The sequence below is a fragment of the Taudactylus pleione genome, unplaced genomic scaffold, assembly GCF_031769625.1.
Source record: "Taudactylus pleione unplaced genomic scaffold, aTauple2 ptg000662l, whole genome shotgun sequence".
In the NCBI taxonomy this organism is placed as follows: Eukaryota; Metazoa; Chordata; class Amphibia; order Anura; family Myobatrachidae; genus Taudactylus; species Taudactylus pleione.
The window spans coordinates 1,451,231-1,520,743 of record NW_028285064.1 but is presented as its reverse complement, the minus strand read 5'-3'; the positions used below and the strand labels follow the sequence as shown (position 1 = coordinate 1,520,743).

The 69,513-nt window shown below is 47.3% G+C and overlaps 2 protein-coding genes across 6 annotated transcripts in view; both read right to left on the bottom strand.

Annotated features, from left to right (window-relative positions):
• Positions 1-13,869: 13,869 nt before the first annotated feature.
• AKR1A1 (aldo-keto reductase family 1 member A1) lies at positions 13,870-45,863 on the bottom strand. Of its 5 annotated transcripts, none has more exons than XM_088455622.1 (9): positions 45,569-45,863; positions 38,587-38,682; positions 30,067-30,186; positions 25,835-25,986; positions 24,432-24,627; positions 22,146-22,345; positions 19,666-19,738; positions 18,272-18,358; positions 13,870-14,054 (listed from the first exon to the last, which is right to left on the bottom strand). In XM_088455622.1, the coding sequence occupies exons 2-9, from the start codon at positions 38,674-38,676 to the stop codon at positions 13,989-13,991; spliced, it is 984 nt and encodes a 327-aa protein (XP_088311748.1). In that variant the 5' UTR covers positions 38,677-38,682; positions 45,569-45,863; the 3' UTR covers positions 13,870-13,988. The 5 variants fall into 5 exon arrangements, with proteins under 5 accessions (XP_088311748.1, XP_088311749.1, XP_088311750.1 ...); XM_088455623.1 differs by having other exon boundaries at positions 45,576-45,863; XM_088455624.1 differs by lacking the exon at positions 45,569-45,863 and adding an exon at positions 45,461-45,540.
• A 16,818-nt stretch (positions 45,864-62,681) lies between these two features.
• LOC148478329 (uncharacterized) overlaps positions 62,682-69,513 on the bottom strand; it is an 11,043-nt gene continuing 4,211 nt past the window's right edge. Inside the window, exon 3 of the mRNA XM_088455635.1 lies at positions 62,682-62,884. Coding sequence (XP_088311761.1) covers positions 62,682-62,884 — 203 coding nt within the window. The remainder of the gene's footprint in view (positions 62,885-69,513) is intronic.

The following is a 69,513-nucleotide window of genomic DNA, read 5'->3' as shown; positions in this document are numbered from 1 at the left end:
TGATCTACTGGCAGGTGCCGCACTCTTACTAGTTTGTGCCAAAATCCTAAATACAGAGAGTAAAATGTAGACTTTTTGGTGCCCTTTGCCCAGGGCCGCCATCAGGGGGGGACTGCTGGGACTGGAGTCCCGGGCCTGGACACCTGGCAGAGAGCGGGGGGCACGCTCCACTCGTCCCGGCCCCCGCCCCCTCCTCCCTATCGTTTCTAGAAAAAAAAATTTCTATAGAGAGCAGCAGCAGCACTGCTGCTGTCTCCATCTGATTAAGTTGAGCCGGCGAGCACTAGGACCCGCCGCGGCTCTATCAGTCTTGATCCGGCTGCCCGGGAACACATGCAGGCGCATCAGTGTTCAGGGGCTGGCACTCAGCGGAGACACTGAGACAGCACAGCCGCAGACGGTAAGTTAAATGTGCTGTGCTTGTGAAAGCGGTGGACGGGGGGGGGCTGTCTGGACACAAACAAGAGAGGGCTGGCTGGACACATAAGGGGGCCTGGCTGGACACAGAAGGGGGGCTGACTGGACACAGAAGGGGGACTGCCTGGACACACAGAGGGGGGACTGGTTGGACACACACAGAAGGGGGACTGGTTGGACACACACAGAAGGGGGGCTGGCCGGACACACACAGAAGGGGCCTGGCTGGACACAGAAGGGGGCCTGGCTGGACACAGAAGGGGGGCCTGGCTGGACACACGCAGAAGGGGGGCTGGCTGGACACACACAGAAGGGGGGCTGGCTGTACACACAGAAGGGGGCCTGGCTGGACACACACAGAAGGGGGCCTAGCTGGACACACACAGAAGGGGGCCTGGGTGGACACACACAAAAGGGGGCCTGGCTGGACACACACAAAAGGGGGCCTGGCTGGACACACAGAAGGGGGTCTGGCTGGACACACACATAAGGGGGGCTGGCTGTATGTACACAAGAGGGGTATAGCTGGATGCACATAAGGGGGGGTCTTACTGGATGACCATAAGGGGGGCTGGCTGGACGCACATAAGGTGGCAGGCTTGATATTTTTTGGCCACATTTTTTTTGTAGGAGTAAGGTAGTGGGGGAAAGGGGACCGTGACAATTTTGTCAGTCCCGGGCCCCACAATTTCTGATGGCAGCCCTGCCTGTTTCAGAAAGAGCATTGGCGCCCCCCTCATTTTTCAAAGGTACATAATGCACCCAAAAAAGGGCCATTGCTTCATGGGGAAGGGCCAGGGAAGAGATAGGAGAGGCCAGGAGATGCTGGGGATGAAATAAGAGGAAGCTATAAGCAAGAATGATAATAAACAGAAATTTGACAGGCCCAAAGAGCGCCCCCTGACCTGTGGTGCCCTGTGCGATGGCACCGGCCACACTACCCTAGCTACGGCCCTGAGGCTTCATATATGAAATGGCAAATGCAAATGTAAATAAAATAGGTAATAGAATTGTTTAATCATCAAGAGGTAATAAAATAATAATGAAATAATCCTATACTTAAAATGTTATATATAAACCTGTCAAGACTATAGGAGGTAGGGGCTCTTTATATTTGTTAGACATTGACAATGTCAACATGAGACTGTCAACATAGTTGTAATGTCAACATTGATCATGTTAACATTCTGCATGTTAACATGGATGTGCTGACATTGCTGGAATGTCGGCATACTGGTTTTTTTGTCATTTTAGGCCCGATTCAGCAAGGAACGCACGCTAGAAGGCGCACGCACCCGTCCGCTACGAGAATATGCTAATCAATGCATACGCACGGAAACCGCAGCACAAGTTGCAGACACCCAGCCCCATACTAAGCCGCCCATCTCCCACTACTCACAGCCTGATCAGCACGCAAGTTAGCGTAAACATCGGTAACATCGAGAACCATCGAACCCATACACACAATAGTGGTTGACCTGACCTGCCGCAGGATTTTGGCCGCTTCCTGTGTACAGCTTACGGTATGGCTGCGTATGGCGCCGCACTGCCTTAATTATGCAAGCCCCTATAACGGCGTTATAACGCCTGCGTTCGCCTGACCACCCCCTGCCACCACCCACAAACGGCACTTCCTGTCAATCAATATCGGAGGGGTCTGCTTAAGCACTGCGTGTAGTATGCGTACCATAACCCGATCGCACTGGCTAGTTCACGCATGCACACATACGCAAAAACATTGGCCGAGTGCGTGCGTTCTCTCCTTTGCGTTCCTTTCTGAATCAGGCCCTTTGTCCCTAACGATAACCCAAAGCCACATGGAAATGACAATGTTATGGCAATGTCAACATTTGCGATGTCAGCATTTTGCAGGTGTCCACCTTCTGCTATCAACATTGTGAATGTCGACATCCTAACTGCATAGCGGAGAAGAAAAACGTGTGAGTAATCCCCCCATATAAACGGACCTAATGCATTATACAGCCCTGTGCCGTAGCTAGCGCTCCCGGCGCCCGTTGCAGGCCACGCCCCTACGTATGACATCAAGTGGAGGGGGCATGGCATGCACCCGGGAGCGGGTGATTAGAGCAATGCCTGGAGCATCCTCAGGATGCTACGGGGTGCTGTAAGGGCAGCATTGTGACAGTCTGGAGCGTCCTAAGGACGCTCCAGATGGCACTGTTGCTGAGATTCTGGCAGCAGGGTGCCGTTACAGGCACCCTGCTAGCCAGAAGCAGGAGCTGTGGGTGAGTGGCGGTGCCACCCACAGAGCGCTGTGCTTTGTGCCGCACAGCTCGCACACACCAAGTTACAGCCCTGACACAGCCAACTTATTAGTTGCTATTAGGCTGCATAGCCAAGGCTGCTTTAGCAAGAGTGCTTAGTTTAAAGTGTATTTAGTATTTTTAAATTGAAGCCGGAGTTATTCAGGAGTTAAACAGGAGGAGAAAAATCATTTAGCAATTTCTGCTAAAGACTGTTTACATCTAACACCAAATTTCCACTATGCCTATGGATTGTGCCTGCTCCTGGATCCCCAGTGCTGCCCACAGCCCTCCTGATCCACTCCTGACTGATCTCCCCATGCAAGCTGATGATCCACTCCAACTGTACCATACTGAACATGAAGCAAATGGTCCTTGGGTTGTGATCACCGTGGTGCAATTTTGCTCTATTTGTAGTTTTTTCTTGTTTAGATTAACGTTTCCATTGTCGCCCTTGTATTAATACTGTAAATTCTGCCTCCGAATTCAGCTTTTCTTTTTTATTCCTTTCTTTTTTTACCTTGGTGTTATACTTCTACAAGTTGCACATTCTGCCAGATATAACCTACGCAGTGCGCCCAAGATGGTATGAGGGTATTCCTATATGATTTGTGTGATTAAAAGCATTTCTATATGGTTTATTAATTAATCTGTTTCTTCTGCTTTAAGTAACCTTTTTCTTTTTTGTGGTTCTATTCCTTAAGAAATGATGCTTTAGATTCTTGCACAAGGTCACAAAAACCTCGGAACATGTTATCAGGAGAAATGCCTATACACAAGGCCTGTACATTGATGTTCCCAAAACAATCTGCGTGCTGTCAGCACAATCAGCGTTCATGAGGTGAAACCACAGCAGAATTTGTCAATACACCGTCTGGGACAATATTTAGTTTTTTTGTTCTTAATGTATATTGTTATGTTCCTAAATCACAAACCTTGAAGAAAGGAATGTTATACAATTCTATGAGAATGTACTTATGAAATTTGTTTATCTGAAAAGTAATGCGATTGGCTAAAATGTGTATCATACCCCTTTTATGTTTTCAATAAATATAGTTGATTTCTGAACGAGCCCTTAGAAGCAGTTCAGTGCAACATAAAACTCACACTTGTGTTAAGTGCCTTTTCTGCTCTCCAGTCGACTGCCATACTGTTGTCTTCATTTTCAGATCCTCAAAGAACATTGAAGGTGGTTGATAAAAGTGCTGGGACACCCCAGTACCCCGACATTTTCTGGGAGCTACGTCCGGGATACCCTAACAATTTCTACAACTGGTAGAACAGACCTCAAAGTGCCCAGGAATAAGCTGAATAAACTCCGTACGGTGGGTAAGTCACAGTGTACATTTGCACCTTCTTACCTTTTTCAGCTCTTCCTAGAGGTATTTAAGGTGTCCAGTTGTTGAGATTAAGGGGCATATTCAATTAGCCGCGGGGTTTACAATTGTTTAATTGACACTGGAGCAAGCCGAACAGTTTTAAGAGAAAAGGAGGTACCTGCTAACCTATTAACCCCTTCAACCCTTACAGCCACAAGTTTAACAGGATCCCCAACCCCTTTAAAGGAAAGTACTCTCACAACTGTAAAGATTGGAAATGAGAATATTGAAGTCCCAAAAAGGTTTCTTACTTCACCCACTTGTCCATATAATCTGTTAGAAGCAGATGTCCTGTTCAAATAGCAAGCTAACATCAAGTATACACCAAATGGAGTCATCATGACAGCCGGAGGAGACCAAAGACTTAAAACTCAAATTGAGGCTGCAGTATGTTTCCTCGAAGCAGAAGAACAAAGGGAAGAGCCTGATTTAGCATGGCTTCAACAAGTCCCAACACAGGTCTGGTCTAAAGGGAAGAATCATGTGGGACTAAACCTATCAGCATCAAACAATACCCACTGAATACAAGACAGACAGCTGCAATTGACTTACAGATTCAACAATATAAAGATGCGGGAGTATTAAAAGAATGCAGATCCCCATGGAGTGCCCCATTATTTCCGGTTAAGAAGAAGGCCATCCCCGGAGATACAAAGGAACATTTTAGGATGGTTCATGACCTAAGAAAAGTCAACAAAAGGTTGGTGATCAACACACCTATTGTTCCAAACCCACACACCCTGCTCAATATGATACCATTAATATCTGAGTGGTTTACTGTCATTGATTTGGCAAATTAATTTTTCTCCATACCTATTACTAAAGAAAGTCAACAGATATTGGCCTTCACACATAATGGACGTCAGTATTGCTGGACAAGATTGCCTCAAGGGGGCGCCTCCAGTCCATCAGAATTCTCAAAAGCCATGAGCTTGATATTGCAAGGATGGAGACCTAAGTGGACAACCACACAGTTGATTCAATATGTTGATGACCTGTTGCTGGCCACAGAAACTGAAGATCAGTGTAAAGAAGAAACACTGGCCCTCATTCAGACCCGCTCGCAAGCGCTATGTGCTCACAAGCAGGTCGATGGTGAGGGCCTGTGCACGCGCAGCGCTCACAGTGCGCATGTGCAAGCCTCAGAGCGAGTGACAAATTCACTCGCTCCAGGGCTCACTACAAACGTGGTGGCTGTTGATGTTGATCGACAGCTTGCCCCGTTTTGTAGGCGGGGTGGGGGGGTGGACGGACAAACTGAAGCGTTCCTGAAGGAACGCCTGCCGTTTGTAGGTGGCCCTACTGACATCACCAGTGAAGTCAGTAGGGCGCTTCCTGCTCTGTTAGAGCAGGAAGCTATCTGGGGCTTGCAGTAGATGAGACCCTACCGCAAGGGTCTCGTCGCAAGCCCCGATGGTCGCGATGGTCTCGACCATTGCGACCAACACCTGGTCACTCGATAAAGCTGTGGGTGGTCACCCACAGCTTAGCGAGCAGCCAGGAGGCCAGCTTTTAAAACAAAAGCGGCCGCCCTCATTTAGAGCGAACGCTTGCTTTTTGTGAGTGGCTCTGAATGAGGGCCATTATCTTTACTATCTTTTCTGGCTCTACAGAATTGCAGAATATCCAGAGACAAATTGCAAGCAGTACAAAAGAAAGTTGTATTTTTGGGACACTGTATTGCTCAAGGTACAAGACATCTTACAACCAGCAGAACTGAGGCCATACAAAAAGCACCTCTTCCAAAGACTAAAACAGATAAGAGCTTTTCTTTGGGACTTATAGGATATTGCAGAGAATGGCTCTGTTCTGCCTCTCTACTTATGCAACCTTTGTATGATACACTCAAGAAGAAACAACAAAATGAACCTATCAATTCACAGGAAGTTCAAGAGACTGTCCAGGTACTTAAACATGCTATTCCAAGCACAACAGTGTTGGGACTACAAGACTACAGTAAGCCTTTTAATCTCTTCTGCCATGAAATGAAAGGACATGCCTTAGGAGTTCTCACTCAGAAACATGGAACAAAGCAAAGACCAGTGGCATATTACTCTGCCCGGCTTGATCCCATTTTTCAGGGAACTTCGTCCTGTATCAAAGCAGTAGCAGCAGCAGCAATTTTAAAGGAAAAAGTCTTGGATAGAGTCCTCGATCATCCACATGTTATTCAAGTACTACATTCAGTAACAAAAATTCTCAATCAAGCCAGAACAAAACACTTGTCAGCAGCAAGATTGACTAAATATGAAGTGGCACTACTCAGCTCTTCACATGTGACGATCAAGAGATTTACTGTTCTCAATCCAGCCACTCTCCTCGATATTGATGATTCAAAAGAGGGGAATGCACAGGAAAATTTGGATGAATCATCAGACAAGGGTATCACATACCGAAGCATATCTCCTGAACGATTAACCCAACAGGATGAGGCTGAAGATCTAGATACTGGATATTTGTCTGAGGATGAAGAAAATGTACACACAAAATTTTTTCCTCATAATTGTCTGGAACTTATGGAGACTGAGATGAGTATGCTATTTAACATCACAGAAGACTGTCTGCCTAATGCTGACCTTTCCTTGTTTGTGGATGGGTCAAGATACTATGTGGATGGTTCACCCAGAACCAGATATGCTGTTACCTCTCACCATGAAATACTACTTCAGGAAGCCCTAACAGCTGAAGCTGAACTAAAAGCCCTAACAGCAGCCTGTGTTATGGCTGAAGGACAAACAGCGAACATCTATACAGACTCAGGATATGCGTGGGGAGTTTCTCATGACTACAGCCCAATCTGGAAGAGTAGGAACTTCTTGGGCTCCAATGGAAAACCAATCAAACATGCAACTCTTATTAGACATTTGTTTTTTGCTTTCAGTTACCTATTAAAGTAACCATAATCAAAATTCAAGCCCATACCAAGCAACAGATGCCAGAAGTCAAAGAAGATATAGGGGTTGTGGGAGCAATCTGCTTTTGCAGATGCAGCAGCAAAGGAGGCAGCCCTGAGGGAGTTACCTGTCTGTCTGGCCCAGTTGGAAAATACTACAGAACAATCCCAAGAAGAACAAAAAGAACATCAGGATACTTTCCAGGCTCTTTCCAGGAACAAGCTACACAAGCAGAATATAAGACTTGGATTAAAATGGGAGCATACCAGAATGACGAACTATAGTGGTGTGTAGGAAGCAAATTGTGTTTACCAACAGCCCTATACCCAGATATGTTGTCACTTATACATGGTCCCACTCATTTAGCCAAAGAACCTATGACCAATACGGTCCACAAGCAATGGATAGCACCAGGATTTAACATGGCAGCTACAAAATACACCGCAGCTTGCTGGATACGTGGACTTCATAATCCAAGACAAAAGGTCAAGGTACCTGAAAAACACACTCCAAAAGCATACTACCCGTTTCAAAGACTACAAATAGACTATATTCAGTTGCCAAAATGTGGAACATATGAGTATGTGTTAGTGGTTATGGACATAGGGCCTGATTCAGAGCTGTTCGCTATTTGCGGTCGTTCATTCAAAAACAAGGGGTGGCTATTCAAATGATCCGTTCGCAAATTGCAGTCTGTTCACACCTCTAAGTCTGAACGAGCGAGCAAAACATACGCTCATTTATTTGTTAAAAACACCCCCTGGCCGCTCGCACCATACGTCATGTCCGCTATTTATTAGATTAATCGAGTACATCGACCAGCGTATGAACTGCTCGCTATTCTTGTGGTTGGTTTTTGCTACCACAATCTTGCGAGCAGTTCTGGCTATAAAATAACCCAGTGACGTGGTCAATGACGCTGCTGTATTAATTATGCACACCCATAAAACGCCCGCTTTGACCTTTAAGCACGCCTGCGTTCTGATCTCCACTCCCCGTTTTCAAGCACCTTCCCCTGTTACCACCCACATACGCCTCATTCTGTCACTCAAAATAGCAGGCATTCGCTATATTGCGAGCACATGAATTTCGGCCGCACTGACTGGTTCGCGCATGCGTATAACGATCCGTACGCATGCGCAGATGTGCGAACATCGCTCGGAACGAGCGTACTGCCGCTAGCGAGTGGCTCTGAATGAGGGCCCTAGTTAGCCGGAAGCTTGGCCAGTAGCCGAAGCAACAGCTAAAACTACAGCAAGGAAATTGATCTCAGAGGTGATATGCAGATATGGAGTACAAGAAGTCATAGGGCCAAATGTAATAGGGTGAGAGTTTAGAAAAGTGAGAGTTTCTGACACTTTTTAAACTTTGCCAATGTAATAGAGTCCAAAAACAAAGTAACAGAGCGAACTTGCATGTTTTTTTAGACTTAAAAAACTCTCAAGATTTAAAATCTTATTCAGATGTTTTCCCATTTTGAAGATAAAACTCAACCAATGTGAGAGTTTACTGCTAAACTCTCACTTTTTCTAAACTCACACCCTATTACATTTGGCCCATAGAGTCAGACACGGGTACTCATTTTACAGGTGATATTATGCAACATATCATGAAAGAAACAGGGAAAAACTGGTTAGAATGTCTACCATTAGCATTACCAATTAGGTCTCATAAGTTGTCACCATTTGAAATTTTGTTTGGGACTCCACCTAAAACAGGATGTTATTTTTCTCAGCAATATAATCATAGTAATTTAACTGATTACATGTGTGTTTTATCACAGATTCTAACTAAAATGCATGTTCAGGTTTTTTCTTCACTTCCAGATCCAGAGTCTCTTGCAGGAGCTCATATTTTACATCCTGGAGACTTTGTATATTTGAAAAGACATGTACGAAAAACTTTGGAACCCAGATATGATGGTCCTTATCAAGTACTGTTGGCCACGCCTACAGCTGTGAAACTGGAAGGAAGAGGCACCTGGGTACACGCATCACATTGCAAAAAATGTACTGTGTCCGTTGAAGAAATAAAATGAAGTCGTAATGCGATTGGCTAAAATGTGTATCATACCCCTTTTATGTTTTCAATAAATATAGTTGATTTCTGAACGAGCCCTTAGAAGCAGTTCAGTGCAACTTAAAACTCACACTTGTGGTAAGTGCCTTTTCTGCTCTCCAGGCGACTGCCATTCTGTTGTCTTCGTTTTCAGATCCTCAAAGAACATTGAAGGTGGTTGATAAAGGTGCTGGGACACCCCAGTACCCCGACAATTACTGCCTCAAATAGTGCTGACATTGGCAGGCTGATCAATTTGTGGATCTATTAATGCTGTGCATATCACACCACACATGTTTCAGTGACCTGTATTTGTTCCTTGTATGATATTTCACACACTGTAACCTTCGTGCTGCGTCTAAGATGGCTGCCTCACCTGGTACGCCTGTGGGTGGGATGAAATATACTTGGATCTGCTGGCTATGTATGGTCCCTGCTCTTAGATTTGGTACGCTGCAACTTCCCCACCATTTCATGTTAACTTTCCTAAGTGTTATCTATTCCACCCAGGGTAACCTATGTAGCGCACCTAAAATGGCTGCCTCGCCCGGTACCCTTCATGAGTGGGATATATAACTTGGGGAAGTTATTAACCAAAATGCCTCCACCAACCCTGCATTATGTCCATCATACCCATTATATTGACTGTTTTGGGTTTGCTTTCTTCTCTCTGAAATACTAAACCCCTGAAATTGTTTTGCTGTTGTAAAGCGACTGAGTCCTGATGGAGAAAAGTGCTATATAAATAAAATTATTATCATAATATGAACGTGAAGCTTCATAAAGACTTACCATTGGTGAGAACCTAGGAGGAATGAAGTAATCCTGTGTGTTCAGATGACACGAATGCTGTTGCACACATACAGTATATGAGCCCTTGCACTAAGGGGGCGAGTCAGACCCGCTCGCTGGGCTGCGTCGCTTGTAGCCGGCCGATTGCTGCAAACTGACTATGGCTCTCAGCATACTGCCAGCCCGCTAGTTTGAGTGATAGAACGGGCCGTTTGTGGGTGATGACGGGAAGGACAAAGGAAATGGGAGTGTGAATGTGCGAACGCAGGCGTGTCAGTGCGTTTTTACACCGTTATAAGGGCGTGCATAATTAAGACGCAGCGTCAGCATAAACGTCATACGAGTAAAATAAAGACAGCAGCACTCGCAGTGCTTGCGGTAAGCTGGGGTCTACCTCAAGCACTGCGTGCTGGTTCAATGACGCCTGATGGTACCAATGTTCTCATACACTTCCTTGATATGACGTCTGAAAGTGGCCGTCTTTTGTCCAGGCTAGTGGGCGTCTAACTTCACCTGGCGATCGCAACTTAAGACATAAGGGGCGTCCTGATGTCTTAGTGAGCGATCGCGGCACTTGCATACTGGCCGTCCTTACGGCTGCGAGCGAGCGCAGCATAGCGAGCGGGTCTGAATGAGCTCCTAAGTGCATCCCTTTGTTCATACCTCATTATTGTATAATAACAGACAGAACCCTGGAGGAGCTGTTCTAAGCTGTAACCAGAAAGTGTAGGCATAATTGTGTATGTATTAGGTGGACTCTTGTGCATGTAACTGCTCACAGAAAGGGATGGTGTTAAATAAAATCCTTATTTGCCATTTTAATGTCTCTTTTTCATTTATGAAAGAAATGAAGCCACAAAAGTACTTTGAAAATGTAACATTTATTGCATAGTCGGGAAACCGGGTCCTGGACCTCCTAATTATGAGATACAGATCTGAAAAAGTTACACAAAGAATAAAAGGAGCACATGCATATAGGACCCGGGGGAAGGGTAAATGCATCTAGGACAGGGGGAAGGGTAATTACATCTAGGACCGGGGGAAGGATAGATGCATAAAGAATAAATGCATCTAGGAGCAGGGGAAGGATAGATGCATCTAGGAGCAGGGGAAGGATAAATGCATCTAGGAGCAGGGGAAGGATAAATGCATCTAGGAGCAGGGGGAGGATAAATGCATCTAGGAGCAGGGGGAGGATAAGTGCATCTAGGAGCAGGGGAAGGATAAATGCATCTAGGAGCAGGGGAAGGGTAAGTGCATCTAAGAACAGGGGAAGGATAAGTGCATCTAGGAGCAGGGGAAGGATAAATGCATCTAGGAGCAGGGGAAGGATAAGTGCATCTAGGAACAGGGGAAGGATAAATGCATCTAGGAGCAGGGGAAGGATAAGTGCATCTAGGAGCAGGGGAAGGATAAATGCATCTAGGAGCAGGGGAAGGATAGATGCATCTAGGAGCAGGGGAAGGATAGATGCATCTAGGAGCATGGGAAGGATAAATGCATCTGGGAGCAGGGGACGGATAAGTGCATCTAGGAGCAGGGGGAGGATAAGTGCATCTAGGAGCAGGGGGAGGATAAATGCATCTAGGAGCAGGGGAAGGATAAGTGCATCTAGGAGCAGGGGAAGGATAGATGCATCTAGGAACAGGGGAAGGATAAATGCATCTAGGAGCAGGGGAAGGATAAATGCATCTAGGAGCAGGGGAAGGATAAATGCATCTAGGAGCAGGGGGAGGATAAATGCATCTAGGAGCAGGGGAAGGATAAGTGCATCTAGGAGCAGGGGAAGGATAAATGCATCTAGGAGCAGGGGAAGGATAAATGCATCTAGGAGCAGGGGGAGGATAAATGCATCTAGGAGCAGGGGGAGGATAAGTGCATCTAGGAGCAGGGGAAGGATAAGTGCATCTAGGAGCAGGGGAAGGATAAGTGCATCTAGGAGCAGGGAGGATAAGTGCATCTGGGAGCAGGGGAAGGATAAATGCATCTGGGAACAGGGGAAGGATAAATGCATGTAGGAGCAGGGGAAGGATAAATGCATGTAGGAGCAGGGGAAGGATAAATGCATCTAGGAGCAGGGGAAGGATAAATGCATGTAGGAGCAGGGGAAGGATAAATGCATCTAGGAGCAGGGAGGATAAATGCATCTGGGAGCAGGGGAAGGATAAATGCATCTAGGAGCAGGGGAAGGATAAATGCATCTAGGAGCAGGGGAAGGATAAATGCATCTGGGAGCAGGGGAAGGATAAATGCATCTGGGAACAGGGGAAGGATAAATGCATCTGGGAGCAGGGGAAGGATAAATGCATCTGGGAGCAGGGGAAGGATAAATGCATCTGGGAGCAGGGGAAGGATAAATGCATCTGGGAGCAGGGGAAGGATAAATGCATCTGGGAGCAGGGGAAGGATAAATGCATCTGGGAACAGGGGAAGGATAAATGCATGTAGGAGCAGGGGAAGGATAAATGCATCTAGGAGCAGGGGAAGGATAAATGCATCTAGGAGCAGGGGAAGGATAAGTGCATCTAGGAGCAGGGGAAGGATAAGTGCATCTAGGAGCAGGGGAAGGATAAATGCATCTAGGAGCAGGGGAAGGATAGATGTATCTAGGAGCAGGGAGGATAAGTGCATCTGGGAGCAGGGAAAGGATAAATGCATCTAGGAGCAGGGGAAGGATAAATGCATCTGGGAGCAGGGGAAGGATAAATGCATCTGGGAGCAGGGGAAGGATAAATGCATCTGGGAGCAGGGGAAGGATAAATGCATCTGGGAACAGGGGAAGGATAAATGCATGTAGGAGCAGGGGAAGGATAAATGCATGTAGGAGCAGGGAAAGGATAAATGCATCTAGGAGCAGGGGAAGGATAAGTGCATCTAGGAGCAGGGGAAGGATAAGTGCATCTAGGAGCAGGGGAAGGATAAGTGCATCTAGGAGCAGGGGAAGGATAAATGCATCTAGGAGCAGGGGAAGGATAAATGCATCTAGGAGCAGGGGAAGGATAAATGCATCTAGGAGCAGGGGAAGGATAAATGCATGTAGGAGCAGGGGAAGGATAAATGCATGTAGGAGCAGGGGAAGGATAAATGCATCTAGGAGCAGGGGAAGGATAAATGCATCTAGGAGCAGGGGAAGGATAAATGCATCTAGGAGCAGGGGATGGGTAATTACATCTAGGAGCAGGGGAAGGATAAATGCATATAGGAGCAGGGGAAGGATAAATGCATCTAGGAACAGGGGAAGGATAAATGCATCTAGGAGCAGGGGAAGGATAAATGCATCTAGGAGCAGGGGAAGGATAAATGCATGTAGGAGCAGGGGAAGGATAAATGCATGTAGGAGCAGGGGATGGGTAATTACATCTAGGAGCAGGGGAAGGATAAATGCATCTAGGAGCAGGGGATGGGTAATTACATCTAGGAGCAGGGGAAGGATAAATGCATCTAGGAGCAGGGGATGGGTAATTACATCTAGGAGCAGGGGAAGGATAAATGCATCTAGGAGCAGGGGAAGGATAAGTGCATCTAGGAGCAGGGGAAGGATAAATGCATCTAGGAGCAGGGGAAGGATAAGTGCATCTAGGAGCAGGGGAAGGATAAGTGCATCTAGGAGCAGGGGAAGGATAAATGCATCTAGGAGCAGGGGAAGGATAAATGCATCTAGGAGTAGGGGAAGGATAATTGCATCTAGGAGCAGGGGAAGGATAAGTGCATCTAGGAGCAGGGGAAGGATAAATGCATCTAGGAGCAGGGGAAGGATAAGTGCATCTAGGAGCAGGGGAAGGATAAATGCATCTAGGAGCAGGGGATGGGTAATTACATCTAGGAGCAGGGGAAGGATAAGTGCATCTAGGAGCAGGGGAAGGATAAGTGCATCTAGGAGCAGGGGAAGGATAAATGCATCTAGGAGCAGGGGATGGGTAATTACATCTAGGAGCAGGGGAAGGATAAATGCATCTAGGAGCAGGGGAAGGATAAGTGCATCTAGGAGCAGGGGAAGGATAAATGCATCTAGGAGCAGGGGATGGGTAATTACATCTAGGAGCAGGGGATGGGTAATTACATCTAGGAGCAGGGGATGGGTAATTACATCTAGGAGCAGGGGAAGGCTGTATAAGAAAATGAAGGCACCGTAGAAGAGATCAGACGTGGTATCTTATGAGCATTCAGCTTTGGAATAACCCCAATCAGTATGGATCGTTAAATGGATACATGGGGTGGCCAGCATCCCTAACAACAGACTTTCCATCAACCTGTAAACAGATAAACAAATGAAATAGTCAGAATTTGTAATACGTATTATTTGCTATAGATCCAACTAAGGGCATGATTCAGGTTGGATTGCAATGCTGCGTTCGCATGCACATGGCCGCTGTGAAATATGCTAATGAATGCATTGGCACTGCCGTCACAGCACAAGATGCAGACGCCCAGCACTACATAATGCCGCCCCCTTACCCTCTTTTCACATCCGTACTAATGTGCAAGTATACAAGATCATCGGAGCTTTATTAAGTTTGAGTGAACGGATGGTGCGCCGGACCTCTGCGGCCGTCACATCCGATTCTAATATCTCCCATTGCGACATTGTTTGTTTAGGTAGTTGTGCCTCCGCAAGTAAAGATGAAGCTGGTTGGGGAGAGTCAGAATTAGCGAGATATAATTCTGAAAAGAAGGAATGAAAGCTATTTGCTATGTCAGATTGTGATGTGATAACACCACCTGGGATTATCAATTTGGAGATAAATTTCCTTTTAGATTGTTGGCGAACCGTATATACGATAATAGTTTACCCGCCATCCCGCCCCATCTAAAAGATCTATTTTTAGTGTAAGATACTTTCATATGAGCTTCGTTAGAGAGTAAAGTTTCCATGAGATTTTTGTGTTGTATATAAGAATCCTTCTGTGTCTCTGACGGATCATTCAAGTATTTATTATATTCTTCGCTAAGACTTTGATTAAGTTTTTGAATGTTCTCTCTTTGTTCTTTATTTCTATGTGACATGTAGGTGATTACGTGACCTGGCATAAGGTCCTTAGCCGCAGACCAAAATAGAACTGCGATGCTCCGCCCACCGGAAGTCCACCAGCTTGCAATGCTTCTAACGCTCACCAGAAACTCATCTGTTCATCAAAGTCTCCCATTCCACCATCTACCCCCTTCCCACCTGCCCCCCTCCCTCCCTTACTTCCCCTATCCATGTCATCACCTTGAGTTTCAGCTCCAACCCCCCTTTTAGGATGTAAGCTCTCAAGAGCAGGGTCCTCCTTACTGTTGTATCTACACCATCTCTCTCCCAACTAGTTTCCAATGCTACACTATCCTTCAGGTTTTTATCGTGCTCTGCATGATGCTACTGACGACACTGGTCACTACCATTATAGGTAATGGGGCTATGTGCTGTAGGTGACTGTAAACTGGTAGCACTGGTTACTGCGGAGCACCAAATGAACTCAAACTCCACTAAGGGGATAACATTGTGAGGGGGTGAACACTTATCTGGTGTGATGGTCCCTTTGTGGAACAAGGATTATGTCCTCTAATTCCAATAGCCTCTGCTCTGGAGTATGTCTGACAAAAGTCGTGGGCATTTGAGCTTGATCCCCGGCAGGAGGAGGGACTGAGACACTAATAGCCTGTGCCTACTATAGAATACCTAGAGTGATATGCGGATTATGATTCCAATCAGATTCTGGCTATTATATTCTAGAATGTGCTAGATACATGATAAGTAGAATCTGAATGGTTGCTATGGGCAACAACTACATCTATATAGACCCACACTTTAGTAAATATACCCCTAAGTTACCAATTACCTTGGTGTCTAAAATGCACCCACCCTTAACCTCCCATTAAGTTGTGTACCCTTTTTATATCAGAGCCTCCACCCAAGTATTGGTATGTGGTAATGGGCCTACTTGGGAAACCCACTGGTCACATTAGTAGCTCCCTTAATGTAACTCTGTGATAAGTAAAAGACATTACATATACACCTACTGACACTTGAACATAGACTTAAGGTGCCTATACACTAGAAGACAGGCATAAGACTGCACGATTACGACATTGCAATCGTGCAGTCGTGTGTCAGTCTGTGATGAACCTACACTGAACGAGTAGTCGGTCATCAATCATCTGCAAACATGCTGAACCTCACGTTATCGTCAGGTTGACCAGCATGTTTGCACGATGATAGATGTCTAAAAGACCAATTTTTTAAACAATCTGCAAACGATTATCGAACGATATCATTATCGTTCAATCACTCATTTTAATCCTCCAGTGGATAGGCACCTTTACACGTCGGCTCCTGCAAGGTCGCCTCTCCATCACACCACAGATAATCAATAAAGGTAACACTTATTTGACAAGACAATAAAAGTACATACAATCAAGTTCTGGATATAGGGCCTGATTCAGGTTGGTTCGGAAGGCTGCGTTCGCACGCACCCCGCTCGGTGCGAAAATATGCTAATGAATGCAGTCGCACGGCAACCGCAGCTCTATACCAAGACGCCCATCACTGTATAAAGCCGCCCACTTCCCATGACATTCATTCACAAGTCAGCGAAAACCGATCGCAGTGGCCAGTTCGCGCACTGCGTCTTATATGCATGTGCGGAATGCAAACATCGGCTGGCTGCGTGCGAACGCAGCCTCGCGAACCAACCTGAAGCAGGCCCATAGTTCACAAATGTTATTCATAAACGCTCTATAGATTCCGCTTCCATGTGGCTATTCACTACACAGTTCATTTATAACCACGCCTTATATTTAATATTATAACAATACAGGTTATGTTATCTCTAAATAAGCACAATAAATGCCTTAAGGTAACTTTAAAACACTCTAAATTATACTGCAGTATAAATATTTAGTCTTTTATCTGAGGAGTCATCTTTCGGTGGTGCACATAGAACTCTGCTGGGCTGTACCTATATCTCCTTATTTTATCAGTATTCATAAACTTGAATAGCGTCTCGTGCTGCACTAACATTTATAGACTGCTGCTTGGATGCAAGAACAATCTCTAGGTTCTCCTGTCACTACTTACCGCACCTTACTTCAGAGCATCTCACTGTGTCTGTGTAAAACTAAAGCTGGATACACACTTAACGATATTTTGAATGATTTGCCCTACATGCTGCGTCATCAGGTCGGCCCTACATGCAGCTCAATCTGACAATGCGACGGACGATCCCATGCAGTTGGATGCGGCAGGGGCCAACATATATCGGATGGTCTCTGTGTGGCTCCCGGCAGCTGCAGTTACTGTATGCAGGTCCGAGATCGGGAGCGCATCGTCAGTGACAGTCTGTACACACTGGACGATATGTCGTCTGATCCATCGGATCGGACGACATATCGTCTGCATATCGTCTATTGTCTTTAAGTTTTTATCCTCAATGACCTTGGTGTGTTTTTGGATTTGACAGTAAGCCCCTTGTACAGATGGATGGATATGAAATGAGAGAAGTTTGACCAGCAGTGTATTATATAAACCACAAGTTTTCCATTTTAGCACAGCAGGGGGCGAATTACCATTGGAATGGCATAGAAACGCAGGCAACTGCACGGCAACCCCCACCATCGCGGCCCAATCTCACCCCGGCCTCTCAAACTATTGCTCGCAGCCCTACGGGGCAGAAAACAGAAGTGTGCGAATCCGAAGGTACCATAAGTGCGGCATAGAGCAGCTCTTTCTCCCAGGGGTGAGAACATCACCCCTAATTGGACTGACCCCTTGATGTACACATTTTAGCTTATGTTTTTTTTCTATTTATTTTTTTTAAGATAAAATAAAAATGAACTTGTGGTCTTATATAAAATTATTGCCCAATATTACAAGATACAACTGGTCCAAGGAGATTGGCTGCTAACTATTATTGGAGGGAGGTGTAGGATCGCTGGAATATCTGTTTCTGAAGTCTAAAAAGAAGCATACTTTGGGGTACATGTAATAGTCTGCGATTCCAGGCAGTTGCGAGATGTTGGCAATTTAACAGCTAGATTAAAAGGCGGGTTGACTTTGCCTTTTAAACATGTGCTGCTTTAAATCTAGTGTCTGCATCGCTGCCTGCAACTCGCAGGCTACAACATATACCCCCAAAGTAAACACTTTTTTCCCCACTGACGCTTTACGTGTAACATATTTTGCATTGCACATTTTTTGTTGGTTTAGCTCCATGTAAACGAAATCTTCCTTTATCAAATATTTATAAAGTCCTTTAAACAACATCTGAAGAATCAGTGAGCTCTGATGTCATCAGGTCAGAGGTCATTAGGAAAACGGGCATTATAGGGGGTAACAATCACACCCCTCTAATGTAACTTATCAAAGAAAGTAGAAGTCACGTGGGATTCCTGCAGCTTGTATAGAAGTCAATGGCCAGATATGCCTTTATATGACCTCCAACATCCTTATCATTTACAGTATAGGGGTCCTGTATCCTATATAGAATATTACCGTGACTAGCGGAATAATGTATCTCCAGTTCTTGTTAAGGGCTCCAATTTGTTTCATTTCCTCCTCGGTTAGGCAGAAATCAAACACCTGTCCAATTAAAGCAGAGAGTTATGTTTAATTCCCAAATGCTGCTTATGTTACTAAAGCAGTAATCACTTTAGGATAAATGTGACCAAAGTAGTATATAATAAGCATATAACGAACGTCATCTCGGTTCCTTGGTACCGAATAGAACAGGACCTATTGGGTCATCTGCCCAGCTGACTAGACATAATCAACATATAATCTCAGTCACTGCACCGGATAATGTCTATTTTTTTATATGGGAGTTACAGGACATTATGACAACGGGGCTGTTGAATATGGAGGGACTAATGTAATAGCTAGTGATTTACGGGAGACGTCCCGATTCCAGTGAGATAGTCACTAGATTTAAAGCAGCAATTAGTTTAAAAGGCAAAAAAAACCCTGGTTTTGCCTTTAGACCAATTGCCGCTTTAAACCCACAGACTATCTCGCCAGCATTGCACCATCTCCCACAAATGGAGGGCTATTACATTTGGCACACAGATACTCAGTGCGCACAGGCCCCAAGCAGGAGACATTTCTGAAATTATTTCATTTTTATTCACTACAGAAAACTTCTAAAGCATAAACCCAGTAACCCAGGTTACTGTACTGTACAAGGTAAAGGACACTGGGCCTGATTCAGACCCGGTCGCTATCTGCGTACGCTCGCTAGATGCGTATGCAAGTTTGTCAAAGTGACGCCATGGGAAGCGAACGCTCGCCAAGGCATAAGCACGCCCACCATGTCTTAGCGAGCGGCCACTTTGTGTATGCGTACGCCCAATCGTACAGGCAGAGCCGCCCACCAGCACCACGTCATCTCCAGGAAGTGTATTAAAACATTGGTACATCGATCACCATCGGATGTGAACGCAGTGCTTGAGGAAGCTTTACCCTACGGCAAGCATTGCGAGGAAATCAGTGTAAAAAAATGGCAAGTGACATGTATTATGACGCTGCCTGTTAATTATGCACGCCTGTAAAACGGCGTTGAAACACTCAGGCACGCCTGCGTTCGCATCTCCAACCCCCCGTTATTAGTGTTCTGCCCCTGTAACCACCCACAAACGGCCTCTCCTGTCACTCATTACCCTGGGCTGTCTTTGCTGGGAGAGCGAGCGGTATGCCATCGCAGTGTGTAGTTCACGCACGTGCAGAACGAAGCGTGCGCATGTGCGTACGCAGAACATCGGACCGCTTGCGAGGGCACGCATATAGTGAATGGGTCTGAATCAGGGCCACAGTTCATACACATGAATATAGATAGAACTATTATATTTGTCAATGCTGAGGATGGCTCCATGTTGTACATCATAGACAAGTACCTGAAGATTCTGCAGAATCCGAGAAGGGGTGACACTTTTTGGGATGACGACGACCTTACGCTGCACCTGCCACCTGGTAAATTACAGGGAAATGTTCAGTGGATACTAAAGGTAACTTTGTATGTAATGAAGATTTCTGCTGAAACAAAAGGTCAAACCTTCCTAAAATCTATTATCTACAAATAAATCCTCTCAACAGTCCGGACTTTACCTCTTACCTGGCACAGTCGTATGGGATACTGGGCCTGATTCAGAGCCGGACGCTCTGAAAGAGCGCTCGCTCTGAATCAGGGCGTTTTGGGTTTTTTTGGAGCGGCCTCCTGGCCGCTCGCATAGCTGTGGGTAACCACCCACAGCTATATCGAGCGGGCAGGATGATGGTCGTGATGGTCAAGACCATCGCGACAATCAGGCTTGCGACGAGACCCTTGTGGTAGGGTCTCATGGCCGCAAGCCCCAGAGAGCTTCTGGCTCTAATAGAGCCGGAAGCTCTCCCACTGACATCACTGGTGATGTCAGTGGGGCCGCCCACAAACGGTAGGCATTCGCTTGGGAACGCCTCCATTTGTGAAGCCACCCCCTGGCCACGCCTCCCAAACGGGGCGAGCTGTCAATCACCATCGACAGCTCGTCCCCTTTTGCGGCGAGACCCGGAGCGACGGAGTGCCCGGTCTGTCGTGCGCATGCCCAGTGGGCAAACATCGACCCGGTTGAGAGCGTTCAGCGCTTGCGACCGGGTCTGAATCAGGCCCACTGTCTGTTGCGTTGCCGGGGCTGGTAATGAGGAAATCCATTCTGCACATGTGATTTCCTCCTCCGGATCCAGCCTCTCCCCAGCAGTGATGTAGCGTTCTGTGACTGCTGACATCAATCTGCTATGTATGCGCCGAAATCAAAAGTGCGAGGGAGGGGGTGGGGGGTGAGGTAGTTCTCCTCCTAGCATTAATATGCTGATCATCTGCAGCAGTGGGGACCGATGATCAGTCGGGGGACATCTTTTTTGTACGGGGAGGGTGATAGCCTGGTGGGTTATGCCCGGGAAAAAAGGTTTTCTTTGAAAATACAGTGACACATTGGGAGGGGGGGCACGAATACAGTGAGGGCCCATTGACACTAGGGGTGGAGGCTCGGTCACTGGGATATGTTACCATTAATGGGGATCTTTTACCACTGGAAGAGTCGGGACGGTGCTTTTACAATGAGGGCCTATAGACACGGGACGAAAGGGGGTGCAAAAGACCCCCTAGGCATATATTTTTTTATTATTATTAATAATAATAATGTTATTTATATAGTACTTTTCTCCTAAAGGACTCAAAGTGCTTTACATTTGCCTTTACAGCATAAAACACAAAACAAGCTTAACAATGGACATTAGAGAAATGCGTGGGTTAACAGATGAGACTTGAGTCTATTTTTGAAAGACTCTAGGGTGGAGACCTCTCGAACTGTGCGGGAAATCGAGTTCCCTAGAGTCGGAGCCACAAAGCTGAAATCTCGTCCCCCGGATGAATTCCGGGAGATTCAAGGTACTGTTAATAGTCCTTCATCAACGGATCACAGTAATCGAGTAAGGAATCAGAAGCTGCTTCAGGTACCCTGGGCCATGGTCATGTAGGGCTCTGAAAACAATTAGCCATCTGACAGGCAGCCAGTGAAGGGAGTAGAGAATGGGTGTTATGTGGCTGGAACGGGGCTGGTGGGTTAATAGCCTGGCAGCTGCATTTTGTACATTCTGCAAGCGGTGCAATTCTTTTGCTGGGAGACCGAGGTAGAGGGCATTGCAGTAGTCTAGGCGTGATGATATAAATGCATGTATGACTTTAGGCAGATCTTCTGAGGGAATTAAGTGCTTGATTCTGTTCCTCAGATGAAAGAATGAGGATTAGATTGTGGCTGATAACTGATGTTTAAGTGTCAGATGCCACTATCCAGGACAACACCCAGATTCCGCACATGTTCAGTGTTTTGTAGTTCTGAACCCCCAAGCGTCCTGTTGGTTGGCTATGCTGTAGCCTTGTCCTGTGACTTATCATAAGGACCCCTGTTTTATTTATTTATTTTTAAATACTTTTTAAAAATACATTTGTCGATTAAGTGTTTAAACAGCTTTAGTGTTGTACATCATGGTGAAGCTGCAGGTTTTCTCCTATAGTCACAATATCATTTGTCACCAAAGCCGTTTGCTGCCAGAGGCGAGTGCTGCGTTTGTTGTTCTGCGACTGAGGATAAATCATTTAGAAATGTATGAAAACTGGTTTTACAGGTAACTGAAGAATAAGTGGGAGCTGCGACCAGATTCTGTCAGAGATTGGACAATGACATCAGAAGTCTGGGCGGCTGCTACTGGTCAGACCTAAAAGTTATTTAGGACACTTATCAAAAATGCCCCTAGACCCAGTTGTACCATGATGTGGTCAAGGACCAGAGCACAGGTCGGTGACAGGAGCACACGTCTAGGACAGGGATTATACATGTACCTGAGAAGGATCTGGGCTTCAGATTTGCAGTATTTTCTGGCCATCTCCAAAATGGACGGTTCCTCCAGCAGAACTGGATCCTCCGGCTTCCTCCAACTCCGGTCTGGAGAACCCAGTGGACTGTACCCAGTGACGACAAGCCCGTTTGCACGACAGTGAGCGATCAGCTCGTTCTGAGCCAGGTACGGGTGGCACTCCACCTGCAAGAAGAGCCTGCGAGTTATACCGGCTACACGCCCTGCAACCGCCGCAGAGCGCATGAGAGGTCATCTTCCGGCCACACGCCAATATGTCAGCTAATAAAACAAATCAGATAGTTTGCCTATGGGCCACTCTCTGCGATATTGTGCCAAATGCTGGCATTGCAGTGCCCATTACTCTGCTCCGCATAGCTCTATATAACGTTAGGTGGAGTAACCTAAAACTACACTCTGGGCTCCATTTATCAACGATACATAACCCCTATAGCACTCGCTAAAGGGGTTTTGTCATCATTTCAATATTTAACAAACAGAGGTAATCTAAGACTACCGCTGGTTGTCACTGTATCGCTCTCGCCATCTTCGAATGGCGAGAGCGATACGATCCCCATTGCCGGCAGTGGGGATCCAGCAGCAGCCATTCCAGCTTCAACGAAGCCTTCCAAGCACTGCCGGGTCCCAGCCAGCGAGAGGCTGCCAGCAACAGAGCAGAAGACGCTGCTGAGGAGGGAGATCGTCGCTGGAGGGGTAAGTAATGATGAATACTAGTGGCATATTCGTTAGTATTACTGCAATAACAAAATATGCCGCTGGTAATAAGTTACGGTGATAATTGGCCCCCTAAATCCTTCAATCCGAGACAAAAAGGGACAAGTAAAACACATACATATAAAATAAAAACCATTTGCCTCCTGCTGCCCGGGAAGAGGATCCACACAAATGTACTAAACACAGGACCTGATTCAGACCCGCTTGCTAAGGCGCGATCACACGCTGTGATCGATTTTCGGCCATCTGCACATGCGTATAATTCGCAGTGCGCGTGCGCAAGCCATTCGTTGCGATCTGATTTTGGTTGCTCGTAAGCCACTATCAGGTCGCTGCTTTGAGTGACAGATAGTGCCGTTTGTGGGTGGTAACAGGGGAAGGTGCTTGTGAACGGGGGAGTGGTGTTGCGAACGCAAGCGTGTCAGGCCGCCAAAACGCAGTTTAAAGGGCGTACATAATTAGCAAAGTAGTGTCATTGTACACGTCACCTGCATGTATTTCAGGCCGCACTGATCGCTGTGCTTGCAGCAGGGAAAGGCAACCCCAAGGGCTACGAGCAGCTCCGATGGCTCTCGATGGTCCCGATTAATCCTACATTTCCCGGAGATGACATGTGTTGCGAGTGGCAAGGGGGCGTCTTCAAACACTTGCGAGCGCACTTTGCCATAGCTCGCTAACACATAGTGGGTGTCCTTACGAGACGCAGTGCGAGCGCTTAATTTAAATATCCGGCCCCCTTTTTGCCAGCGAGCGATCGCATCTTGCAAGCGGGTCTGAATGAGGTCCACAGATTGTCCCTCATTTCTAGGACACATCTTTATAGCACAAACATTCCGGGGAACACATCCACCAACGTGAATCTACATTTACACTAAAACGTAACCAGTTTTTTTCTAAAAATAAAATTGTTTTCATCTTTCTTTATTACCTTGTACATGCCCAAATTTTAAAAATACATTGCTATATATTATTGGCTTTTATCTGTGTTTTTGAGTCAAGTATTTATATCATCGGAGAGGGTTGTTTATTCTTGTTGCCCTAGATTGAATATGACTCTGTGCATTGGAAGAGACACCGCTCACCGCGTTCTCCACATTGTACACAGCTGTATCTAGAGGTCGCATTTGTGACAAGGCCCAGCGCGATGATAATAAACAACGCTGTCTGATATAATTACAGGGCTAAAAAGCACAGCAACGTGATTAGTAAAATTTAAAGGACAACGTACAAGAGGATAAAATTAATAAAAGCATGAAAAAGCTATTTTAAGATCTATTTCTTCAAAAACCCATTAGGAGACGTCCGGCAGTGCAACAATGATCATCTCTGTTGCTTTTTTCTGGTACAAAACTAAATGATTGAATCTCACAATGGGGAACAGGGGTAGCAACATCCACACATCTGCCATAGAATGACCAAGAGCTCTTATTATAACTCAGTGATTGGGGGGGATGGGTCCACGTGTCAGCCAGACACGCCCTGGACGAGACTTGTGCATTCATTGTAGCAGATCTGGGATGGTCAGAGAGATTCATACCTGTAGTACGGCCGGCTTTGTGGTGGCGATGCTGAGGATGTCATCAATTTGCCTTTTGTTAAAGTTGGACACTCCAATGGCCTTCGTCAGCCCCTTCTCTACCAGCTTCTCCATGGCTTTCCATGTATCCTTGTAATCCGTGTAGTCATACTGCAGTGACCCATTTGGGTTTTGTGGGAAGATGTTATCCCCTCTCCTGTAACAAAATCATTTCTTTAGCCCCTTGTACAACTCGCCAGATCCCACTTACGCTGGTCACACACGCTGCAGCCTCATAGACAACACGCAACATTTGGTTTGATATCTCAGTGTGTGACCCCAAAAAAACAATCATCAGTCTAAATGCTACCATCAAACGTGGCTGGAGGTCAACGACACAAATTCCAGTGTGCGCCCTTCTGCGCAGCTAAAAACAACTATAACATCATAATTGCACTGTATTGCAAACTTTACTCCGCACAAACGCCTCCCATTGGCTGGCGCATATATCTGCTCCTCCACAAATGCCGCCAGCTTGCTACAAAAGCCTACGCTCTCAAGCGGTATCAAAACTCCACCACACATTGGCCAATGAAATGATTTTGCCATTGACCAGTCTGGTAGAGAAGAGAGAACTCTGGGCCTGTTTCAGACCCGCTCGCAAGCGCTATGCGCTCACACGGCTCGATGTTTGGCCACTGCGCATGCCGGAGCCGGCTATAATGTGCGCACGCACGAGACTCGGCTAGCTAGCGGTTGATTTTGATCGACAGCTCGAAACCGTTTTGGAGGCGGGCGGGGGGGTGGCTGGCCAAACGGAGGCATTCCCGATGGAATGCCTGCCATTTGGGGGCGGCCCCACTGACATCACGAGTGATGTCAGTGGTGAGCTTCCGGCTCTATTAATAGCCAGAAGCTCACTGCAAGGGTCTCGTCGCAAGCCCCGATGGTCACCCACAGCTATGCGAGCGGCCCGGAGGCCGCACCAAAAAAAAAAACATCCTGATTCAGAGCGAGCGCACTTTCAGAGCGTCTAGCTCTGAAACAGGTCCTCTATTTCATATTGTATTATATAGTTACTAGTAATGGGACTTGGGTCACCAAAGTCCACACCCTGCTCCGCCATGGCCCTGTGTAGCCCCCTCCAGAAACTTCCCCTCACTTTGGCCTCCCGCCTCCCACTCTGCCCGCTCCTCCGCCTTGTCCCATTGCTCTTTCCCGGTCTGCCACTAGCCCCTCCCGCAGCTGAATACTTACCTCCTGGCGAGTCCTCTGCTTCGGCTGGGATCTATCCCATCACTCTAGCAGTGGAAGGCGTTGGAGCGGGCAGGCGTGTGCCCTGGCTCCCACTACACATACATGCTAGAGACAGGACAAACCTCAGTAGATTATTATATAGACTGGACTCATGAGCTAACACTCACTTGAATGCATACGGCCAGTGCATGAGATACAGGTCCAGATATTCCAGGCTGAGATCTTTAAGTGACTTCTTCAAGGCGCCTTCCACATCCTCAGGGTCGTGTTTGTTATTCCATAGTTTAGAGGTAACAAATATATCTTCTCGTTTTAAACACTGCAGATAAAGCCAGGATAATGTATTAAATATAACATACAAAGCAGTGCCATGTAATACATGTTTTGGGTCAGCAGGAGAGATCTACCCTAAAAGGTGAAGCTGTGGACGGCTGGTAATCTTCAAAGAGCTTATCCTGAGCCATCAGAATACAGTTTGGTGTGCAGACATTGATCCTGATTCCGAAACTGACACAATGCCGATATTTACCCCGATTGAGGGATTTTTCGCCATTGCACATGCGTGAAAGACGTAAGGCGCACGCCCAGTGATTGTTTTGGGATTATGCTCACACAGAGGATTCACTCACAAAGTAAGTGACAGGTAGTCAGCGTTAGGGGGAGGTTGGGGGGGAGGGGGGTGGCTAGGTAAACGCAGGCATGTCGGGACCGTTTAAACGCTGTTTCACGGCGTGCATAAATTAGCCATTGCGATCTCCTACACAGCATGAGAGCATTCGGGGCGTCAGGAGAGACGCAGTGTTTGAGACAGGGCAGACTTCACTGTAAATCTGCATGGCTGCCAGATTGGCGTCGATCTTCCCGGTGTTTACGCTGAAAGCACCCCTCAACTCCGTCAATATCGCTGTTGCGTGCGACTTTAAGTCAGACCCATTGTTTGATAATGTACAAAATACAATAAAAACAACTACAATATATATAATAGCAGATAAATTTTTTTTATTGAAAATGATTTTTAAATACCCTCATGTATATATAATAAACATAGGCCGGAATGTACTAAAGGAAAAATGCGGTATAAACCATGTTTTCAGGGGTTTTACCGCATTTCCATATATACTAAGCCCCGGCCGCCCTTTTATCGGTGCAGAGGGTAACGCCATAAAAACCTGGTGTTTCCCTATAGAAGCCTATGGATTCTTACCGCACACCGCTCCTGACGCTTAGCCGACGCCTCGCCGCCCCGGTGTCGCCCAGCGCTGGCCCCCACTCACCTGCTCTCCATAGTCGCCGGACTATGCTCCTGCTGGGTCCTCCGCCTCCTAATCTTCTTCCGGGTGCAGGGAGGAGGAGGAGGAGGAGGAGCCCGGGGCTTCCTGCACATGTGACCAGCAGGAAACTCCGGGGGCTCAGAGGGGGCGGGTTCCCACGGAGACCCCGTCACCCGGCGTCGGTTGCTTCACAATCGGCAGCTCTTATCGCAAAATCCTTTGCGATACTAATCGTATATATGTTAGTACATATGCAATTAGTAAGGTTGCGGTGACTGGCGGAACGGTCACCGCAACCTTAGTACATCCCGGCAATAAACTCCAAACAGACAAAATACCACTCATTAGAACTATACAGAGACAAGCTGCTGAGATCGGCTTCCTCCATTACAGGATTAAAGGTGCTGATTGGTGGGGAGGGGGTGTCATGGCCTTTCCATTCCTCACATTCCTGTACAATGGGCTCTAAAGGTCAGTTACTAAGTGCACATTACGCAGGCTCAAAGCACATTTAATGATCTGATAATGGGCGTTGTGACCCCTGACACACACAGGTGCGCTGAGTGGCCACTTTTCATTTTTCAGAAGGATCATTGCGTAAATACTTTGCACAGACTTTTCCAGGTTGGTGCTGGGATAATTCCGCCTGCTGTAAGCTATAGACCATCTCCCCAATTACAATGTTTAGCTACTTCTTCTAAAATACTGAATAAGGGATTGTTAACTCCATGCATCACCTGCTAAGCCAACAAAGCCCATCCCCCGAATGCACAATCTTGATTCCCTGAGGCATGTCCCCTTATTAGACGATTTTGGTTGGGGGTTTGGCGTTTTGCTACTGCTCGCTTAGTGAATTATGCATACCTCCCAACATGACCCTCTCCAGGAGGGACACAATGCTCTGGTCCTGGACTTCCCTGGTAAGAGGCGGAGCTGCAGCGCAGTTCAAAATTCAAATAGGGGAGTCACACCAACTGTCATTTCACACGCTGCCAAACAACACTGGCTGGGACTCACTGGCAGTTGGTGTGTCTCCCCTATTTGAATTTTGGACTGTGCTGCAGCCCCACCTCTGGAGCCTCCACCAATCATAAATTACCAGGGAAGTCCAGGACCAGAGCATTGTGTCCCTCCTGGAGAGGGTCATGTTGGGAGGTATGGTTATGTCCCGCTAACACCAGAATGGGCTATCTTGGCCTTATATCTGTTGAGATCTGTGGGCTTCATTCAGAGCCGCTCGTAAGCGGCCGCTCGTTCGTTCCGAGCGATGTTCGCACATCTGCGCATGCGTACGGATTGTAATACGCATGCGCGACCCAGTCAGTGCGGCCGAAAATCGTGTGCTTGCTAAATAGCGAATGCCTGCTATTTTGAGTGACAGGAGGAGGCGTATGTGGGTGGTAACAGGGGAAGGTGCTTGAAAACGGGGAGTGGAATTCAGAACGCAGGCGTGCCTAAAGGTCAAAACGGGCGTTTTAAGGGTGTGCATAATTAATACAGCAGCGTCATTGACCACGTCACTTGGTTGTTTTATATTCAGAACTGCTTGCAACATTGCGGTAGGAAAAACCAACCACAAGAATAGCGAGCAGTTCATACGCTGGTCGATGTACTCAATTAATCTAAAATATAGCGGACATGACGTATGATGCGAGCGGCCAGGGGGGCGTTTTTTTCAAAATTACGACCGCAAGTTTTGTTCGCTCGTTCAGACATAGAGGCGTCAACAGACCGTAAAGAGCGACCGGTTAATTTGAATAGCCACCCCTTTTTCAGAACGAGCGAGCGCAAATAGCATCCGGCTCTGAATCAGACCCTGTGTCCCAGGAGATGTTATAAGGTTGCTATTGGCAATTTCTTCTGCCGCTCGCAAAACCATTTAGCATTTATGGATACAGAGCTCTCCGCTGACCCTCGAAATGTTTAAAGAAAACATTTTCTTTATTTTTCATATGGATTGGAAGCCTCCCTCCAGAAAGAAACACGTTATATTGAGGTTCTCCCAGTTTCCACTAAGGAGGCTATCCATCACTGTTTTCGTAGTACTTTGTGGTACGAGACTCGTATCCTTCTTCAGGAACCCCCGATATCTTTGTAATATACCAGGGTCCACATTGTTTTTTGCTTCTATACTGTAAACAAATATATGTTGTTATAATTGACTCCAAAATATTTTGTGCACAATTCTGTACTACGGGCCTGATTCAGACCCGGACGCTCTTTAAGAGCGCTCGCTCTGAATCAGGGCATTTTTTTTTGTGTGTTGCGGCCTACAGGCCGCACGCTAAGCTGTGGGTGACCACCCACATCTTTTGCGGGCAGCCAGGTGATGGTCGCGACCATCGGGGCTTGCGACGAGACCCTTGTGGTAGGGTCTCGTCCGTCGCAAGCCCCAGAGAGCTTCCTGCTCAAGCAAGTGCCTCCCACAAACGGCAGGTGTTCCTTCAGGAACGCCTCCATTTGTGTAGCCACCCTCCCTCCCCACCTACAAAACGGGGCGAGCTGTCGATCAACATCGACAGCTGCCCCTTTTGTATTGAGTCCCAGAGCGAGAGAATTTCTCTCTCGCTCCAGGGCTTGCGCGAGCGCAGTAGCCCACCATCGACCCGCTTGCGAGTGCTATGCGCTCGCAAGCGGGTCTGAATCAGGCCCTATATTTGAATTTATTTATGTGTCTTTTGATGCTTCAATAAAAGAATAGAAATGTAAAAAAAACAAAACAAAATGCAGACGATGAACATGTCGGCGTGTACAGAATGTTGATGTGTTGACAATGTCGATATGTGAAATATCGACATGTGAAACGCGGACATCTGCACGGACCGCCAGCAGAGGGTTAGGGTTAGGCTGCAGGGGGAGGGTAAGGGTTAGGAATACTCACCACCGCAAGTGCCGCTGGATCTGCCGGTAGTCATCATCAGATAACCGCCAGACCCCAGAAGACATTGCTGGAATCAGGTAAGTCACCACTAGACCACCAGGGTAATTTTAAAGACATTCCAAACATGTCGACATTTCATCAGTGGCGACATGATGTCAACAAAATATACCGCACCCTCCATGGGTCATAGAGGCTGTATAATTGAGTATTATGCAATTCTGTGAATGATGTACATTAGAGGATTTACCTTGTCAGAGGAGAGACTGTCTTTAATAGCTTCTCCCACTTCAATTTCATTTCCATACACCGTGGCGCAGTCTATGTGACGATAGCCAGCTCCAAGCGCGTATTTCACGGCATCTTTCACCTGTCACCAGAGACAACACAATGGATCTAATTATGGAATGGATACACTGCAGCTAGGTTTCTGATGGATTTAAACTGTTCCTTAATATCTCCCAATTCTACTAAATGGGATGACACAGACGCCCAGCCCTATATTAATCCGCCCATCTCCCTTTACTCAAAGCCTGATGAGTACGCAAGATAGCATAAACATCGGTAACATCGAGGGCCATCTACCACATTTGCATAATAGTGGTTGACTAGACCTCGCGCAGGATCTTGGCAACTTCCTGTGTGCATGGAGTCTCATCACTGCGTGCGGCACAACCGTGGCTAATTTATGCACGTCCCTAAAACGGCATCCCAGCGCACAGGCACGCCTGTGTACGTCCGACCACACCCCCCCCCTTCACCACCCACAAATGTCACTTCCTGTAAATCAGTATCGGAAGGGGTCGGTGTGCATACTGCATGTAGTCTGCGTACGCTTACCCGACCGAACTGGCTAGTTCGCGCACGCGCTGTGCGATGCGTGCGCAGTACAAAACCATCGGCCAAGTGCTTGCGTTCTCTCCTTTGCGTTGCTTGCTGAATCAGGCCCGGAATCCTAATGTTAAGATATACAGTCAGATCCATATATATTGGGACACTGACAGAATTTTCATATTTTGGCCTCTATTCACCACCATGAATGAAATAACGAGGGAATAGCTCACACCTGTCCATGAAATAGCTTTTGAATTGATAGTCCCATTACTTTTGGCCCCTTAAAAAGTGGGAGGCACATATAGAAGCCGTTGTAATTCCTACACCGTTCACCTGATTTGGATGTAATTACCCTCAAATTTAATCTGAAAGTCTGCAGTTAAAGCACATCTTGTTTGTTTCATTTCAAAGCCATTGTGGTGGTGAATAGAGGCCAAAATATGAAAATTCTGTCAATGTCCCAATATTTATGGACCTGACTGTACAATGCAATACTGGTGCACAGTTAAAGTAGTGCAGTTTGACAACCGACCACAAGAGGTCACTGTTTTCGTAGTAACTGCGAATTCTCTGTTCACATTTAAATATTTACACTACAGTGTTTCCCTGTTGGTACATGTGATGAATTTTTCCATGACACAACACTGACTGACTGTTTATTTATATTGGAAAACCAGCTAAATTGTTTTATATGCCTTCCGTTCAGCGGGGAAATAGATTCATTATTGCCCATCTAGGGTCTGATTCAGAGGTGGAGTCAGAGGTGCCCGCAGCTGCGTCTATTGGCGCCTGACTTCATGCAAATGCCGCTAACAAAGTCTTTCCCATTTATACAGCTGTGCGTCCGAAGGCGTGACAACTGAGACGCGCAGTAACACCGATTGGTGCACCCTTAGATCCCACCATTGATCGCACCATCTAAACTTGTACCAGTCTCACGGCTGTAACCGCTTTCACCGACACGCCTGCGACACTCCCAGAACACGTCCATGCGTGCGCTAATGCACAATGTACAAGAAATATTGCTCCACTACGTCCGACACCGGCAGTGCGTCCGCCTCTGAATACGGCCCTTGGTGCCCGATTCTAACTCACACAAAAATCGAAGTGGACGGACCTAGTTATTATTAGCAAATTGCGCATGTGCCGCACCATGCATAGGTACCTTGACAGAGCGTTTGTGCGTGCATGGCTCTCTCTGTCCAGAGCAGCTACCTTGTGAATGCACGCTAGAGATGGGAGTGTGGCCAGACTCCCATGCGATTATTAGGCGTGTGTATGATGAAGAGATGCCCGTTTCTGACAGACAGTTTGCACCCAGCACAGGGCAGCAGGTGTAAGTGCAGATACTAGTGATGATGGTTGAGTCTGAGATTTAAAAACAAAACAAAACAGTGAGCGGCGCAATTATACGCATTAAGCCGTACTTGCATTAGCCTAATGCTGGGTACACACATAGCGATATTTTATCCGATCTGGCCGATTCCGACACATTGGAACAACAGATCGTGTAAAATATGGCCAAATCCTGAGTAAATCCTGAGTCCCCACTCACGATCACGGTGCGATGCGTGTCCCCGCTGGTCACACATCGCATCGTCAGATCTGCTGTGCTGTAGGGCAGATCTGACAATCTAGGAGGCGATGCACTGTGAAAGTCTGGATGCAGGAGAGATCGTATGAAGATTGGACACCAAATCGTGTGGAGATCGTGTGCAGAGCTGCCGGGGAGAGTTTCAAGGGAAATCGTACACATCGGCTGATCGTGTGCAGATCGCCATGTGTGTGGCCACCTTTAGGTAGTAAATGTGGCGGCTGTCCTCACTCTAGCAGCCTGCCCTACACGGCCTGATCCTGGTGGCCTTCTGTACATGGCCCGAGCCTATGGTCTTCCCTACATGATCTGGGTCTGGCAGCCTGCACTACATGTCCTGATCCTATGGCCTTCCCTACATAGCCTGGGTATGGCAGTCTGACCTACATGGCCTGATCCTATGGCCTTCCCTACATGCTCTGATCCTATGGACTTCTCTACATGGCCTGATCCTATAGCCTTCCCTACATGGCCTGGGTCTGGCAGTCTGCACTACATGGCCTGATCTATGGCCTTCCCTACATGGCCTGATCCTATGGCCTTCTCTACATGGCCTGATCCTATAGCCTTCCCTACATGGCCTGGGTCTGGCTGCCTGCACTACATAGCCTGATCCTGGCGGCCTCCCCTATATAGCCCGGGTCTGGTAGCCTGCCCTACATGGTTCAATCCTGGTGGCCTTCCCTACGTGGCCTGGGTCTGGGAGCCTGGCCTACCCTACACGGCTCGTGTCTGGCAGCCTGCCCTACACGGCCCAATCCTGGTGGCCTTCTCTACATGGCCCAGGTCTGGCAGCCTGCCCTACACGGCCCAATCCTGGTGACCTTCCTTACATGGCCCAGGTCTGGCAGCCAGCCCTACACGGTCCAATCCTGGGGGCACCCCTACACAGCCCTATCCTATGGCCTTCATTACATGGCCCGGGTCTGGCAGCCTGCTCTACACGGCCCAATCCTGGCGGCATCCCTACACGGTAATCCTATTGCCTTCATTACATGGCCCGGGTCTGGCAGCCTGCTCTACACGGCCCAATCCTGGCGGCATCCCTACACGGTAATCCTATGGCCTTCCTTACATGGCACGGGTCTGGCAGCATGCCCTACACTACCCGATCATGTTGGCCTTCCCTACATGGCCTGGGTCTGACAGCCTACTCTACATGGCCCAATCCTGGTGGCCTCCCTGCACAGCCCAATCCTATGGCCTATCTTACATGACCCGGGTCTGGCACCCTATACGACCCAATCCTGGTGGCCTCCCTACACTGGCCAGTCCTATGGCCTTCCTTACATGGCCCGGCTCTGGCAGCCTGCCCTACACGGCCCGATCGTGGTGGCTTTCCCAACATGGCCTGGGTCTGGCAGCCTATTCTACATGGCCCAATCCTGGTGGCCTCCCTACACTGCCCGATCCTATGGCTTCCTTACATGGCCTACGCCTGGCAGTCTGCCCTACACAGCCCGAGCTGTGCCTGCAGTACACATGAATAGTTAAGAATCAATTTTATCAATTATTTATACTTCAGTTTTCTGTTTTGCAATTTTATTGCGCCCTCATACCCACTGCAACTTAGTTAGAATATAGTAATCATATTTAGATTGTAAGTGTGCTATAGCGCTGATCGGTATGCGCTACTCATGGGTTTCAAGCCAAAATATGTTCTACTTACAGACCATAATGGAATTCTCAGTTCTTGCATCATCGCTGCTATAACAGATTATGAGCAATTGCTTATTATGGTCCTGTACTTTATAACCATCTATAACTGCCAATAATATATCTCGTACAGAGCCATCGGCACTGGACTGTCATTTGGAAAAGTGGCTTTAGCTGGACTGACGGTATAGACACAGCAGAGATCACTTACACATGACCTCGCTCCCTATTGGTTTGATTTACACACAATTACGGCTTACAGGTGTCATAAAAACGGAAACCCACATTTTTCCACTTTGCAAAAGGTGAACAGGAGAAGATGAAAGATACATTTATGTATTGTGGCGGCACGACAAAAGCGTATTTTTAACATATGCTCTACACACAATCAGACTCTCTCCGGCTGGCGGTTCTACACTACAATTAACAAGCTTTACACTCAAATGCTCTTTATAGTTCACTCGTTTCATGTATTCACAAGTAGCCATTGTGTCTACCTCCATTATTTTGTCATTTCATAAACACGACAGTCGCGGCCTCTCAGCGCGTGATAGCAGAATCTCATTAATACAGAGAGTCGGCAGCTGCAGCATCTGAGCTCGCAGAGCAAAGAGGGATTCTGAGATCAAAGGAAGTGACCTGGAGAGGTTCAAGCTGAGGACAACATTACAGTAAGGTCGGATTTGTATTTTCTATAACCTGTGTATTCTCGGAGAGGTCTACCCATCTGCCATATGATTGTAAGCTCTTGTGAGCAGAATGGTCGCTCTATTTGTCTCATGTTCCCTTTTGTATCCAACGTCCCTTTATCTCCATTAGAAAGTAAAGATAATACAATAAAGGTGATAAAATGCGGACATGTCTGTACAGAGAAGTTATTGGAGTCAGGGGACACTTGTGTTATTGCTTTCATGCAATCACCCACATTCAGGGGCGGATGTATAGCTGGATGTATTTATCACCCAGATGGAGGTGTAAAATGCACATTATATGCAGCTTGCAGAGCTGGTTCTATTCTCAGAATGTACCCCGCATGGCAGCGGCACAATGTGCACCAGTTTAACACCAGGGACGGGATGTACTAAGCATCGCATTGCATCCGCAAAGCCGTACATTCCGACAATTATCAGGTACATACCTGCGATCACCGGTATGTACCTAGAAAGTTGCAAAGGACAGCTCTCTTGGTAAGAGCTGTCCTTTGCGATAGAGGGACTTCTGGGTTTAAGGACGCACGCGCTGCAGGGGGTGCTAGGGGGGGACGATTGGATCCCTATCAGGGGGAGCTGCGAAGAGAAACCCTAAGGCTGGGTCCATATACACTTGCCGATCCTGACAGCCACGGTTCTGAAAAGAAGTCCGTACGTTGGGTAACGTCATCTAAAGATGGCGTTACCCACCGATACATTTCCGGAGCTTGGTACATATGAAAATGCATCCGAAACTCAGGAAACGGGGGTTGTCAGAGTGTTGACTGCATTTCACGCTTTAGTAGATACCACTCATAGGGGCTATTGAATTCTACACGTGGGCCGCAAATTGCTTCAGAAACAGCCAAGTAAATGCACTTTGTGACAAGTGCCTCTGGTAAATTTTCCCTGTATTCCATAGAGGTGCACTGGACAAATAGCGAAGATTATCTACCAGCCACGGTTCTGGTCTGCGTATGTGCAAAGGAAGACTGCGACTGCTCAATACAATACCATCGGACCTCCCCCATTGCGGGAATACAAATAATACTACTACTACTAGTATCATCTGGATCCATAGAATTCAACTACAATATTTCTACTGAGGGTTTTTCCTTGTGTTGCCCAAACATTTAATCCCTGCACAATAAAATGCCCTCCTAATAGCATACTAGTTAATTATGTACATCTCTAACATTAGCAATTCATTGAGGAATGAAGCAAAATAAGTTACCTGCAGGAACTGAGGGGCTGATTGAGACCCGCTCGCAAGCGCTATGCGCTCGCAAGCGGATCCATGTTTACCCCCTGCGCATGCACCGACTCCGGCGTGCGCATGCGCGAGACCCGGCCAGCGACGGGCGCTCCGTCGCTACGGGTCTCGCACCAAAACGGTGCGGCTGTCGATTGTGATTGACAGCTCGCCCCATTTTGGAGACGGGCAGGAGGGGTGGCTATACAAACGGAGGCGTTCCCGAAGGAACGCCTGCCGTTTGTGGGAGGCACCACTGACATCACCAGTGATGTCAGTGGTGAGCTTCCAGCTCTATTTAGAGCCGGAAGCTCACTGGGGCTTGCGGGAATGAGACCCTACCACAAGGGTCTCGTCGCAAGCCCCGATGGTCGCGACCATCGCGACCATCACCTGGCCGCTCACAAAAGACGTGGGTGATCACCCACAGCTATGCGAGTGGCCAGGAGGCCGAAACAAGAAAAAAAAAAAAAAAACGCCCTGATTCAGAGCGAGCGCTCGCAAGCGGGTCGATGTTGCCCACGTGCGCATGCGCACGAGGGAGCCAGCTCCGTCGTGCAGATGCGCGAGACCCGAATAATGACGGCCAAGCCGTCGTTATGGGTCTCGCACCAAAGAGGGCGTGCTGTCGATGGTGATTGACAGCATGCCCCCTTTGGTGGGCATGCCGGGGGCGTGGCTGCCCAGACGGAGGTGTTCCCATGGGAACGCCTACCGTCTGAGGCCGGCCCCACTGACATCATTAGTGATGTCAGTGGAAGTGCTTTTGGCTCTGATAGAGCCAAAAGCACTCCAGGGCTTGCGGCAACGAGACCCTACCGCAGGGTCTCGTCGCAAGCCCGATGGTCGCGATGGTCTTGACCATCGCGACCATCATTTTGGCCGCTCGTTATAGCTGTGGGTGGTCACTCACAGCTATGCGAGCGGCCAGGAGGCCACTCCAAAAAGGAGCAGGGACGGCCCTGATTCAGAGCGAGCGCTCTGTCAGAGCATCCAGCTCTGAATCAGGACCTGAGTTCAGATGATCAGGGGACATAACAAATCATGTCTGGGGCTATTCCTGGTTTCTGCAGAAACTATTATTAAGTAGTCATTACAGGCAATGTTCTGCAGAGCTCTAGATCCTGCAGCGTAGCAGACGTTTATTGATTAATATGATCAGTTCCTGTAAGAAACGTGGGACAGATAAAAGGTTATGGGGTCTATTTACTAAGCTGTGTTAGGCGATAAAGTGAACGGCGATAAGGTACCAGCCAATCAGCTCCTAACTGCCATTTTTCAAACACAGCCTGTGACATGGCAGTTAGGAGCTGATTAGCTGGTACCTTATCGACGTTCACTTTATCTCCTAACACAGCTTAGTAAATAGACCCCTGTGAATGATAATGAGTGTTCTGTCCCAAATGTCTGTAATCTTATTTATATTCTATACACACATCACCTAACAACAATGACTATAGAAAGGAGGCGCACACTACAGTATAGATTAATCTCATCCTTTCAGAGAATTCTAATTACAGTCTATACATATTAACCATCTGCTCTCATTTTGTATTTGAAGTTCCCTTTCGATCTGCCGCCGTTTGTTCTCACCGCAGCTTCTGAACAAAACACTTTTGCGTCATTCGTTTCCCCGATCTTATAGAACAAACATATTAGGGCAGTATGTACTAAGCATGAAAATCCGGCCAAACCTCCCAAAATGCAGTTTTCTGAATTTTGGCAGCATTTCCTTAAGTACCAAGCTCTGGACCCGGTGGGTAACACCGTGTTAACCAATAGAAGCCAATGGGCTTCTTATCGCATTTCTTCTGAGAGGGATCCAATCAGATCCCTCCCAGTGTCCCCCGCAGCAGTACGTACCATTCTGCCCATGTACAGTGGGACTTCTGGGTCATAAAACTGGAAGCCCCTCTATCGCAAAGGACAACTGGTATCGGGAGAGCTGTCCATTGCACTTTTAATCGCATTTCTAGGTACATAATTAACACTGATATGTACCGGATAAGTGGCGGAATGTACCACATGGCGGATGCGATGCGTAGTACAGGGGCGTTTCTTGAGAGGAGGAGGCCCGTGTGCAGTCTATACCACGGGCCCCCCTCTCCGCCCGGCAGCGCACTGAGCTGTGCATGGCCAGCGCCGTAGTTATAGACTCTGGGCACTAGAGTGTGCCCAGAGTCTATAGTGTATGCACAGGTAACCGGGAAAATGGCCACGGCGGACATTTTCCCTGTACTGCGCATGCACAAATGACGGGAAAATGCCCGCCGCGGCCATTTTAGAGTCGATTTACAGCGCCGGACGTCTGCGCCGACATGGAACTCCGGAGAGATAAGTATTATTATGGGTGCAGGGTGTGCGGCACGCGGCCCCCCTGGACCCAGGGGCCCGTGTTCCTCGCACACCCTGCACCTATTATAGATACGCCCCTGGCTTAGTACATCCTGCCCGTGGTCTTTTATAGTCATTCCAAATTATTGGATAATTAACCTGCTGACAATATTCTGTTTCCTGTTCTTAACGGATTCTCCATGATGATTGAAAATAAAATTTGCGGCATTATTTAGTAACAAGCAATAAATAGAAGAATCGCTGACTGCGACCTCCGGTCTGCTGGGGCAAATAGTAATCTCTTCTTCTGGAGGGCAAATAGGAGTTAAACCCACAGCAGTGAGATGGACAGGCTCTCTCTCTACATTCTCATCCTGCGCAGAGGATTTCATGCCCAACGTGGCGACTTACCTGTCCAGGTGCGCTCTTCCAAGTGCCGAGTCCAATCATCGGTATCTTATGGCCGGTGTGTAACGTCTCAAACAGAACAGCGGTCGCCATGTTTGCCTTAAATAGAAAAGATTTAAAATAAATTTAAAGCTATGAAACAAAGCAGCAGGTCAAGTTGACAACTCAAGCGCCATTCGTTTGTACAGCGACGTATCTTGGACGCCGTTATCTTTGTGTAGTTATTGAGTAAGCAATCATTTTCTTTTTGATTATAGTAAAAACATAAAATAACAAAATGACCGGTCATTTGGTCAGCAACAAAAAAAAAGGTGACGTCAGAATAGTTTGTGTTAAGCCTAAAAATAAATTTACTTTGGGAGCTGAATTTTTGTTTAAATGACCGTCAATGACGGCTCATACAGGCCATGGAGAGCAAACAGGCAAATATGTAATGAGCTGGACTTGTGTCCAGCGTTCCTGCCTGGAATATGGCCGGGGTCCTAATTTTATTTTCTGTGGGATATTGTCAAGAGCAGTAAAAACATCCTGTCTGTGAGAGATCACTGAGAGCTGAGCTGTCACTTTAGATTACACAATCTCCCGCAGGATCCGTCTGCCAGCACAGCGCTAGCGACTGGTGGTGATAAGGGATGTAGGTTATATCTCGGCGGTATAAAGGCAATTTACAATATAATACAGGTCACACAGTGTCAGGAATAACAGTAATCATCATTTATTTCTACGACGGTCACATAATCTGCAGTGTTGCACAATCGGAGTCATTTCTTCAGGTCAATAGTAGTGACAAAAATAGGGTGGGGCAATTTCATCTTCCCAGTCTTTTGGGGGTAAATACTTGTCTCAGGAGCTAACACTCAATAGATGGTTTATTCCTCCTAAATCTTAGTGTGAACCCGCTACCTCAGATTCTGACTCCCGGAAAACCCACACAAAAATATATACTCTACGCAGACAGAACCCTGGCCTGTAACTGGAACCAAGGCCACAACATTGGTGACCACTGTGCCACCAACAAACATGTCTTTGTGGAGATGGATAGAAACAGGGATCACAAATAGGGAGTAGTAATACCTTTTACAGCCAGTAGAGGACAGAAACCAGTAATAGCAAGAGACAGGACTGAGCTGTATTAAACCCTTTGGGGGAGATGTGCTAAGCTCTGGAAAGTGATAAATTGGGAGAGTGATAAACTACCAACTATCAGCTCCTAACTGTCTATTACAGGCTGTGTTTGAAAAATGATAGTTAGGAGCATATTAGTTGGTAGTTTATCACTCTCCAATTTATGACTTTCCAGTATATCTGCCCCTAAGTCAGAATCCTGCCAGGAGAGTAGTATAAAAAGCGAGTGGCAGTGATTGTATAGAGCGTGGTTGTGTTTTGTACAATCAGACAGAAGTCCAGTCTTGCCAGACACCAGAATTTGGATGCGAGCATAGGACACTGTCACACTACCAGGTCACTGCGTCAGGTTAAATACGGTAATCCGTATTAAACACAATAGAGGCTGGAGCTGTAATCAGGACACCTGCTATTAGATAATGATTTATTGGGCTAATGCGGACACTTGTACCAGTAAGTGAACAGTAGGATCCCATTAATACTGTTAAACCATCAGCACAGAGAAGTTTCTGAATTCCAGGCACTGACCAATGCAAGTTATATATTTCAAGGGATTACAATAATATGAACGGACCCATATGGACACACACGAGGCCTAAACGTGGCCCACATTACAATAGGTGAGGAAAGTACCCTAGAATCCAGGTGAAAGTACCCTAGAATCCAGGTCTGTGTACAACACTGTGATCAAATATATTTTACAATATCAAAGTATTTTCATCATCCAGAAGTTCTGTGTGTAGTATCGTCAGAGCAACTATATGTTTAAAAGCAGAAATGCTGTCTTCTCAAAGAATATACATTTTCTCTATTAACCTCTGTATCTGTCAAATAATGAACTTCTGCAGCAGGCGGCCATATTAGGAGGGAGGGGCTACTCTGACAGAGCAGACAGAGAGTGACTGACAGCTTTGGCAGCTTTGATTTGCAAAAGACCCCAGATAGGGTAGGAAGTATTATGCATTGCATCAGCGATGCCGTACATTCCGGCACTTATCAGGTACATACCAGCTATAATATGTACCTAGAAATGCGATTAAAATCACAAAAGGACAGCTCTCCTGGTTCCAGATGCGCAGAAGGACTTCTGAGTCATAAACCCAGTATAACATTGCTAAATAACCATCCGGCCATAACTATGCAGTAAACAGTCATTTATTTTCAAGCAACCGATTTGGGGTGGAAATATTATTATTACTTCTATGATATATAGGCTGGTTGCTCGTCACCCTAAAACGTGCAGGGCTGAAAATTCCCATTTCCTATGACGATTGCTCTGTACAAGGTGAATTTTGGATGGTTACGCTATGAACCTACACAAATAAAATCAGCTAAATACAAACTATTACAAGCTGACTGTGCTGCAATCAAATGTTAAAAGCTTGGGTGGCAGCTGCATAGGTTTCCATGAATCCATTCTAGTACTCATCTGCTCAGATAGAATCTAGACATTCCACAGAGTCATCACCTAATGCATAATTATTAACAACCCACAATCCAAGTCCACAGGGCACGGTGTTACCGAACCCTCGTTCCTGAGAGATAAAGATATACACACTTTCAGTGTCACGGCCAGGGTATTTCAGCATGGCGCTAGGCGAGTGTTACCTGTGAGGTTATTGTGGCGCGGGCTGTCTGGTGGCGGAGCTGGTGTCTGGCGGAGGGCTTTGGCTGCGCGCGTTGTTGTGCGGGCCTGTTGTCACTCTGCGATGGTAAGGCCTGGCGGCGTCTCCATTCCGTTTGGCATGGGCCCCGCCATCTTGCCTTCTGGCCAGGTGATCCGGCTGGCCAATCCTGGTGAGTCACATGTTCCCTCCGGCCAGTAACAGCACGGCATGGGGTATTTAGGAAGGGTCAGTGCCTTCCTTCTTTGCCAGTGCAACGTGTATCTCAGCCTAGCTGAGAGGGAGTTCTCTGTGCTTATCCTGTTCCTGTGAATTCGCTGTCTGCCAGTCTGCCTGTCAGCTCCTAGCTCCCACTGGACTACCCCGCTACCTCCATCACCCTTGCCCATACCTGAGTGCCTGAGCTGCTGACATCCTGCGCTTCAGTTCACTACCTGCATACCTGGTTTGATTATTTTCAGTTTCACTACCTGCACACCTGGACAGCTCTAATTGTTTCTACTTGGACATTAACCCTTTTACTCCCACCACAGAACTCTTGTGCACATTTATATATTCCTGGACTTTTTATTTACTGCCATTATATGTCTACTCAAGCACTTATTAAAAATCCTAGTTTTATTTTCAAATCTGCTTCTGTGATCGCTCCTGCTACCACCCCGGGTCCACAAACAACCCAGAACATCTCACTCAGGGCTCATATAGGTGTTTTTGTGGGGTTTATTGGTGTAACATATACATTTCTGTAACATGCACACACATTGTTATGTCCTAATGGGCAGGCCTATTTCATATATTCCTGGGTACTGTCTAGTACAAAGTGGCTACATTCGGTTCCAAGTGTTCCAACAAAATATTAAGGAACAGGGCCAGACCAACAAAATGGCTTCCTCATTGTCTTCACCCTACATGCAATTACACCACAGACCCTAATGGAACACAAGAAGCAGGGACAAGATGACTGAATCCACAATCATATGATATATTATACGAATACACAGGAAATCTGGAACATCCTGGGCCCTTCTGGCATTGCAGCCAGCGTGGACCATTAGTAAGTCTTGTACATAATATCCATAACGGTATGCAGTCAGGAAGCCGGCGGTCGAATGCCGACCGTCGGCTTCCTGACTGTCCAATCCCGACAGGGAAATAATGATAGGCGTCGAAATCCCAACGCCTATCATTATCCCTACGTAACGAAGGTAAGCCGGGCAGCTGGCACGGAAAGCCACGCAAGGGGTGGGGGGAGGGTTAGGGGCTCCCAGGGGGCACTTAGGATTAGGCACCCCCCTCGGGAGGGTTACGGTTAGGCTAGAGGCACCCCCCCCCGGGAGGGTTAGGTTTAGGCTGCAGGGACGGGGGGGGGGTTAGGGTTAGGTACACTTACCTTAATTACCTGTCGGGATCTTCACTGTTGCGTCCGGTGGTCATTCATACCGTATGCAGTCAGGAAGCCGACGGTCGAAATGCCGACCACCGGCTTCCCGACTTTGCAATTCTGACAGGGGAGTAATGATAGGCGTCAAATATTTATAGCTAAAACTACATATATCTGTGATTGGTTTTCTGACCCAAAGCCTCTCTCTGTCACTGCTCTGGGACCCACAACCTGTACCTGCATGTCTAACAATCATGGGGCTCCACAATCAAATACTGGGCCCCAAATCAGGATCCTGGCCACTAGTTTTTCATCTTTTCCCCACAGACCACACAAAGGAGATCTAGCACCAGAGACACCAACCTTGCACAGGATAAACTCTGTCATTCCAGTTTGGTAACTGGCAGAAACCGCTCAGGAGCTTAGATGACAGGCGCCAGAACCGTTTCTACAATAATACAATGTGGGCAGCGATGTTACATCAGCATTTTGTGTTATTAACTCTATTGTAGCTGGGAACAAGATAGGGCACATCCCAGTATAATTACTGAGCACACAGAGCTGCTGGCAGGGTTGCTGCTATTTCCTATGTGGCTAAAGGACCTCTGTGACGTATCCACCACGTGACCAATGCAGGAGGCTGGACCGCTCCTGCGTTACCATCCACTAGGGCATATAGGGGGAACAAATATTTGTGGCAAGTGCAGCGAGGCACGTGCCCGAAGCGTGGCGAGCCCGCGAGGGGACACTTTTGGTCCCCTGTTAGCATCCCCGCCCCTCCCCCTTTCAGGCCGTGACACGTGGGTGTGACGTCACAGGTCCATCAGCGCTGTATAGTCTAGACCAAACCCTGATGGCAGCCATTCCACCCTGAGCTCTGATACAACAGTAACTCAGGGCCACAACTAAGGGGAGGGGACTAGGGGGGCATGTGCCCCAGCGCTGGATTTGAGGGGGCGCCTAGATGGTCGGAGATCAAAAGCAGGAAACCTGTAATGAGTCGGAAGCATTCCGTGGTGGGGGTAGGCTTCAGTGGGTAGGCCAGGGCCGGATTAATGGGGACACAAGGGGTGAATACCCACGGGCCTCCCTCTCTCAGGGAGACCCCCAGCTGGAGCTCCCCCAACCTATCTCTAGCTGATGTCCGGTCCGATTATTGTGACCAGGCTCCGTGCCTGCGCCACTTGACTAATCAGCAGGGCGCAGGCATAGAGGGACTGGGATCACCCGGCACAAATAAATGGTTTTTTCCCCATTCAATTCTGAAGAACTGTGTGTGAGGAGCCTGCTGCTGCCACCACTGACTTAAGGAGGAGCAAGGAGAAGATCCAGGTAGTGGGGGGAGGGGTAACAAGCGCAGGTTGCTGATGCAGATATTTTAGTGGGGAGACACAGGCTGCTGCTGCAGTGACACAGGGAGGGGGGCACAGACTGCTGTAGACACACCGGTTGGAGGGGGGGTTCTGATAGAACAGTCTACAGTTATGGGGTGCGGGCAAATTCCTGCCCTGCCCCAGGTGACAGAAATGCTAAATTTGGCCCTGAGTAACAACATACAGTACTATTAGTATGAAGATATTGTAATTTGGAGATTATACTTAGAGGAGCATTAAATGTAGATAAAGCCAAACACATAACAATACTTAGGGAGGGATGTACTGCGCATGCGGTATATCCCACCTGTCTTCGGGTACATTACCGCAGTATGTACCTAGAATATCAAAAAGGACAGTTCTCCCGATAACGAGCTGACCTTTGCAATGGCTCCGGACAGAGGAACTTCCGGGTTTAACACCCTGAAGTCTCTGGCGTTATTCTACCCATGTGCAGAAGGCCGCGGGGGGTGTTGGGAGGTTGGATCCCTCCCAAAAAGAAGCCCGCTGCTTTGTACATATTGGGAATGCGGCAAAACCTCCGAAAACTGCATTTTCGGGCGGTTTTACCTAATTTTCCCTGTTAATACATCCCATCCTTATTCTGAAACTATGCATTAGGCCCCTCAATTTGTACAGATGAAAGAAAATAGGTTGTTCATTAAAAAAGGATTTAAAATGCATTAAGAATAAGATACATCCAATCTGACAGACGTGAGGAACAGTGTCATACCCATTTCAGATTGCAATGCCGGGTCGCACCCAGGATTTGGTTTACGCGTCTATCCCGGGTGCAACCAGGCTAAGACCCCTTTCAGACTGGCGGATCATCTCCAAGTGCCGGCTCTTCCTATGCAGTGAACAGGACCCTGGTTGTGTCGACCTGGCCCTTTCACACTGCACAGTAACCCGGGTTGTGTCGACCTAGCCCTTTCACACTGCACAGTAACCCGGGTTGCTGCACGTTCACCTTGGTTATTGCAGCAAGTGTGAAAGGGGCATCAGTTGGCATTAACAATCAGATCACTATCAGACCACTGGCTGCAGCAGAGAGAATGCTTTTTGCAGATGACGCTTTAATACATGATTGGCGCCTTTCTCCGGCCTGCTGAACAGCATCTTCACTGGAGTTCGATTAGGAACAAGCTTTTATCTGCAGCAATGTAAATAGTTTGCAACTGAATTAAAGAGACTTTTAAGTACTAGGATCCCATTCAACCTAATAGAAAAAAGCAGCAAAGACAGACCCCATATTTATACTGCATAACAAAGCAGCAGAGACTCCCCCAGACCCCTAAAACCTAATAACATGGAGCACAACATAGATTCCCCCCCCCCCCTTAATATAACAGAACAGCAGAGCCCCCACCCACCTGTGGCAGCAGTACAGCACCCAGCACATGGGTCTCACAACAAGCAGCAGTGTTGGTGCATTTCCTTACCCACCCTCCCCCAGGACCACCCTACAGCAGCTCACTCACCTCTCACCTGTGTATTATGTCGCCCACAGCCCAGTCACAGCGCGGACAGAGTGCGCCGGAGAGGGTGTATTTTGGGCACAGTGAGTGGAGGGAGTGGATAAAGCTGGGAGGGCCGTTCCTGCATGCAGACTCTGCACAATATTAACCCCAGAAAGTTACAGTGTAACCAGCTGCAGCGTCCGTTCCGCAGTGTCAGCGGATCAGAGGGAAGGATGCAGCATTAACCCTTCCCTCTCCCCCAGTAAATGCACCGTCAGCCACTGGCAACAAGGAGAGTGCCACAGGCTGGGATCACTTCCTTCCTGACTCATATAAATGTATCATGTGACAAGTCTGGAAGTTATACCACCCCCAACCTATGATACTAATATACTAGTACTGTGCAGATATATATTATTATACACACTAGTTGCAGCAGATTTTTCTACTGCTCTTATGGCACTACAAGTTCCAGCATTCACTGGCATATCCTCCATGTACAGATGAAGATTCATGTTCACTTAGCCACAGAGCTCACACTCCAGCAGGGGAGCCACACACTGCCCCCCAGAAGTTAAGAGTATAACAGGATTTGTAGGTCAGCTACTGTGAGGCTTTTTTTAAGTTGTTGTTTTTAGTTAAAGGATAGAAATTCTTCAGCTCCAAAACTTTCTACATAGCAGAGGTGACAGTGCAGGAAAATGTAGACAGGGCTGGGCAGAGTGGTAACTAGACTTTTTGGTGCCCTGTGCTAGAAAAAGCATTGGCGCCACCCCCCAACCCCCCCATTTTTCAAATAGGGACATAAAATAGTACACCTGAAAAAGGGGCGTGGCCTCATGGGGAAGGGCCAGGGAAGGGGATGCAGTCAGGTTGCCGACGGTCGAAATGCTGACCGCCGGCTTCCCGACTGTTTAATCCTGGCAGGAGTCTAATGACAGGCGTCAAAATCCCGATGCCTGTCATTTTACCTACGCCGGGAGCCCGACGCCCGGCACTCCGAACGAAGGTAAGCCATGCGGTGGGCGTGGACAGCCGTGGGGGGGGAGGGTTAGGATAGGGGCACCCGGGGGAGACTTAGGGTTAGGCTAGGGGAAAGGAGGGTTAGGGTTAGGCAATCCCGGGGGGAGGCTAGAGTTAGGAACCCCCATGGGAGACTTAGGCTGTGGGAACAGGGGGTAGGTTTAGGCACTTAGAGGGGGGTTAGGGTTAGGCACAAAGGGGGGGGAGGTTAGGGTTAGGCACCCCTAAGGGAGGGTTGGGGGAGGGACGATTAGGGTTAGATAGTCTACTTACCGATCAGAATTTGGAAGCCTACCGGTCTTCTGCTTGAACCGCTGGGCATACGTCTGGTGGTCATTCATACCGATCCCCAGGGAAGAGATAGGAGAGGCCAGGAGATGCTGGGGATAAAAGGAGAGGAAGCTACAAGTGAGAATGCTAATAAACATAAAATTGACAGGCCCAAACAGCGCCCCCTGCCCTGCGGTGCCCTGTGCAGCGTCGTAGCTAGATGGCAGTCCGCCCTGTGCAGCACTGCCGCCCCTCTCACTCCCTCTCCACCCCCCCCCCCCCCCTGAGCTCTTACCCTAACTTCAGAGGGGAGGAGGGAGGGCGGGATCTTCCGCCGATTTTCACTGCCCACTGTCCGGCGCGCACCACTGCCGGAGGTCTCTATCTGCAGACCTCCGGCACAGAGAAGTGTGTGTGGCCGGTGCCGCTGGAGGATGGCGCCCGGTGCACATGAAATCTCAGCCCCCTAGTTGCGGCCCTGCCCTGTGCCATGGCACAGGCCGCACTACCCTAGTTACGGCCCTGGGGCTGGGTATAGGGACAGGAAATATATGGGGGTCAGGATGTTGGAGATGAGCATATGGACAGGACCTGCACTAAGGATGGACATTGAATAGTCCCCATGAATGGTGCCATTGGTACGTTACATAAATGGCATGAAACTACTTGGGGTCACATGAATGCAGCATGCCAATCGGGGAAGGAGGGCAGACCTAAGCTAAGCACTGTGCGATGGGAAAAAAGAAACGTATTGCCGCGTCACTGCTAGGGATGGACATTGGAAATCCACCATCAAGTGATGGCCGGGCTTCCACCTGCGAAACTTTCCATGCAATGGTAACTAATCATTGCATCAAAAGAATTTGATGGAAAAACAAAAATGCGATGGTTAACATCAGATGACCATCGCTTCCACACATGGCGGCTGGCATCGGAAATCTGCCAACGACTGATAAAACTACTACCATTACAAGAAACACATCGATGGTATTACACCATTTAAATTCGATGTCCATCCCTAGTCTTTGCCTTCGATGGTTGACGGATATTGACGGATATTACAAGCCACTGTAAGATGTTAGGTATGTGTGCACATAGTGCTAGCCACCGGCTCCTCTGTACACTCATGATGGGCCCAGGTGTGTCCTCCATGTCCTTAAAGCAGTGGTTCCCAAACTGTGCGCCGTGGTACCCTGGGGTGCCTCGGGACACTTGCAAGGGTGCCTCAGAATAGTGGTCCAGTACCAAATCAAATTCTATATAGTCAATGTAATGTAAATATGTGGACAAACAGAAGCGCAAACCTGTCCACCACCACATAACTGAGCCTAAGGATGACAGGTCAGCATAATTTACTTCACTTTACTACTTTACTACATTTTTTCTGAATTTCTCGATAACAAACATTTGGCTTAGGGGTGCCGTGAAAACAATACTGATACTCTCGGGCGCCGTGATTCAATGAAGTTTGGGAACCACTGCCTTAAAGGAAAGCTCTAACCAATTAAATCAGCCAGTTTTCCTTTTTTTTATGAACAACATAGTGTTAAATAAAATCTAAACATTTACTTACTTGCTGCACCCTCTCACTTGGCACGTCACCCAGCCTGGCACATTTTATTTTAACTCATTGTAATGTAAATTTGGGTGGGGTTCTGTGTTCCATCATGCCACAAAAGATATAGCTGCCAGCATGATCTACTTCTCTGCCATGCCTCGTTGCTGGTTTACCTTGTAAATTGTAATTGAATTGCGCTGAATGGTGAGGAACAGTTCTCAGCACAGGATGAATCATAACTAGATTGGAACAGAAACGATCTTGTGAGCGGAGAGACAAAGGGCCTGATTCAGACCCACTCGCTAGATGCGATCGCTCGCATACAGCGTATGCAAATTTCTCAAAGTGACGGCATTGGAAGCGATCGCTCGCCAAGACATAAACACACCCACTTTGGCTGTGCGAGCGACCGCTCTGTGTATGCAGACACCCATTAGCGTATGTAGAGATGCCCACTAGCGCCCGTCATCTCCATGAAGTGTATTAAAAAAAACATTGTTACATCGAGCACCATTGGTAGCGATCGCAGCGCTTGTGGTTGCCTTACCCTGACACAAGCACTGCGAGGACTTCAGTGTAACGAACAGGCATGTGACGTGTACTATGACGCTGCCTGTTAATTATGCACGCCTTAAAAACGGCATTGAAACACTCAGGCACGCCTGCGTTCGCACCTCCACTCCCCCGTCATTAGTGTCCTGCCCCTGTTACCACCCACAAACAGCCTCTCCTGTCACTCATTTCACTGGGCTGTCTTTGCTGGGCGAGCGAGTGGGCTGCGATCGCACAGAGTAGTTCACGCATGCGCAGAATGAAGCGTGCGCATGCGCGTTTGCAAACCATCGGGCCGCTTGCAAGCGCACAGCGCTAGCGAGCGGCTCTGAATGAGGTCCAAAGTTTGCTCACTCGCTAACAGGAGTAAAGCAAATAAGGGATGGAAATTTGTAAAAGGACAAACCATGTTGTAACTCAAAATGGTTGTGGCCGTGCATCACACCCCCATTTCTCATCAGGCCGGGGGAGGGGGTGCCCAACGATTCCCGAGCGGCTGGGCTGCAGGATTGTCCCTTGCAAATCGGAACAGTTGGGAGATATGATTTATCCTAAAGTAAACCCACAATGGCAGGAGATCCCATGGTATATGTGCTAGTAATGTTCTAAAAATGTGTTCCTAACCTTGAAAGATGACCATAGTTTCCAATTGTCCATATTTTCCACTGGAGATTGTCAGGTTTTTAAGAGTTGTCCCTGGAAAATTTTATAACTGAAAAATATGAGATATGGTAAGAACTTACCTTTGTTATCTCTATTTCTACGAAGTCCATAGGGTTCCACAGGATACCTTGGGGTATAGGTGATGACGTCAGGCATCGGGCACCATAGAGTTAAGTTTTCAGCCTCCCAGGATGCACTAGGGTCCCCCTCCTATACCCCGCCCCCGAGCCAAGGCATCTCAGTTACGTACCAAGCCATAGGCCGGAGGAGGAGAAGGAAGAGAGAGAAAAAAGATCTGGACACACACAAGAATCACATTCTCACCAGAAGGAGATGGAAAAACCGGTGACCAGAGCAAAGCCCATCTGCAGCACATGTGTGACAGGGCGGGAGTCCTGCGGAACCCTATGGACTTCGTAGAAATAGAGATAACAAAGGTAAGTTCTTACCATATCTCATATTTTCTACATCAGGGTCCATAGGGTATCCACAGGATACCTTGGGGATGTTCCAAAGCAGTATCCTTCAAGGGTGGGGACGCTCCTGTGCTGAAAGGAGAATCCGCCGCCCGAAGGAAGCATCCTGAGAGGCAAAGGTGTCAAACGCATAATACCTCACAAAGGTATGGACAGAGGACCACGTGGCAGCCTTGCAGATCTGGACTGCAGAGGCACCACGTAGAGCTGCCCACGAAGGACCCACAGACCTAGTGGAATGAGGGCCAGATTCAGACCCGCTCGCGAGCGAAGGACGCTCGCAAGCGGGTTGATGTTGGCCGAATGTGCATGCGCACGACGGTCGTGCGCATGCGCGAGACCCGGCGAGCGACGAGGAATACGTCGCTCGGGGTCTCGCACCAAAGGGGGCGTGCTGTCGATGGTGACTGACAGCACGCCCCCTTTGGTGGGCGTGCCGGGGGCGTGGCTGCGACCATCATCATGGACGCTCGCATAAGCTGTGGGTGGTAACCCACAGCTATGCGAGCGTCCAAGAGGCCGCTCCATTTTCAGGTAGGAGGGCCCTGATTCAGAGCGAGCGCTCTGGTCAGAGCATTCGGCTCTGAATCAGGCCCAGAGCCCTCACAGAGGAAGGAGCCGGAAGGCCTTCATGAAGATAAGCTTCTGAAACCATTTTAATGGAAGCCATAGAGGACAAACAAGGCGTCCAACTTCCTAAACGAAGAAGTGCGGTCAACATAAATCCTTAAGGCCCGCACAACGTCCAAAGTGGCCTCACCCACTGAAAGGTCAGGTGAGTTAAAAGCCGGCACAACGATTTCCTTGTTGATATGAAAACGAGAAACAACTTTGGGAAGAAATTCAGGATGATTGCGCAGCACTGCCCTGTTCCCCTGAAAAATCAGGAAAGGGAGTCTACAGAATAGAGCCCCTAAGTCCGAAACACATCTGGCCGAAGCTATGGCCAGAAGGAAATTTTCTTAGCTGTCAGCCATTTAAGGTCCACTGAGCCCAGTGGTTCAAACGGCGGTCCCTGCAGAGCCCTCAGGACCACAGCTAAATCCCAAGGCGCCACCGGTGGAACAAATGGCGGCTGAATTAGAAGAACACCTTGCATAAAGGTGCGCAATCAGGGATTGTAGCAATCCTACGATGGAACCAGACAGACAGGGCAGACACCTGCACCTTCAAAGAAGCAAGGCGAAGCCCATGGTCTAGTCCTGACTGTAGGAAAGCCGACACTCTAGACAGACGGAACTCCCAAGGTGCATAACCTCTCGGCCGACACCACTGGAAGAATGTATGCCACACACGATGGATATATTCTTGCAGAAGATGGCTTCCGAGCTCTTAGCATAGTTCGTACTACAGAGCTAGAAAACCCCCTGGACCTTAACATGGCCGTCTCCACAGCCATGCCATCAAAGACAGCCGAGTCAGGTCGATCTCTGGAAGACCCCACCTGTCCACCAGAAGTTGAAAGACGTCCTGGTACAGAGACCACTCCCCCGGATGAACGTCCTGGCGACTGAGAAAGTCCGCCTCCCAGTTGAGGACTCCCGGGATTAATACTGCTGATATGGCCGGGAGATTGCGCTCCGCCCAGACCAGGATCCGAGAGACCTCTACGAGAGCCGCCCGGGTTCCTCCTTGCCGATTTATTTAGGCCACGGTGGTGGCATTGTCCGACTGGACCTGCACGGGGTGACCCTGGAGAACCCGATGTGCCTGCTGGAGAGCATTGAAAACGGCGCAGAGTTCCAAGATGTTTATTGGAAGCTCATTTTCCACCTGAGTCCATCTGCCCTGGAACAAGTGTGGACCCGTGACCGCTCCCCAGCCCCGAAGGCTGGCTTCCGTTGTTAATAGGACCCAGTTCGTCGTTAATAGGACCCAGAGGTATGCAGGGGGACCCAGACCGCGATGCCACCGATCAGCAGCTTCCAGCAACGTTCACCATGCTTCTGCAAAGATGGCCACCGAGGAGCAGAGAGGAGGCCGGCCTGGGGGAGGAGCGCTGCCACAGGGCCAATCAGCAGATGCAGAGAGGGCTGTGAGCAGCGTGGGAGGCGCCGGCTGTGTACAGGGAAGGCGCGCTCCCCTGGCATGCAATTAACTCCTGGGACGCCGCAGCGCTACCGCTCATCTGTGGTCCGCTGTCCCAGGGGGGTAGTGGAAGCGCAGGTTGGTTACCTGGATCCACGCTGCAACCAGTCCCCAGGGAGCCCCCTGCCTGGGGACTCTGGACCATGTGTTCAGCGGGGACCCACCGCGGGACCCCGCTGCTACTCCCTTGAATCCGGCCATGGTCCAAAACATCTGGGGTCACCGCTAGCTGTGACCCCAGATGCTTACCAGCATCAATGGATCAGTACCGGCGTTCTGGTACCGGCGGGGGTGTAGGGAAGACAGCATGGACGTCAATAGTGACGTACTTCCAGATGCTGTACTTCCAGATGTGCAGCCACAGCTGCCTTGAAGAAAACTTCAGGGGCTATCCTTAGCCCCCCTCTAAACAGGTGCTCCGACTCCGAGCCGGGCACCAACGAAACTGAGATGCCTTGGCTCGGGGGCGGGGTAGACCATCGCGACCATCGGGTTTGCGACGAGACCCTGCGGTAGGGTCTCGCTGCCGCAAGCCCAGGAGTGATTTTGGCTCTCTCAGAGCCAAAATCACTCCCACTGACATCACTACTGATGTTAGTGGGGCCGGACTCAGACGGTAGGCGTTCCCATGGGAACGCCTCCGTCTGGCAGCCACGCCCCCGGCACGCCCACCAAAGGGGGCGTGCTGTCAGTCACCATCGACAGCACGCCCCCTTTGGTGCGAGACCCCGAGCGACGTATTCCTCGTCGCTCGCCGGGTCTCGCGCATGCGCACGACCGTCGTGCGCATGCACATTCGGCCAACATCAACCCGCTTGCGAGCGTCCTTCGCTCGTGAGCGGGTCTGAATCTGGCCCTCATTCGACTAGGTCTGTGGGTCCTTCGTGGGCAGCTCTACGTGGTGCCTCTGCAGTCCAGATCTGCAAGGCTGCCACGTGGTCCTCTGTCCATACCTTTGTGAGGTATTATGCGTTTGACACCTTTGCCTCTCAGGATGCTTCCTTCGGGCGGCGGATTCTCCTTTCAGCACAGGAGCGTCCCCACCCTTGAAGGATACTGCTTTGGAACATCCCCAAGGTATCATGTGGATACCCTATGGACCCTGATGTAGAAAATATGAGATATGGTAAGAACTTACCTTTGTTATCTCTATTTCTACGAAGTCCATAGGGTTCCGCAGGACTCCCGCCCTGTCGCACCTGTGCTGCAGATGGGCTTTGCTCTGGTCACCGGTTTTTCCGTCTCCTTCTGGTGAGAATGTGATTCTTGTGTGTGTCCAGATTTTTTTTCTCTCTCTTCCTTCTCCTCCTCCGGCCTATGGCTTGGTACGTAACTGAGATGCCTTGGCTCGGGGGCGGGGTATAGGAGGGGGACCCTAGTGCATCCTGGGAGGCTGAAAACTTAACTCTATGGTGCCCGATGCCTGACATCATCACCTATACCCCAAGATATCCTGTGGATACCCTATGGACCCTGATGTAGAAATGTCAAATTTTTCCATATTGATCAACTGCACATAATTTACAATTGGTCTGTAGGGTTGGATATGGTAGCCAGGCAGTTGGGATTCCACCAGTTAGAATATCGACAGCGGCATCCCGACAGTCAGCATCCTGACACCCGTAGGTAAGTACTGCTAAAGCTAACCTCTAACCCTCCCTCCCCGGTGCCTGAACGTAACTCTCAGGAATTTGCACTTGCGCAGGACCCCGTTTTCAGGGAGTGGCAAGCCCAGGATATGTATTGTTCAATGCAGTATCCTAGGCTTGCAAGCCGGTAAGGCGGAGTAAACTGAGGCTTACTCAGCTGTCCGGCTGCTTGGCGCCATCCACAATCGCGACCATCGATCACCGATGGTTGTGATTGTCGCGATGGTGATCCCAGCACTGTGTCATACACTTCCTGCTGCATTTGGATTATTGCAAGGATGCAATTGCAAACATTATATCAATAGCCTGCTTGCATACATCATATCTATAGCCTGCGTGCATACATCATATCTATAGCCTGCATGCATACATCATATATCAATAGCTTGCTTGCATACATCATATCTATAGCCTGCGTGCATACATCATATCTATAGCCTGCGTGCATACATCATATCTATAGCCTGCGTGCAGCTTTGCAATTGAGTTTCTTGCTGAATCAGGGCCTATGAGTATTAGGGATAGGGTTAGGCAAATGCGTCATTTACCTGGGTGACACCTGGGGCGGCTGGTCAGAGTTCTGTACTCCGCAGGCGCGCGTATACGGAAGGGACGTGGCTATACAGAAGGAAATGGGTTATTTTGAAAAAATGGAAGAAATGCATTGGGAGGACTTACAATCACCTCACCAATTCTACCACTAATGGTGCGTACACACGTAGTGATTTAAAAGAACGATTTGAACGATAACAATATCGTTACCGTTATTCAAATCGCTCATTTAAATGGTCCCTACCAACTTACCATCGACGCGTAGCCATGTATGGACGATAGCGATATCGTCCATCGGCCGTGCATGCCGGTCAACTTGCTTGATATCGAGCAGGTTACTGTAGGGTCGCTATAGTCGTCGGTAAGTAGGTGGTGTGCAGGATGATCGATATCAATCATCCAGCACACCAGGGAGGGTGCATAACGATCAGCCAGCGATATCGTATTCCTGGCTGATCGCTACGTGTGTATGCACCATAGCAGTATTTGCGGTGAAGTATTGTGCTGCTCTCATTTTGATTGACTTTTATTTAACTTTTATTTGAATTATGCGGAGTGCAATCCACGGATAAATTCACTGGCAAATTCACTGTATGTATATATATATATATATATATATATATATACATATATATATACATACACACACATACATTGCATCCGGAAAGTATTCACAACGCTTCACTTTTTCCACATTTTGTTATGTTACAGCATAATGACGACGTGTAAAAAGTTTTTTTGAGATTTTTGCAAATTTAATAAAGAAAAAACACTAAGAAATCACATGTACATAAGTATTCACAGCCTTTGCCATGAAGCTCAAAATTGAGCTCAGGTGCATCCTGTTTCCACTGATCATCCTTGAGATGTTCCTACAGCTTAATTGGAGTCCACCTGTGGTAAATTCAGTTGATTGGACATGATTTTGAAAGGCATACACCTGTCTATATAAGGTCTCACACTTGACAGTGCATTTCAGAGCACAAACCAAGCATGAAGTCCAAGGAATTGTCTGTAGACCTCCGAGACAGGATTGTCTCGAGGCACAAATCTGGGGAAGGGTACAGAAAAATATCTGCTGCTTTGAAGGTTCCAATGAGCACAGTGGCCTCTATCATCTGTAAATGGAAGTAGTTTGGAGCCACCAGGACTCATCCTAGAGTTGGCCGGCCATCTAAACTGAGCGACTGTGGGAGAAGGGCCCTAGTTAGGGAGGTGACCAAGAACCCGATGGTCACTCTGTCAGAGCTATAGCATTCCTCTGTGGATGAGAACCTTCCAGAAGGACAACCATCTCTGCAGCAATCCACCAATCAGGCCTGTATGGTAGAGTGGCCAGACGGAAGCCACTCCTTAGTAAAAAGCACATGGCAGCCCACCTGGAGATTGCCAACATGCACCTGAAGGACTCTCAGACCATGAGAGACAAAGACTGAACTCTTTGGCGTGAATGCCAGGCGTTATGTTTGGAGGAAACCAGGCACCGCTTATCACCAGGCCAATACCATCCCTACAGTGAAGCATGTTGTGGGGATGTTTTTCAGCGGCAGGAACTGGGAGACTAGTCAGGATAGAGGGAAAGATGAATGCAGCAATGTACAGAGACATCCTGGATGAAAACCTGCTCTAGAGCGCTCTTGACCTCAGACTGGGGCGACGTTTCATCTTTCAGCAGGACAATGACCCTAAGCACACAGCCAAGATATCAAAGGAGTGGCTTCAGGACAACTCTGTGAATGTCCTTGAATGACCCAGCCAGAGCCCAGACTTGAATCCAATTGAACATCTCTGTAGAGATCTGAAAATGGCTGTGCACCGACGCTTCCCATCCCACCTGATGGAGCTTGAGAGGTGCTGCAAAGAGGAATGGGCAAAACTGCCCAAAGATAGTTGTGCCAAGCTTGTGGCATCATATTCAAAAAGACTTGAGGCTGTAATTGCTGCCAAAGGTGCATCAACAAAGTATTGAGCAAAGGCTGCGAATACTTATGTACATGTGATTTTTTAGTTTTTGTTTTTTATTAAATGTGCAAAAATCTCAAAAAAAACTTTTTACACATTGTCATTATGGGGTATTGTGTATAGAATTTTGAGGACAAAAATGAATTTATTCCATTTTGGAATAAGGCTGTAACATAACAAAATGTGGAAAAAGTGAAGCGTTGTGAATACTTTCCAGATGCACTGTATATAGCTCTCCACTTTATAAATGGATTACAGGGGAGAGGGAGTGTTAAAATCCTGAAAACATCTAGCAGCTTAAAATACACTGTTTATATATATTTTTTTATACTGAATTAATAAATAAGTTATATCCATTTGAAGGAAAAACTATCCACAACAAATAATCACCAGACTAATGGAGAAGTGACTGTGTGGTTCTCTTCAGTCAAATAAGGAAACATATTACGGTAATTGGCCATTTAAACCTGTATGCTTTCTTTTCATTGTTTTTGTATAAGAAGTGTGGAGCTGTTATATGTAAATTTTGCAGTTATTATATTGATGGTGTGGTTATAAGAACTAATAGCAGTTCAAATATATTACCAACTAGATTGAGCTATCACTGTATTTGTAATTTTTAGGGGTACAGTATATCCCAATATATTGTCTATTTTGGAGCATCTATGGCCATTTTTTTTTTTTTTTAATCCAATAATTTTTTATTGAGTTTTTAAAATATGCAAAAATTTACATTATACAACAATATAAACATTACAATGAAAACAAACCAAAAAAAAATAGTACATAAAGCTCAGTAATCGAGTGGGTGTCATATATACTCTATGTATTATGAAATAGTGTATCTGCTGATATCTGATAGACGTGGTGGCAATACGAGGGCTGGCGAGAGCCACTCTCCACTCATCTTCCTCTATTACCCCAATATCATTTTCCCATTGCTGTTTCAATGATAATAAATCAGACTTATGATGCTTGTTCAATAGATAAGAGTATATCGTAGATATTAAGTGACTAGAACTAGCAGGCTGCAATAAGGTTTTAATGGGAGACTCCTGTAACGACAGAGGAACTTTAGAGAACTGAGCATTAACAGCATGTCTAAGCTGAAGATATCTATAGAAGAATTGGTTGGGGACGTCAAACTCTAGCCGCAGTTGATGGAAGGTCTTTAGAGTGTCTGCCTGAATTATCTGACCAATAGACACTACACCCCACTGACCCCAGGCTTCTCCGACTTGAAGAGCTTAGAGCTCCCTAAAGCAATTAGCATGAGCAAGAGGAGTATCTGGATCAATGCCCTCCGCTTGTAACAGACGTGAGACAAGTCTCCAAATCGTGATGGCCTGCCTAATTATGGGCATCCTAAATATAGGTATATTGTCACTCAATATTAGTCGCAATGTTGACAAGCCTGTTTTAGAATGAGCCATGACCTGGGCATGCAAGGAATTATCAGTTTGATCATTAATCCATTCCCATATATGCATTAATTGTGCAGCAAAATAATAAAATTTAAAAAGGGGTAATGCCAAGCCTCCAACATCACGAGGTCTAGTTAAAGTATACAATTTGATCCTGACCCTTTTGTTGGCCCAGATCAGTGAAGATAAGAGGCCATCAATCTGTTTAACAAATTTCTGTGGGATATAGACCGGAGAATGATAGAAAGCATACAGGAGTTTAGGTTGGAGAACCATTTTAACAAGATTTACTCTTCCCGTTACCGTTAGTGCCAGTTTACTCCAAATTGGGACACGGGACTTAAGATATTCATTTTGCGGCAACATATTCAGTGGCAGATAATGTTGAGGGATATTGGAGATCCATATTCCTAAATATTTAAACGAGTTCATCCATTTTAGAGGAAGATTAATAATAGGAATAGTGGGACAAGTCCCCCTGAGGGGTAAGATACAAGATTTATCCCAGTTAATCAATAAACCAGAGTATTTCCCAAATAACTCAATAACCTCAAGAGCCTTAGGCATAGAAGTAACATATTGCGTGATACAGTGCAATCTTATCTACCCTTGATCCTAGCTGAAACCCATGAATATCAGAATGAGCTCTAATCATGCAAGCCAAGGGCTCAATGGCCATAGCAAAGAGAATGGGTGACAGGGGACATCCCTGCCTCATTCCCCTATGGAGTGAAAATGATGTGTAAATAAATCCGTTCACCGACACTCTCGCCACAGGGTCCATATATAACAACTTTACCCACTTAATATATCCTGGGCCAATACCAAAACGTTCCATGGTCTCCCAAAGAAATATCCACTCAATGGAATCGAACGCCTTAGCGCCATCTAGTGAGACAATAATAGAGGTTTGTGGATCCCCACGTTTTATCTGTAAGTGTGTGAATAACCGCCGTAGATTTACTGCCGTGGACTTACCGGGCATAAAGCCTGTCTGATCAGGATGAATCAGTTGGGTTATGACCCGGTTAATCCTGGAGGTCAATATTTTTGCCAAGATTTTTACATCTGTAGGGGGAAGTGATATAGGTCTATATGAGTCAGTCCTAGTGGTATCTTTGCCTGATTTAGGTAAGACAATTATCAGTGCCTCAGACATAGAATTTGGCAGCGTATTGTTTATATAGAGTTGATTAAAGAGCTCTAGTAATTGAGGAGCAAATATGTTTTTATGTTTTTTGTAAACCTCAAGGGGGATCCCATCTAAGCCAGGGGCTTTTCCATTTGGAAACGAGTTTAGGGCCAACTCTATTTCCTCTATTGACAGTGGAGAATCAAGACAGTCCCTTGCCTCCGAGGAGAGTGTCGGGAGCGGTACAGTAGACAAAAATTCACGCACCTCCAGTTGGGTATAATATAAACCAACCTAGATTTGTATAGGTCATGGTAATATTTAACGAATTGCCCCACAATATCTGGGGTATGCACATATTCAACGCTGCCTGACCCAACTAATTTTACCACTGTATTGGATGTCTTTTGTTCGATGCGAGCCAAGTTAGCTAGATAAGAACCAGGTCTATCACCCGATGCATATTGCAAATGTGAGTTAAACAGAATCTTGTATTGTGCCTTGTCCATCAGACAATCCTTTCATAATTTTTGGGCATCCCACCATGCTTTTTTATTTAAATCTGACCCGTCAGCGATATAGGCTAACTCCAAAGACTGACAAGACGCCTCCAGATCCATTTCAGCTTTTTTATATGAAGATTTCAACCCAGCCACCCTACGAATTAAAGAACCTCTTAAGAATGACTTAAAGGCGTCCCATATAACTGCAACAGAAGCAGTACCACTATTCAATTCAAAAAATTATTTCCACTCCGCCTCCAACTCTGCTCCTGAACCCATGCGTGATAACCAGAACTGATTGAATTTCCAAAAGTATTGACCCCTCTGTCCCTCTAAATCTGTACTGATTGATATTGGGGAATGGTCAGAGATTCCCCTAGTCTCATATGTTATCTTGTGTATTCTAGGTATTAAATCCGGTGTAGCTAAGGCCAGATCTATCCTGGAAAAAGAGGAATGTGTGTAAGAGAAACAGGAATATTGTCTCACAGAGGGATACCTCAACCTCCAGGCATCCACCAGGCCCATTCCCCTAATCATACTCGAAAATCCAGTTCCCCTGCCCTGTGTTACTGAAGTAGTTATTCTATGTCTATCTAGTGTAGGGTCTAATATGTTATTAAAATCCCCCACGCATAGAGTGGGTGTACCCGGGAAAAGGGCCAAAAATTCAGCGACCTTCTTGAGAACATCGTGAGAGTACAGTGGTGGAATATAGACTGCCAATAATAATAAGGACATAGAATTAATTTTACATTTTAAGAATACATATCTACCCCAGGCATCACACTGCACCTTTTCCAATGAGAACTGGACAGATTTACGCACTAAAATAGACACACCCCTTGATGCTGAGGTATGTGAAAAGTGATATGTCCATCCTATCCACGGCTTCCTCAGCGACAATAATTTCCCACCAGTCAAGTGAGTCTCCATTAGACAAATTATATCTGAAGCATATTTTTTTTAGGGATGTGCGCCGGACCATTTTTGCCGGATTTGGATTTGGATTTGGTTCTAATTCGTCGTCCGGCTTTGGATTTGGATTTGCCAAACTGCGGTGACTGGCTTTGGATTTGGATTTGGATTTGGATTTGGATTTTTTTACAAAAATTGACAAAAAAAGCTAAAATCACATAAATTGGTCTTTTTTTTCTTCCTAGAGTATTATTAACCTCAATAACATTAATTTCCAGTCAATTTAGACCATATCACAGCTTATAATATTGTTTTCAACATTATTGGCCAAAGGTTGCAGTGAGCTGACTGGTTACTAAGCGACAAAGCAGCGGCACAACGACACAGACACCACAGTATAAAGCACATCTATGACACATTGCCACACAGCAGTGGCAGAAATGAAAAGTAGTGCACCCACCCAGTGGGGTACGGCCAGCAGAGTCACAGTACTTGTTTACAAAGTGGGCTACGGCCCTAGGAGTCACAGTGCACAATCTTATTAGCATTACACCGCACATAGGGCCTGATTCACATTACACCATAAAGTAGTGTCTCTTATTTATGTTACGACACACAGTAGTGCCCCTTTTACACAATGCCCACAGTAGTGACCCTTTTACACAATGCCCACAGTAGCGGTGTCCCTTACACAATGTCCCCCAGCAGTGGTGCCCCCTATGCAGTCCCCTTAGTAGTACGGTCCACTATGCAGTGCCCCCAGTTGAATGCTCCCCAGTAGTATGCCCCCCATTAGCAGGCCCCCCCAGTAGTATGTCCCCCATTAGCAGGCCCCCCCAGTAGTATGCCCCCCATTAGCATGCCACCCAGTAGTATGCCCCCCCAGTAGTATGGCTCCCCCAGTAGTAGGCTGCCCCAGTAGCAGGCCCCCCCAGTAGTAGGCTGCTCCAGTAGTAGCCCCCCCTGTAGTATGGGCCCCCCCCTGTAGTATGGCCCCCCTGTAGTAGGCCCCCCCAGTAGTATGGCCCCCCCCAGTAGCAGGCCCCTCAGTAGTATGGCCCCCCCAGTAGCAGACCCCCCCCAGTAGTATAGCCCCCCCCAGTAGCAGGCCCCTCTGTAGTATGGCCCCCCCAGTAGTATAGCCCTGCCCAGTAGCAGACCCCCCCCAGTAGTGCAGACCCCCCCAGTAGTATAGCCCCCCCCCAGTAGCAGGCCCCTCTGTAGTATGGCCCCCCAATAGTGCAGATCCCCCCCAGTAGCAGACCCCCCCAGTAGTGCAGACCCCCCCCCCCCAGTAGCGCCCCCGGACCTTTGACAAGTAAAAAAATAAAAAAAATAAAACTTACCTGTATCCCCGCTCCCGCGCCGTCCGCTCTGTCACACGCTGAGGAGGGAGCCGGAAGACGGAGCTCATGTGTGAGCTCCAGCCGGCTCCCTCCGTGCAGCAGCCAATGAGAGTCTGTGTGACTCTCATTGGCTGCTGTAACAAACACACAGCTGCCGCTGGCGGCTGTGTGTCTGTGTCTGTGTAGGGCAGAGCGCTATCACTGCGCTCTGCCCTACACGCGAGGAGACCTGATGTCGGATTCTCTAGTGAGAATCCGACATCAGGCGGCCGCCGTTCGGCCCCGAACGGGGATCCGAGTCAGGCGGTGAACACCCGAACAGGGTTCGGGTGGACTCGGATCCCCAATGTTCGAAGCGGTTCGGATTCCACAGAATCCGAACCGCTCATCTCTAATTTTTTTACCTGTCTGAACACCAACGATCTCTTAACCATGTCGTTTAAGCCCCTCACGTTCCATGTAAGAATATTAACAGTCTGTGAAGCTGTCATTTGAAGTAACTGTGGCAATATTTAAACAACCATGAGAGCATATGGAAAGCGCGTACATGACACCACACACAATAAAAGAAAACCACTATATTTAAAAAGAAAAGAAAAAAAGTCAAACTATCCCATACAACTGGTATGAGTCCAGACCCTATAACTCCCCCCACCCTGTATACCACACCCAACCTAGGCATACCTTGTACCTGAACCCCTTTCCCACACTATTAAACTAAACTAGGCAATACAATAAAATAAATTGCCTTACTTACTCAAACTAAGTGGAGCAAAGTATATAAAGACTAAAGAACAAACACATGGAGGCCTCTGTACATGGAGTCTTCCCCCGGGAACACAGACACGTCTTTAGAAAATGCAGTAAAACTTATCCGGCATCTATCCAAGAACAATACCGGTCTCGCAGAGAAGGAAACACTATAACAGAAATACATTATACAGTATTCTTGCAATTACATATAATTGATATATCACAAGGAAAAAGATGAGAAAAAGAACAAAAACAAAACAGGATATCAATCATTAACCAGCGCTTCCCTGGCTGGTCTGCGGTGATCCAGCCACAGTACAGCTTCCCTTGGAGTCGTAAAGAATTTGGTCTCCCCATCAGCGATAACTCGAAGCTTGGACGGGTATAGCATGGCGTATGAAATATTTAGATCACGTAGACGCCTTTTAATCGGGAGAAATTGAGCCCTATCTTTTTGTATTTCCATTGCTAAATACGGAAATACGGAGACACGAGTCCCGTTCCATTAGTACGTATTAGAACGTTAGTACGGGCCAGTCTGAGGACAGAGTCCCGATCACGGAAATGTAAGAACTTCGCTATGAGGGTACGTGGTGGCGCCCCAGGTGGTAGGGGTCTAGAAGGCACTCGATGAGCTCTCTCAATTGTAAAATAAGATGAGAAAGAGGTAGAATCGAACATGTCGCACAACCATTTTTCCAGGAATTTTTCAGGATTGGTTCCCTCCTCCTTCTCTGGCAAACCCACGAATCGAACATTATTGCGCCTTAGGCGTCCCTCCATGTCAGACATTTTCCTCTGTATGGAGATAATGTGGGAATCTATAGTTAACACGGATGCTTAAAGGTGTCACCTTATCCTCCAAAGTGGAAGGCCGCGTCTTCACCTCACCAACTCTCTCATGCACACACTGTAGGTCATGGTGTATAATTGAAAGATCGGACTGTACTTTCCCAATCTTCTCTGACAACCTAGTCTCACAAGCTGTCACTGCCTCAAGGACACGTTGAAGTGCAGTGTCACAGGACGCAGCCGAGGTTAGTGACTCCGCAGGGGATGTAGGAGGGGAATCACCCCGCTGTGCCGCAGAAGTGGACTGGGCCGGATGTATTCTGGAGAACTTCTCCAGCTTAGCTGCTGCAGCTGAATTCTTCCCCATCATGAGGGTGTAAGTAGGAGGAGCTGAGAGTCACTTTACAAGTAAAAGCTGCTGCAGATGATTACATGCAGAGGAGGCTGTATCTGCAAATATAGCACCTAGATAGTCACAGCCCTGTATTGTATACGGGAGAATGGAAACCACTCACATGCCCAGGGTGTACACTCTCGCCGTCAGCCGCTCTGGAAGGCCGCAGGGTGTGCATCAGCTCCGCACAAGCCACAAGGAAGAGTCACCTCCTGTCCCTCAGGAGCCACTGCAGGACTCTGCCCGGCTAGGAAAATGGCGCTGTCGGCACACGTGATCCGGCCGCGTCTCTTACAAACAGCCTGCTGCCGGGTGAGTCAGCCCTCGTTTCCACTCCAGCGCCGCACACTGCAGTCACTGCACCTTCCGCCAGACATACACCGAATTTGGGTCCCGGGGGAGAGGTCAGGATGGGCAAGCAGGATAGTAGGGTCCGGAGAGCGCACCAATACGTGTGCTACTTCTCCGTGGCCACGCCCCCCGCCATTTTTATTTTTTAATCTTATTAAAAATCTTACAATTATCTGAACCAAATGTGTGATTAATTTAACCAATTTGCAGCGCTTTCTGTCACATTGTTCTTTTTCAATCTAGTTCCTATATATACCACAAAGTGACTTTTGTACTATATTGGATCATAGAGATATTGTGCACTGCTATGAAAGGAAAGATGCACATGTATTCACCTGCCGACAACCACTGGGGTGATAAGATTTTTGCTATGTCTTCATGGAGTGACTGTGGTTTACTAATCCCCTCTTGTTCCAATACGAATGCCCAGCAATTGAGATTTGTTCAACAATATATTAAGGAAAAGATACTTTGGATTTGCCAGAAAACAAGTCTATTTCCAGTGGTGGATATTTGCCTATACATGTGGAACAATATTACAACTTTCCAAAAGATAGTTGTTATAATTTGCTACTGACATCGAATACGTGCAGCCTTGAATCCGCTGCTGTGCTGGAGATTCGTAAGTGGCCCCGCTGGGAAGCCCTTAACACAAGATCAGAGTGTTTTTTTCAACTACAGTACAAGAGCAGCAATTTACGATGTTGGGACAATAGGGTCTTTTTATAAACAGATGATCGCCCCTTGATATACTTTATTAATCCCCTGTATTTGAATGTATATGAAATTGTGGTGAGTTTCTTATTTTTATTAATTTTTTAAATATATGTTGTAACTACAATTGATATTATAATAATTTTGCTATTTTTCTACATATGGTTTGAACTATATGAATTAGGGATGAGCGGGTACGGATTTCTGAAATCCGAACCCCCCCCGAGCCCCCCGATCCGAGTCGTATCCGAGTCAGGCTCGACTTTTCCCACCTGACTCGGATCTGAAATCGAGGCAAAACGTCATCATCCCGCCTTCCGGATCTCGCGGGTTTTGGATTCTATAAAAGGTCCCTGCGTCGGCGCCATTTCTCACTCCGGCTGTCTACAGTGAAGAGGGAGGGTGGGAGCTAGGGCTGGCTGGGCTGTGTTGTGCTGCTGTTTCCATAGGGGCTGTGTCCACTCTGGAAACTCAGGAGCCACTGCAGGACTCTGCCCGGCTAGGAAAATGGCGCTGTCGGCACACGTGATCCGGCCGCGTCTCTTACAAACAGCCTGCTGCCGGGTGAGTCAGCCCTCGTTTCCACTCCAGCGCCGCACACTGCAGTCACTGCACCTTCCGCCAGACATACACCGAACTTGGGTCCCGGGGGAGAGGTCAGGATGGGCAAGCAGGATAGTAGGGTCCGGAGAGCGCACCAATACGTGTGCTACTTCTCCGTGGCCACGCCCCCCGCCATTTTTATTTTTGAATCTTATTAAAAATCTTACAATTTTCTGAACCAAATGTGTGATTAATTTAACCAATTTGCAGCGCTTTCTGTCACATTGTTCTTTTTCAATCTAGTTCCTATATATGCCACAAAGTGACTTTTGTACTATATTGGATCATTGAGATATTGTGCACTGCTATGAAAGGAAAGATGCACATGTATTCACCTGCCGACAACCACTGGGGTGATAAGATTTTTGCTATGTCTTCATGGAGTGACTGTGGTTTACTAATCCCCTCTTGTTCCAATACGAATGCCCAGCAATTGAGATTTGTTCAACAATATATTAAGGAAAAGATACTTTGGATTTGCCAGAAAACAAGTCTATTTCCAGTGGTGGATATTTGCCTATACATGTGGAACAATATTACAACTTTCCAAAAGATAGTTGTTATAATTTGCTACTGACATCGAATACGTGCAGCCTTGAATCCGCTGCTGTGCTGGAGATTCGTAAGTGGCCCCGCTGGGAAGCCCTTAACACAAGATCAGAGTGTTTTTTTCAACTACAGTACAAGAGCAGCAATTTACGATGTTGGGACAATAGGGTCTTTTTATAAACAGATGATCGCCCCTTGATATACTTTATTAATCCCCTGTATTTGAATGTATATGAAATTGTGGTGAGTTTCTTATTTTTATTAATTTATTAAATATATGTTGTAACTACAATTGATATTATAATAATTTTGCTATTTTTCTACATATGGTTTGAACTATATGAATTAGGGATGAGCGGGTACGGATTTCTGAAATCCGAACCCCCCCGAGCCCCCCGATCCGAGTCGTATCCGAGTCAGGCTCGACTTTTCCCACCTGACTCAGATCTGAAATCGAGGCAAAACGTCATCATCCCGCCTTCCGGATCTCGCGGGTTTTGGATTCTATAAAAGGTCCCTGCGTCGGCGCCATTTCTCACTCCGGCTGTCTACAGTGAAGAGGGAGGGTGGGAGCTAGGGCTGGCTGGGCTGTGTTGTGCTGCTGTTTCCATAGGGGCTGTGTCCACTCAGTCCATAGGGGCTGACAGGGCTGTGTTGTGCTGCTGTTGTCCATAGGGGCTGGCTGGGCTGTGTTGTGCTGCTGTCATAGGGGCTGGCTGGGCTGTGTTGTGCTGCTGTCATAGGGGCTGGCTGGGTTGTGTGGTGCAGTCAGTTGTCCATAGGGGCTGTGTCCACTCCAAAGTCTATAAGGGCTGGCTGGACTGTGTTGTGCAGTGTCCCATAAAGGCTGTAGTGGGGTGCTATAGTGTTGTCCAGGGGGTGATCTGGGCATCAGGGGTTCTCCCCCAAAGTGCACTCCAAAAAAATTTTTGTTTTTTTTCTGTGTTTGTAAATTGTGTGCGCAGTAGCCGCAAGTGCATCAACAAAGTAGCACCAAGCATGCGCCTGTGTCACAAATCAAGGGCTGGCTGGCTTGTCCGTTAAAGAGTGCTGTAACCCCCAAAGTGCACTCCAAAAAAAAATTGAATTTTTTTTTTGTGTTTGTGAATTGTGTGCACAGTAGCCGCACGTGCATCAACAAAATAACGGCAAGCGTGCGCCTGTGTCATAAGTAAAGGGCCTGCTGGCTTGACCGTTAAAGGGTGCTGTAACCCCCAAAGTGCACTCCAAACAAAATAAAAAATTATTTTCTGTGTTTGTGAATTGTGTTCACTGTAGCCGCATGTGCATCAACAAAGTAGCGCCAAGCGTGCGCCTGTGTCATAAGTAAAGGGCCGGCTGGCTCGTCTGATAAAGGGTGCTGTAACCCCCAAAGTGCACTCCAAACAAAATAAAAAATTATTTTCTGTGTTTGTGAATTGTGTGCACTGTGGCTGCACGTGCATCAACAAAGGAGCAGTGCCAAGCGTGCGCCTGTGTCCCATAAGTAAAGGGCCGGCTGGCTCATCTCTTAAAGGATGGTGTAAGCCCCCAAAGTGCGCTCCAACAAAAAAAAACATTTTCTTCTGTGTTTGTGAATTGTGTGCATTGTACGTGCATCCTCAAGGCAGCAGCGCCAAGCGTGTGTCTGTCTGTTAAAGGGTGGTGTAACTCCCAAAATGCACTCCACAAAAAATAAAAAATTCTTCTTTTTTTTTCTGTCTTTGTGAATTGTGTGGGCTGTAGCCGCACCTGCATCCTCAAAGCAGCAGCGCCAAGCGTGCGTCTGTCTGTTAAAGGGTGGTGTAACCCCCAAAGTGCACTCCAACAAAAATAAAACATTTTCTTCTGTTTGTGAATTGTGTGCACTGTACGTGCATCAACAAAGGAGCAACGCCAAGCGTGCGCCTGTGTCCCATAAGTCTGTCAAAGGGTGGTGTAACCCCCCAAAGTGCACTCCACAAAAAATAAACAATTCTTTTTTTTCTGTGTTTGTGTATGAAATGTATGCGCAGTAGCCGCACGTGCATCAACACAGCAGCAGCGCCAGGCTTGCGCCTGTGTCATAAGTCAATGGCCGGTTTGGACATCTGGTCCGGACTGAAGGACGGGCCAACAATTTCTGACATGTCTACTGTCACTGCATATGATACTGTCACCACTGACAGAATGGTGAAGGATTACATTGGTGACAGCATCCAAGTTGGGATGTCAGACAGTTCATACCTGTACTGGCAGGAAAAAGAGGCAATTTGGAGGCCTCTGTACAAACTGGCTCTATTTTACGTGAGTTGCCCCCCCTCCAGTGTGTACTCCGAAAGAGTGTTTAGTGCAGCCGGGAACCTTGTCAGCGAAAGGCGTAGGAGGTTGCTTCCACAAAATGTGGAGAAGATGATGTTCATATAAATGAATTATCAACTCTTCCAGGGAGACCAGCCTCCAGAACGTACAGAGGGACCTGTGGTGGTGGATTCCAGTGGGGACGAATTAATACTCTGTGAGGATGAGGATGTACACAACACTGAAGAGGGTGAGGAATCGGTGAATGAGGAGGATGAGGACGACATCTTGCCTCCGTAGAGCCAGTTTGTGCAGGGACAGATTAATTGCCAGCTTGTTTTGTGGGGGCCCAAACGAACCAATCATTTCAGCCACAGTCGTGTGGCAGACCCTGGTGCTGAAATGATTGGTTTGTTAAAGTGTGCATGTCCTGTTTATACAACATAAGGGTGGGTGGGAGGGCCCAAGGACAATTCCATCTTGCACCTCTTTTTTTCTTTGCAGTATGTACTGTTTGGGCCCTAGTTTTTCAAACTGCCATCCTGTCTGCCACTGCAGTGTCACTCCTAGATGGGCCACGTGTTTGTGCCGCCCACTCGTGTCGCTTAGCATAGTCATCCAGCTACCTCGGTGCAAACTTTTGGACATAAGGACATAAGGTGTGAGGTGTTCAGAATAGACTGGAAATGAGTGGAAATTAAGGTTATTGAGGTTAATAATAGCATAGGAGCAGAAAAACCCACAAATTCTGTGATTTTAGATGTTTATATGCTTTTTAACAAAAAAATACAGATCCAAAACCCTGAACCCAAAACACGGAAGGGTTGTTTTGGCAAAACCAATCCAGATCCAAAACACGAAGAAAGATCCAGATCCAAAACCAAATCACAAAACACGTAAAGTGGCCAGGGCATACCCCTAATATGAATAAACAAGTGTTAAATATATAATTGTGTTTCTTATTACCTTACTTGAAGTGTTGTGTATTTTTTGTATTTACGTGATGAGAAACCATCGGGTTAATCACATCTCCGATAATCGACTGATCTGGCGCTGCGTCTTTGTACGTAGTCTTGGATATGTGAAGCCGCCGGTGGGTTACCCAATACAGATCCCGGTGGCTACAACATGTGCATATTTTCGCACAGCCGATTTTGTACAAATTCTCAGCTGCTGCAGAAATAGCGCCCAGAATCGGGCCTAATAGCGCTATTAGTTACATATTGCCTAATTCTGAGCTGGGAGCAAAGCAGGATAAACCAGTAACTTTGCACCTGGACAACCATATCACAAATACTTTTTATTAATTTACTTTGCATGCGGGGTAAATACTGGCTGCTGTTGCATGTAGCCCAGAAATGCTGGACAGCTTTATGTATACACTGCAATTGAGATTTCAGTTTGTACGTGCCCCTCACATGTATAAAACTGGGTA

Coding starts and splice junctions, on each gene's coding strand:
- AKR1A1 (XM_088455622.1), bottom strand. CDS start 38,676: ATGGCGACCGCTGTTCTGTTTGAGACGTTACACACCGGCCATAAGATA. Junction 22,346..24,431: donor CAAAGCCGGCCGTACTACAG/GTATGAATCTCT, acceptor CTCTTCTTGCAG/GTGGAGTGCCACCCGTACCT. Junction 14,055..18,271: donor ACATTATTCCGCTAGTCACG/GTAATATTCTAT, acceptor ATCTGTTTACAG/GTTGATGGAAAGTCTGTTGT.